Source organism: Pinus tabuliformis, chromosome 8 (genome assembly GCF_031772625.1).
Source record: "Pinus tabuliformis cultivar Carrire ecotype Pingquan chromosome 8, CPIR1, whole genome shotgun sequence".
NCBI classification, from domain to species: domain Eukaryota; kingdom Viridiplantae; phylum Streptophyta; class Pinopsida; order Pinales; family Pinaceae; genus Pinus; species Pinus tabuliformis.
The window spans coordinates 346,566,034-346,638,122 of NC_142294.1; positions in this window are offsets into that span (position 1 = coordinate 346,566,034).

Sequence of the window (72,089 nt, forward strand, 5' to 3'; positions counted from 1 at the left end):
TAGAATATCGTTTACCATTATATTCAATTTTTGGAAGTCCTCAATGTGCTCTACCATTGAACCCTTTTGTTTGAGATTTATCAATTGGCTAAAGAAGGTGTTTCTCTTTGTATCCTCATAATGTGCTATCATTTCCTCTGTGAAAATTGACCAGGTGACAAGTGGCTTATGAGAACAAATCCATCTATACCATACAAACTGATTTGGTTCTAAATATAAATATGAAATATGTACCTTTTGTAACAGTCTTACATCATGTATATCAAAATATTGCTCCATATGTAGTATCCAATTTACCGGATCCTTGCCATCAAACTTCCTCATATCGTTTTTTTCCTGATTTTAGGAGCTCGATCTTGAAACGATTGTAACTCTATAATTTCAGATCTCCAAGTTTTGAAATTGTGTCTTGTAGTATCTCACTGAGTCCTCTTTATAACCCACCAGTCTGATCAATATTGGTTTCTTCAAGAAAGAGTTATGCCAAATCTCCTATAATGACCTGATTATAAACTAGTTCAGTAGAGCAAACTTGTACGACCATCCACGTGTCATTGTTACGACCTTCGAACCTATAAACAATATAGTAAAAACAAAAATCCGTCCTCTTTCTTTAACTTCTTACGAAATTTCAATCTGATTCCTAGTGAGAAAGCTATGACAATTTTCCGAAGGTCACCTGTTTGGGATGTAATTCGGGAGCCTTAAAAAACCCTAAATGTCTTGGACCATATATCCGGATATAGCGAAACAAGATTTGAAATTCAGCATCGAGCTTCACCACAATTTCAACTCAAATGGGTTTTAATTTCAGAGTCTGATCCTTTGTAGAAAAACTATTATAGCGAAAATTCCACGATGACCTGTTTGAGATGGAATTCTGGAGCTTGCAAAAATCCTAACTTCCTCAGATCATATCTTCGAAAATATAGTGAGACAAGATTTGAAATTCAGACCCGAGGTTTAGAATGGTTTCGGCTCCAATGGGTTTTTTTATAGCTTCTGAAACTTCCTAGAGAAAATGTTATATTGAAAATGCCACCTGTTTGGAGTAGTGAACCCTAGAATCCAAAGCTCTGATACCAAATGTTAAGCAACCAGCTCACAAAATAGAATAAAGAGATAGATCAACGACTTAGAAATTATCCTCTTCGAGGGGGAAACCTTCTTTACATTACAAATGAACAATTCTTGGATGATACAAATGACAAGACCTCCTTTCTATATATAGGAGTCTAAGGGGTCCCAATACAATCAGAGCCTACATAACAATAATATTGTAGGGGCACAACAATAACAATAGTGGGCTTCTATGGGGAATAATAATGACAACATGGGGACTATATGGGCACAATAATACAATAAGGGGGTTGCACTAATAACAATACGGGGTTACATTAGCAGTATAGGGACCTAACATTTGGATTTGGACGATAATGAGAAATTTCTGCAACTATAACCTAATAAATACTTGAAATCTGTCTACTATGAGGAGATGGGAATTACAAGGCTTGAACTGGTGAAGTGGGCAGCTGATATTGAGTGTGCAGGATTGTTTCATATGTTGTATGTCCCCCATTTTATCCACATTATTATTAATACCATCTGTGTACGCCAGTTGTTGGTGCTGATTCATGATGGGTGCCTCTGGCTGGGAGGGCCCATCCCTGTTGATGATATGTTGATCCAAAGAATCACCACACTACCATATCAGGGTGCGAACCCCATAGATGGTTTTATGGGGAAGTCACAGGAGAAAAATATTGCAGACCAGATGAAGACTGACTTCGGGTTGGTGAATAAATCGCGGGGGTACGCCATTAGTTCTGTCTTGGATGATGTTGTGCAGTTTTCTACACAGATATTGGTAGGAAAAATATGAGGAAGTTTTGTGCTGATGAAGTACTGACACCAGTGGTATCATTAGCTACGTAGTGGAGCCAGGGGGTCCAATTCAATTGGGAAAAGTACCTCTGCCAAGAATTCTTGGATGATTGCCGTGAAGCCCAGGAGGAAGGAAAGGCCTTCCACTATGCATGGTTGGTATTACTGATCGCACTGATAGCTTGGAGGACACCATAGGATTCCTAGTTCCCAACGCCAGATCTGGAGTTGTGCAAGGCTTCTAAATTTGCCTCGATGTGGGCAATGAAGGACCCTGACTGTGTCACTGAAAACAAGATGTTGTAGGTACTATTTGAATCAGAATTGCGTATGGTGATTAACCAGAAGCCACAATTTTCACCCACTATGTTCAAAGAATATCGACACATTGCAGATTTTAAGGCTGATTTCCATCATGTTTACATCCGTGCGAGGCGCGATCTAACAAAGAAGTGGATGACGTTGCCGTTTTTGGTCACCGAAGACGATATCATGTAGTTAGTCCTTAAGTGTTCGATTGACTGGCTTCTTCTGACGGATGTTATCAAAGGTATCACATGGACTAGTGCCGTAGGCGCAACAAGCACCGGTAAAGCAATGCAGAAGGAAAAGAAGAAGGTGACCATCGATCTAGAGAAAAATACCATGCAGGAACCAAAGGGTGAGCATGGCGAAGAGCCGGATACTGAAGAATTGGATTAGGGTACTAAATACCCCTTTGTAGACCTAAAGAATGTTGGTTCTCCTTTTATTCTTAAACGACGACAAAATTTAGGTGTGGTAGGTGTGCGTAAGAAGCACATGTCCGATAAGACTGCTGTGCAGAGGCCATGGTCCTCACTGAGGGGGGCTTTGATGAGATTGGAGATACTATTCAGACCACGACAAAAGAAATTTGGGGTCATATTGAAGATCACTACCAGTCCATTTTTTCAAAGGTCCAAGCAAGCCTCACAGAGTTGCAGGTTCAGGCGAGCTAGGTTCAAGCGAGCGTGAAGCCAATGACATCAGGTAGTGTGTAGTTTGACCTCACCCTAGAGCTCCACGATGTACCCCTACCTGATGGATATTTACATTTGAACACTGTCACAAAACAGGGGAGTGCCCAATTGCCCAAAGACGTAAGTGTTAACCTCACGGTGCTACCCTTATCCACATTTCATGAGCTACACCATGGTGTAGTAGATGAGCTTAAGGTGCGAAAGAAACGGGCTCTCACGGTGATCAAGGATGCGCAGATAACCAATCAATAGATGTGCGATGAAAAGCACAGATCCCTCCAAGACCGTGATGAGGCAGTTGCAAGAAGGGTGTAACTGGAGTAGAACATTTCAAGAGTATGCAGTGAGCTCCCTGAGCTCCAGATTTAGTCAGAGGCTACTTCTGAACACAAAGTGTAGCAACTAGCAGATGTGTTTAAAGAATAAAAGGCACAGGTGGATAAATTCTGCTTCGATCTGTAGCTCCAAATTACTAAGCTTCAATTGAAGCTAACCCACCACACCATAAGAGATCTGAGAATAACTCGAGGCTGCCATTCGAATAGACAGGGCAAAGCTCGATGCTGCAGTCAAGGAGTGTAGCTAGTTGTTTGAAGAAACTCTAGAACTATGGGGTTCACTGTAGGAGGACCCACAAGTGAAGAATATCGAAGTTTCTATTCGGGATAAATGGTTGTAGTACGAAGAAATAAAGGCAACAACGCACACCTTAGCCCCTATGCAACGGTTCACCTGCTTTAAAGAAGGGACCTCCCTGCAAGGATAGATTGAGGAGTTACGGAAAAAGATGGAGATCATCACCACATGAATGCATCCATGGGAAGAAGAAGTAGGGAAACTCTCACAGACCATGGAAGGCACGCTTAAGAGTATGCAACAGACGCAACGAACCATCGGTTTAGCAACAGATGGGCCAACGACAGAAAATTTGGTGGAAGAAGTGCGACAGGCAGCTTTTCAATGCATGGAGCTGCTTCACCCAGTGAAGTCTTCATTTAATAGCCTAAAAGAAAAGATCCAGTGTACCAATGGAGTGACTCGAGGATGAGTCACATAATTTTGTTGGGGGCCTATTGGAACGGGGTCCCCTGGGTCAAATTTTGTTAAAATATTGCAAGTCTCCGCATTTTGAGGAGTGGAGCATGAGTAGCTGATTTGAAATGTGGGTTTAATAATTTTTTATGCTTACAAGAACCTGCCACTCAAAGCTTAACAAATAAATGATCTAGCTTATGTATGACATTTGCGTAATTAAATACTTAAGACAAGTGTAAGTGCAATTTCTTTTAATTGTTTAAGTGATTTAAACCCATTTGTTTCTGCTGATATTAAACACACATAACATCCATATAATGCAAAAAATAAACATCAATAGATAACAATATATTTAATCTAGGAGTTCATTTGAATATCGTGGGCTACGTCTCCTTGAGCTTTTGTCATCTTGACTTGGCTCTTTGGGATTATGGCAAAGTTTCTTTTACAAGTTCCACACTTAACTCCAAAGGTTACTGAACTGAACCAATGGGCTTAGAATACCATCTATACCCTTGTCATGGATGTCATCACTCTGCAAACAGATCTAATCTCCCTTAGACTTGATTCCTTCAATAAGTGCTCTGAGCTTCCTTGAGCTTCTTGATGGAAATAACTCCTTCATAATTCTTTAACTATCATTGAAACCTCTTCTACTGTCTCCAGCACATATCAGACACCAACAATAGACTGATCGTTTTGCCTTCCTCCACAGTTGGCACTAGGTTGCCTTAAGATTCCCTGTAGCATCTCGGCCTTTAGAAGTCTCCAAATGCTTCTGCAAATCCCTAAAATGGATTCAGAAGGTTCATTATAGTCAGGAATGACTATTGGTTTGCTGAGAACGAGTACTGGTAGCTCCTACAATTACCTCCAACCCTTGGTGGCCCTGAGCTCCAAAATCTCCCTGGATGAAAATCTCTATGAAGATGACTTCTTCAGCTTCTCTGGACTGTTCCATTGGCTTCAAAAGGCTCCAATTAGCCTAGCTAGCCTCTTATTTCACTCTCTCTGGTCGAAAACTTCTCCTGGAGTGCATTTAGTCAGTATCCCCCAGGGATACTCCACCAATTTTGGTGAACTGGCACTTAACTTGAGTTAAAATTGACATAACCGCCCTTTTTCGCCACTCCATCAAATGAAACCGTTGGATTGACTATGACACAATTTTCTGTGCGTTCATATGGGGCGGTATACACCAGCGGTTAGGAAGAAAGACCATTGAACTGAAGATTAGTTACCATGCAATCACGTGGAGAGGCGCTACAACCGACGGTTACATTGCAGCATGTGAACAATCTTCAGGGGACCGCTAGTGGGTAAGACCGTTGGCAGTCCTATCCTCCAAACCTCCAATATTTACAACATAAATATGAACTGTGCCCATCATATGTTAAGAAACAACGTTGGTGGAGGTGGTAGCGCGCGACCCTGTCTTGCCGGAGGTCACGGGTTCGATTCCATCGGACCTCAACAAAATTTTACATAACCATTCTAGGGCCACGTGGCGGCCTCCGGGCTTGCCATGTGTCCAAACCTGATAGGTCTCCAAAAAGTAATATTCTAGGGAATATTCCTTAGAATATTCTTTTTTTTAATATTTTCAAAAATCAAATTATTCTTGGTCAAATGTCCATAAATTGCAATTTACTGGACTTTTCAAATTGCGATAACTCCTTCATAAGCTGTCAGTTTTTTGAACCGTTCATGGCACCGGAATTAGAAAGATGAGATCTATCTGGTCACTTAGGTTCGACAGTCTTTCAAACACTTTGAAATTTGAGCTATCATTAAGGTCTTGGCTCAATATCTGATCACTCCTTCCCATTAGGAATATTTTGGACCTCAAAAGACTGATATATTGATCTGTACAGTAGATGAGAGTACAACACCCTATTCTTTCAGCCTCCATACACTTGCCTTGCATGGCTAGTGCCTTTGAACCCAAAACTCGAAGGTAGTCGACACTTCCCTTCCTGGATGCGCTTGTCCACCTGTTAAGAACTGTCTTCCTTGAACTCATTCAAAATTTCTTTTGAGAAGGTTTACATAAGGTAGCTAAACATCACTTCCTTGATCATCGATCCATGGTGGCTCAAAAAAACGTGAGATTACATCATAAACACATGCATACTTAACTGAAATTTGCATATGCACCAATAAAAGTATGTTTTATTGTGTCAAGAAGTCAAGCCACTTCTTACCAAGCCACTTCTATGGCGACTTTTGCTGCTGCAAATCTTCTTCTGACATCTTGTAAAAAAAAACAACATAATGCAAGAAATAACTTGACGACATAAACTCTTGCTCCATCAAAAGAAACAAATTTCACATCATGTGAATCATCATCATGTGTTTACATCTTGTATACAAATGATCGACTAAACCATAAGCCGACAAAAACATGCCTTATTCAAACAACTGACTCTCCAAGTCAAGCATATACAAAAATAACTTGACGATTCTTTTTCAAAGTAGAAAGAATTCCACCCTTTGTGAAACACTTCATCATTATCTTCCTTTTTCAATCTTGGAGGCGAGATCACCTTTTCCAAATCGATATGACATTGCATGCATGTTTAAACAAATAAATTGACCATCAAGTCAATTACACATACATGTTCAAATACAAGGAAATCATCAACATTCCTTTGTTCATACATACCATTCTCATGCATGTATTCCATTCTTCAACTTTCTCTCAAGCACAATCATAAGTACAAGATCCTCAATCATAGGTACATGTACTTACAAAGCTGAAATGAACATAATTTTTCTGCAATAAAGTGAGTCTCATACTCAACTTTTCCATTCACCTCTTTTTTGTAAAACCCTGCAACTTGCATTCCATTGGCAAAGAAATGTATGAAATCAAAAGACATGAAACTTTAATTTGATAGGAACTCTAACCATTCCTTACCAATCCACATCAAAGGTGCTTCCCTTAACTACACATTGATATCAACATGTGAATCATCCTGAAACACGTCAATTATGGAAACTTCCTTTCCATTCTTGCCATACTCTTTTTCCACTTTCTTTATATTTTGTGGAAGCATTGTTGGATTCTGTTATCACCAAAATAGGACACCGATAGGTTGCTGATCAGACTATCTTAGTGTAACTATTTCTAACCAATCTTTTAGCTAAGGCTTAGCCTCCTCAGCCTGAGAGGGCTCTCTCAAAGGGTTAATGATATTGATTAAAGATATGGATAGATGGATAACTCTATGGTTTGGATTTTATATGTTTATAGGTTGAAAGATGGAGACTTGCTACCATTGGGAAATGGAGTTAGTGACAGAGATAAGGATAACGAATAGCTCTTCTTATAAAACTGAGGCTTGTATATACTTCAATGAAAGAGTGACACATTCAGGAAAGTCTCAATAACTTGAAGTTCATAGGAGTCAGAGCATGTGGGCATGAATTCTGAGTAATGATACATCAAGGTATTCAAAAGGAAAGAATTTAAAGTGATTGATAAGATTTTAATACGTAAAGGAAGTCAGAGCATGAGTAACCATGAATTTTGAGTAATAAGTATTAAAACATTGAAGAAAAACATCCAAAGATAGGACCCAAGAACTCAATCCACCATAGTTTAACACTTAAAGGAAGTTAGAGCATGTTTCTCCATGAATTCTGAGTAATAAGCATTAAGACTATGGAAGTCAAACATATCAAAGATAAAATATAAAGCTCACTGAAGTACACTAAGAATCTCAGCTTTAGAAAAGTCCAACTGCTTTTGTATATATCAGTCCCTGCACAGCATTTACAAAAGTAGTCCTTTTCTATAACATTTTCCAACCCTTTCTAATTTCCTCTCTTGCTTCATATATAGCTTTTACAATAAGGATTCTATGATCCTTCATCAAGAGAATTCGAATATCTATGATTGACACCTATTCTAACCATAAAATAGACTATTAAATACAAGTGACAACTAACTGACTGTCTTAGAGTCCTAATACAATTAAGAGTACAAATCCTTATTATGATAACAACAACCTAATATAGGAATTAAATTCAATGCTTAACAACTGCTCCTCCTTAACTTCGACCTTGGTGATGTCCATAACCCTCACGCTGGCCTTCAATCACTTCTCCTTTGACTGTCCTGGAAACTAGGAAAATGTCAAAACTGCACCTACAACAGTTTCGTAGCGCAAGTTGGGTCATCAATTTATCCCACCTCATAATGAATTTAAGGAAACTGAGAGAGGATTTTGTAGTTAGTGATTTTTTTAATAGAAACCTCCTTCATAATTCCAAAATACTTTTCCATGTGGCCAGAAACTGATCTTTAAAAAGACTGCTAAAACCAGAAAACAGAGTTCCTCTCTCAATGACTTTCAACAGTTTTGTAGCGCAACTTGCGTCATCAATTTATCCCACCTCATAATGAATTTGAAGAAACTGAAAGAGTTTTTTGTAGATAGGTATGTTAGAAAAAATAACCGTTTTCAGTTTTCCAAAATATGCTTTCAGTTGCTCAAGAGACCCATTGGAAGTTGACTACTTAAAACAGAAAACAAAGTTTTTTTTCTGCTGAAAAAGGTTGCTTCAGTGATTTCGTAGTGAAAAACAAGTTTTTTACATTGTCTGCACTATGAAAACGTGGATTCGTAGCTAATTCCAATTTTTTTTCAAAATAACTTGAGATATGACTTCTAAACACAAGGTGAGACTTCTAAGACATGGAATAAGGTTGTCAAACTTTGCTTGGAAATGAAATATGACCTTAAAGACTTCTAACCCTATGACCTAACCCTTTAAGCATGAAATGACCTAGAGACCCTTTAACACCATGACTAGAAGAGGGGTTTGGAAATGAGAATGACACTACTGAGACTCTAATCCTATCACTTATCCCTTTAAGCATGCGCTGACTCAAAACTTATTATAAGACCATGACTAGAAATAAGGCAAACTTTCCAAAGTTTTGAAATTTGTTTTAGGGTGATAACAGTGGCTCCACTAGGGATAGTGTGCCCCAGTGGTACACTAAGAACCGGTAGCTCTAGTGCTGCAATCCATTCCTTTAAAAATAAAAACTTTGAAATTCTGCCCAATCTTCTTCAAAATGTACCTAGTAAAATTTCTCAATCAACCTTGATTTTATTTGCATTTTCCTACCTACCCTATCAGCTGCAATCTCCATTTGTAGCTCAAGGAACATAAAACTTCCAATGAAGCCAGTCATTGATCTGATTTGACACTTGAATCTCTTGGCTTTGCTTGAAGCAAAAATAAACATGATACTGAAATAACCGATTCTGCATGAGATGTAACTGATCTTCAAGATAAAAATATAACTGGAAATCTGAACATAAAATCTTTTCCATGTAATCAGCTATAGGGTTAGAAAAGACATGATTAGTTTGATGATTCTCATAACATTTTATATCTTCAGATAACTGATTCTTAGCCACACAAAATTCCTTTGATATGCTATCCAACTACTTTTCTGAATGATTCCCACAAATACTATAATTTTCCTCATTATTATGATCATTCATTGATGTAAGCTGCTGCAAAGTATGACATAAAAAATCAACCTTTTCCTCTGCTTGAGGGTTATAAAAGCTATCTTCCAGTACTTCTTCTTGGTGTTTGCAATCATTTTCATACTCTTTATGATCAAAATACTGGCAAGTTTGCTGCATCTTTACATTAATATCAGAGGATGTAACATGGTTTTCATAAGTAAACGCCTGCTGATTTGCATGTTGCATGTCATGGGATGTTATCCTTTCTTCTAGTTGTTGAAATGTATTGTTATGAAGAGCCTCTAAAATTTCTTCATCCATAAATTCATCATCATCATAACAATCCTCCAAATATTGAATAAAACTTGCAGAATGTTTACAACAATCTTTGACCAACAATAAGGAAGGATGACACTCTTTGTACATGTCATAGAATACATCATGGAAATCAGCAAGAGAATATAATGAACCATTTTCCAAGCTTTTATACCAAGACCATGCTTTTCCTTCTAAAGTGGTCATAAACATCTTCATGAGACAATCTTCAGAGAAATGAACCTTAAGACTGCGTACATGCATATAGAACCTAACCAAATGAAGAGCAACATTGTCGTTTTTTTCATCTTTGAATATTGGAAGATCATCTAACAAATCAACCTTTGGCATAGGATTTGGAAAACCAGGGATATGAGATCGATTCATAGGGGCATACCTGGCATTCATTCTTGCAATGGAACTCATCTTGAAACTTCATCAAGCTACTGATATTCTAGCAGTGGAGTCACCTTCCAATTTGTTAGTCGATGTGTGGAGTCGCCAAGGTAGATGCAGCCTCAAAAACTTTCTGAGCTCCTGCTACCTTCAGAAGTTCAGCTTCTTGATTTCAAGAATGAATAATCTTCAGACTCTTGGCAGATGCACCAAAATGTTATCACCAAAATAGGACCATGATAGGCTGTTGATCAGACTATCTCAGTGTAACTATTTCAAACCAATCTTTTAGCTAAGGCTTAGCCTCCTTAGCCTGAGAGGGCTCTCTCAAAGGGTTAATGATATTGATTAAAGATATGGATAGATGGCTAATTCTATGGTTTGTGATTTTGTATTTTTATAGGTTGAAAGATGGAGACTTGCTACCATTGGGCTATGGAGTCAGTGGCAGAGATAAGGATAAAAAATAACTCTTCTTATAAAACTGAGGCATGTATATACTTTAATGAAAGAGTGACACATTCAGGAAAGTCTCAATAACTTGAAGTTCATAGGAGTCAGAGCATGTGGTCATGAATTCTGAGTAATGATACATCAAGGCATTCAAAAGGAAAGAATTTAAGTGATTGATCAGAGTTTAATACCTAAAGGAAGTCAAAGCATGAGTAATCGTGAATTCTGAGTAATAAGTATTAAAACATTGAAGAAAAACATCCAAAGATAAGACCCAAGAACTCAATTCACCATAGTTTAACACTTAAGGGAAGTCAGAGCATGTTCCTCCATGAATTCTGAGTAATAAGGATTAAGAATATGGAAGTAAAACATATCAAAGATAAAAGATAAAGCTCACTGAAGTACACTAAGAATATCAGCTTTAGAAAAATCAAATTTCTTCTGTATATATCAATCCCTGCACAACATTTACAAAAGTAGTCCTTTTCTATAAAGTTTTCCAACCCTTTCTAATTTCATCTCTTGTTTCATATATAGATTTTACAATAAGGATTCCATGATCCTTCATCAAGAGAATTCGAATTTCTATGATTGACACCTATTCTAACCATAAAATAGACTATTAAATACAAGTGACAACTAACTGACTGTCTTAGAGTCCTAATACAATTAAGAGTACAACTCCTTATTATGATAACAACAACCTAATCTAGGAATTAAATTCAATGCTTAACATCTGCTCCTCCTTAACTTCGACCTTGGTGATGTCCATAACCCTCATGTTGGCTTTCAATCACTTCTCCTTTGACTGTCCCGAAAACTAGGAAAATGTCAAAATTGCACCTATAGCAGTTTCGTAGCGCAAGTTAGGTCATCAATTTCTCCCACCTCATAATGAATTTAAGGAAACTGAGAGATGTTTTTGTAGTTGGTGATTTTATGAATAGAAATGTCCTTCATAATTCCAAAATACTTTTGCATGTGGCCAGAAACTGATCTTTAAAAAGACTGCCAAAACCAGAAAATATAGTTCCTCTCTCAATGACTTTCAGTAGTTTTGTAACGCAAGTTGGGTCATCAATTTCTCCCACTCATAATGAATTTGAAGAAAATGAAAGAGGTTTTTGTAGATAGGTATGTTACGAAAAAGAACCTCTTTCATTTTTCCAAAATATGCTTTCAGTTTCTCAAGATACCCATTGGAAGTTGACTACTTAAAATAGAAAACAAGGGTTTTTTCTGCTGAAAAAGGCTGCGTCAGTCATTTTGTAGCGCAAAACAGGTTTTTTACACTGTCTGTGCTACGAAAACGTGGATTTATAGCTAATTCCATTTTTTTTTCAAAATTACTTGAGATATGACTTCTAAACACAAGGTGGGACTTCTAAGACATGGAATAAGGTTGTCAAAGTTGCTTGGAAATGAAATATGACCTTAAAGACTTCTAACCCTATGACCTAACCCTTTAAGCATGAAATGACCTAGAGACCCTTTAACACCATGAATAGAAGAGGGGTTTGGAAATGAGAATGACACTACTGAGACTCTAATCCTATCACTTATCCCTTTAAGCATGCGATGACTCAAAACTTATTATAAGACCATGACTAGAAATAAGTCAAACTTTTCAAAGTTTTGAAAAACATTTAGGGTGATAATAGATTCAAAATCCAACACTTTTCAACAATATGTCCTTGCTTATGGAAATAAGTGCAACACATGTTCATCCTCTTTACAACATAATTTTCCTTGTCCAATGGACCTTTGGCTTCTTGCTTCCTTTTCTTCAAAAATTTCTTGTATGTGGCCATTTTCTTCCAACATCTAGAAACACTATGGTTAACCAAACCACAAAAGGAACATGAAATTGTTTTCCAATGCTTATGTGGAAATTTACCATGCTTAACATAATCAAAATAAGTGTGATTGAAATCAGATATATACCTTTCTCTTTCACCTTTGTTTTCTTCATGAGAAGGTGAATCGAATGAAGAAGTGGCTCCCTTCGGAACACCATCAATCTCTTCAATGATTTTAGAGCTTTCACAACTCTCTTGTTTGAGTGCATGATTATGATCACCTTCTTCTTGCAAAGTATGTTTCAAACAATTGAATTCCCCATGAATACAATCTTTACAAACTTGAGGTAGGGTACCTGAAATGAAACTCCTTCTAGGAACGGTTTCAATTGCCTTCATGGCTGCTTTGGAACTTTCTCCATAAGATTGTCCATAGCCAAGACCCAAATACTTAGGCCTTTCCTCCACCATTATTGGCTCAAAAATGCCTTGTGCATGTTTGCCCAATACTTTTCCTTCATAGCCCATTTTTGACATCAACTTGGACCCTATGCCTATTGTATGTTTTTCAAAAGAACCAACATAAACATTCTTAGAGGAAATTGAAGACAAAGTAGAATTTTTTACCTCTTCTTCAAACTGATACTTGACTAAGGCTTCTTTGGCAACAAGGAGCTGTGTCTCCATCTCATGCATCCTTTCCAGGTTCATATTTGCAATATGAAGTTGGCTCTCCATTTCCTGCAATTTTTCAAAAAGCAACTGCTTCTCTTCCTTCATGGAATTCAACTGCTCTCGAAGTTTTGTGCTCTTCCTTTCATCTTCATACATTTGTTTCACCATATCCATCACGATGAACAAGTCACGCTTCATGTCTTCACCAAAGAATCTTATGAAGGAGGTGGATTTGGAAAACTCACTTGTAGATGTTTTCATTATAAAAATGAACAAAAGAACTTCAACAAAATTCACAAAGCTTTCAAAATCTATTGACAAATTTCTTAACTAAATAGCAGTAGAATCAAGTTCTTATTCAAGTAGCCTTTTGCAAACAATCCCTCTTGTGCTTCAAGGGTTTCCTTGATGTCCTTTGGGTAAGGAGAATGCCTTCAGCCCTTCTTCTTTCTTTTCCTCTCCTAGACTTAGCTATCAGTAGCTTTCCCTTCACCTTCACAAACTCAAACAATAGTCAGTTTACAAGCAGTCAAATTCTTTATACTGTTTAAACACCTTTCAAGTCAAACAAGCAACCTTTTGCTCTGTCAATCAAGCAGCTAGCTCTGATACCACCTGATCTGAAATGGGGGTTTAATAACTTGTTATGATTACAATAATCTCCCACTCAAAGCTTAACAAATAAATGATCTAGCTTATGTATGACATTTGCGGAATTAAATACTTGAGACAGGTGTATGTGTAATTTCTTTTAACTGTTTAAGTGCTTTAAATCCATTTTTTTTTTCTGCTGATATTAAACACACATAATAACCATATAATGAAGAAAATAAACATCAACACATAGCAACAGATTTAATCTAGGAGTTCACCTGAATATCGTGGGCTACGTCTCCTTGAGCTTTTGTCATCTTGACTTGGCTCTTTGGGATTATGGCAAAGTTTATTTTACAAGTTCCACACTTAACTCCAAAGGTTACTGAACTGAACCAATGCACTTAGAATACCATCTATATCCATGTCATTGTTGTCATCACTCTGCAAACAGATCTAAGCTCACTTATACTTGATTCCTTCAATCAGTGCTCTGAGCTTCCCTAAGCTTCTTGATGGCACTAAATCATTCAAAATTATTTAACTATCACTAAAACCTCTTCTACTATCTCCAGCACATATCAGACACCAACAATAGACTGATAATTTTCTCAAAATGAGCACTACATCACAAAACTAGGCCTTCCTCCATGGTTGGCACTAGGCTGCCTGAAACTTCCCTGTAGCATATCAACCTTTAGAAGTCTCCAAATGATTCTACAAATCCTTGAAATGGATTTAGAAGGTTCATTAGGGTTTTTTGAGAACGCGTACTGGTAGCTCCTACAACTGCCTCCAACCCCTGGTGGCCTTGAGCTCCAAAATATCCCTGGATGAAAATCTCTATTAAGATGACTTATTCAACTTCTTTGGACTATTCCATTGGCTTCAGAAGGCTCCAATTAGCCTAGATAGCCTCTTGTTTCACTCTCTCTGGTCAAAAAATGCTCCTGGAGTGCATTTATTCAATATCCCCTAGGGATACTCCACCAATTTTGGTGAACTGGCACTTAACTCGAGTTAAAATTGGCATAACCGCCCTTTTTAGCCACTCCACCAAACGAAACCGTAGGACTGACTGTTACATAATTGTTTATGCATGCATATGGGGTGGTATACATCGACGGTTAGGGAGAAAGACCGTTGAACTGGGGGTCAGTTACAATGCAACCAGGTGGAGAGGCACTACAACCGGCGGTTACGTCGTGGCATGTGAACAGTCTTCAGGGGACTGCTGGTGGTCCTAACCTCCAAACCTTCAATAGTTACAACATAAATATGCACCGTGCCCATCATATGTTAAGAAACAACATTGGCGGAGGTGGTAGCGCACGACCCTGTCTTGCCGAAGGTCACGGGTTCGATTCCATCAGACCCCAACAAAATTTTACATAACCATTCCAGGGCCACGTGGTGGCCTCTGGGCTTGCCACGTGTTGGCACCTGACTGGTCCCCAAAAAGGAATATTCTAGGGAATATTCCTGGAATATAATTTTTTAATATTTTCAAAAATCAAATTATTCTTGGTCAAATGTCCATAAATTGCAGTTTACTGGACTTTTCAAATTGTGATAACTCCTTCATACGGTGTTGGTTTTTTGAACTGTTTGTGGCATCGGAATCAGGAAGACGAGATCTATCTAGTCGCTCAGGTTCAAAAATCTTTCGAACAATTTGAAATTTGAGCTATCATTAAGGTCCTGGATCAATATCTAATCAGTAGCGCAGGTCAAATAGGAGTCATGGGGTATTAGGAAGGTCAAAACCCCTTATATTCTAGTATTTTTTTGATATTCGCCCATGGTTCGCAGACCATGGTATTGTAAGGGGAAAGGGTATATAAAGGGATGTCTTAGAAATTCTAAGGCAATAAAAAATATAGAACTTGATGTTGTGATATGATTTAGGGTATGTAATTGTAGATCTTTCTATGTTTTGGCAAAGGAGAAGGCTCTTGCAGTTGAGTGCGTGGAGACCTTGGTAAGTCTACAGCTGAGTGTGCGGGCCCCTGCAGTTGTGTGCACAGGATCTGGAAAAGTTGTAAAGGAAGAGCTGAAGTAATAGAAAGATAATTGAAGCAAACTTGTGTCTATTTTTATGCACTATGTATTTTCTGTACTTATGCACAACTTAATGATATTTATTTGTATTTTATCTTAATTACTCCACGAAGATCTGGTTCAAATGCTAGATATTATTTTATACATGATTAGATAGTTACATGAAGCTTATAACTTCCTTTAACTGAAAATCATATAAGTTTCATGAATAAGGGTTCGTGAAGGTTATATCTGATCTAAAACTATAGAAATCACCTTAAACCACAAAACATAGCCTTCTAGATGCAGAAGCCTGGTTCTAGCATCCCCCAATACTACCTTAGGTGAGACTGCAGCTTGCGCTATCCGGGTTATTTCCAAAAGGGCCGGTGGTGTAGGCTTTTGTTGGTCAGCACAACTAACTCTGAACCTGGGTCCAAGCCCCCTCAAGCCAACACCTGTCCTTATATTGTTGGAGTTGTTGTTGTATCCATTGTTTTTGGTATTGGGCCTCTGAGCACTTCTTCTTTTAGGACAATCTCAGGCTATGTGGCTAAATTTGTCGCATCTATAGCATTGAAATTCGGACAAGTCCCTTCTATTATTGTTGAATGTTGGAGATGGCTTCTTTGATTTCCATTTGGAAGGTCTTCCTTTCCCTTTTCCTTTCATGGAATTTGATGCAAAGGCTGTAAGTTCTCCTTATTGTATTTGAATTATTCCTTTGGAAATGAGCCTGTATTCTTCTTGAGTGCAAGTGCCAAAAAATTCATCAAATGAAGGGAGATCCTTTCTGCTACTAATATCGATTATGAATGTCTCCCAAGACATGGGGAGTCCACAAAGGGTCATTTGCACAAACTATCTATCAGGTATGATTTCTTCAATGGAAATAAGTTGATCTCTTATTTGAGATATTCCCATGAAGTAACCTGTTATAGATTCTGATATGAACTTCTCGATATCACAAATTTGACTCTTCAAGGAAATGACGTGGCCAAGGTTTTTGACTTCACACATCCCAATCAATTTGTCCTACATCTTCTTTGACTTCTTCAACTTGGACACATAAGTAATGAGATTATCTCTAAGAGAATCAATGATGATTTTCTTAGCCTTGATATCACCCTTCTTATACTTGGATTTGGCCTTGGCATTGGCATTCTCACGGGGTTCAACTACCTTTCCCTCCACATAGTCCAGCACATCATTCTCTTCAAGGTAAGATCAATCTATCCCTCCATGCTACAAAGTTGGAGGCATATTTCAACTTTTCTTCAATATTGAAGTAGGAGGAATTCATCTTGTCCAAGAGAGTTGATCACCAATCAACAAGATACATGCTCAAGGGGTGTATTATTTGTTCTCAATGGTTGATCTTCACCTCAGCTCTGATACAATGTTAATTTTGCTCAAGTTCTATGCTATAATAAATACTTAAAACAATGTAGCATTCAATTTCATTCACCCCTTAACAAGTAAGAAATTATAGATAGAATAGTAAACAATAGTGCACAATAGAAGATACCCAAGAACAATGAGACACAAATATTTATGGTCAAAGACTAGGGAAAAACCCATAATCAATTCTTCTTCTTCTTCTTGGATATTTGATCAATGTTTAGCTAATATACATAATCCATTTTGTACATCCATAAACAATCAAACTCAACCTTTGAATTTGCCAAGTCAACCAAGTCAAATCCATTCAAATTTGAGAGAAACAACAACAATATTCTTACACTCAAAGTCCTAGTCAAAGGGCCAAATTTCGGTCAGCAACTTCCACAGAGAGTTTTGTCAAAGTTAACAACTAAAGCTTACAATCAACACAGAGAGAAATGATCCAAATTTCAGTCAATGACAGGGTCAAATATTCGATCAACGCAGAGAATAATCCCAGTCCAAGATTCGACCTTCTTTCCTTAGTCAAAATTCGGTCAAACAGTTCCTACAACTCTCGGACAAAGGAGAGAGAGTTGACCTGTGGTCAACTTCAGTCAATTTTCCCAAAGTAGAGATAAATATGTGGTCCAACAGAGTCAACGTCTTCTAGACATTCTTGGCCTCTAAGACAATCTAAAATCCTCTGTCAAACAAAGTTAAATAACCTAGGTCAATGTAAGTGAAGACAGAGAAAAGAAGCTGATCAACGCAAACAAAAAAATCTCCTTTGACTCCTTTGCACATGTGGATTAGACGCTCGTAATTACAGATCGAATTGGTATGTGAATATTTTTTCAAATGAACTCTAACAATGCCTTTATTTATATGTGTTTGAGGAGGTTGCTTTTCACTTGTGGGGCTGACTTGAATTTCTTAGGGATGACTTGGTAAAAGTCAAAATTATGACCTTTCTACATAACTTGCCAATAAAAATTCTGATCGAAGCTTCCAATTTCAATAGTAAGCCTTGGCTAACCAATTATTTAAAATAATAATATGATTGTATATACTCATGTTGTGTCGTGCAGATGACAAGGAAATGTTGATGGTTATGGAAACCTGTTTATTAACTAATAAGCATAATCATTGATTGCAGGTTTGAGTATGTACTCCACTAAGCGTTGTGCTAATGCCAAAAGAGAGTTCAGTGGAGTAGAGGAAATATGATGATAACATAGATGATAAACCTATGAGGATTGTTGGATGATAATCGCAAAGCATAACTCTGATGATAACATAGTTGCGAAACCCAAAAGGCTTGTTGCTTTATAATCACAGAGGATATCTGATGATAACACAACTAAGAAACCCATGAGGCTTGCTAGCTGACAATCACAGAGTAAGATCAGATGATAGATCAATAGAGAAAACCAAGAGGCTTGTTGTTTGATAATCGCTAAGGAATGGTTGCACCTGACGGGCTGATAAATCCACTTGAGACTATACTGCTTGATAGCTTCGAGGAGGATGAGACACCTAAAGCTTCTGGGATGATAACACTTGATGGTAGTTCCATGAGGTTGGGCTAAGAACACAGGTGGTAGTTCCACTAAAAAGTATTGGAGAGTGCACTCTCATGTAACACCCTCTTTCCACATCTACCCAAGTATCCAACCAACTGGGGTAAATATGTGACGAGAAGTTACCATGTTATGATGTGACTTCCTAAGTCACCTTAAGGAAGTGGAACCGAAAGAAACACACCATACATACCTTCCAAAACAACAACAAGACTCCCAGAAACCATCCTAACCTGTCAGGTAACAAACCCCTGTGTCCCACTGATTTTTTAGACCATTAAACCCCTGGGCGCTTCCTTTATATGGACAAGTATGTATCCAGAAGGCTCTAGATGCTCCCACAACATGCGTCAAGGGACTTTCTGCCCACTGCTCTGCCCAGGTCTCCAGAATTTGAGCCACTTTTTAGGTTCAGAGCCTAGGTCACTCCATAACTCAATGACACTTTCAGAATCCATAATTTACATAATGAAAAGACTTACAAATCAAAAATTGACTCTAGGACTAGCCCTGACCATCCCCAACTGGGACTGACATTCTGTTAAACACTTGGAATCAATGCAATCTATAGGGAACGAATACAAGACAAATCATAAATGACTGATAACTCATATGGAACTTGACAAGAAGGATCACCACCCTCTTCCATTAACTTTTTTGACATCAATTAGGGATTGCATCGATTATCCTTTCAGTTACAAGTAAATACATCAAAAAACCATGACAATAACTAGTCGTATAACCATGCTTATAACCAACATTAAACAGTTAACAATGAGATAAAAACCATTAAATTCACATAAAAATAAGATAACAACCATTAAAGTCACATAACAATGAGATAACAACCATTAAAGTCAAATATTAACAATTTCAAAAGCAAGAGAACTTATCTTTTATTAAATATAGGCAAAGCTGACTAGGTTCGGGATTTCCACGTACCACTCGACTGTAGACATGGATGAATGATGCAGGAGCATCCAACACTCTTTATTAAAGAAGGAATCCAAAGTGGAGCAAGGAGGACGTGGACCATCGAAGAAAAACAGGGGACAAATTCTGTTAAAACAGAGCTTAAATGATGGAATGGATAAAGTCTCTCAAAGACTTAATTAAATGTAATCTGCCATATGCATGTATGCATATAGAGAGTTTAGGGGTTTGTTGAGTGATTGTGGGAAGAAATAGTGCATCTTAAATGATCCATGACTGTTGTAATCTCTTATAAAAAGTTATTCTGTGTGTGTGAGAGGGATATAGAGCAATAGACAGAAAAATGTGAAAATAGAGTGTGGGATACAATGTAGACGAAGGAGAACTTGCGCCTAAGGCTGAAATACCTTAGAATAACTATGCTGTGTATAATAGAAAAGTGTATGTTTCAGTGTTGAATTGTGCACCTGTGTGTTTATGTAATAATGCCTTTTCATGTTATCTGTGTATATATGTGAAGATGGATTGAATCCAGTGTTAGTAGATTGTTGATTGACATCGATCACTTAAAGGATCGATGGCGATCTAATGAAATATTGTTATATATGAGTGTTTTGTGTGAAGACAGAGTATGGTAGAGAAACTGGGGTTTTAGCGTAAATCCATAAAAAACAAGCGAAATCCAGTTAAGGAGGAATGGCGGAGGAATTGGATGTCGACCGTCTGATCAACAAATCAAGAAATCAACGGTAATTGCATGGCAGAGATGTGAGGAAGTTAATTCGCGAGAGAGGTGGTTTCATAACAGGAAGTGGTATTTCGGGCGGCCTCAAAACCATAAGTTGTACTAAAGGGTGAGCACCCGATTCCACTAACCATTTGACACGTAGCACAAAGGTGGAGAGAGAAAACCGCTTTATCGGGTGGTTAAATCCCATGCTTGTTGTCTACCTGAAATCATTGTGAACTGTCAGATCCTTTGAATGCAGATCGACAATGGAGGATTGTCACGCAAGTTGATTGATCAGGCTAAGTGACAACCGTCGGATCATGCGCCAGATCAACGACCAAGATTTAATCGCTATTCGCATTTCGGGAAGGTTAAGTGACAGTGTGGTGGAATGCCGATATGCGATGGGCTGATGTGCCGATAGCGATGAAGAGCGATTGGAGATCAGAGATTAGAGAATGCAAAGGTCATAGAGCGCTATAGAAAGGATTGGAGGAGCAGACTTGACGAGTTATGAACGCAGGTGTATAAATTTTGAAGTCCAGCTTATGTGTTCGGGCGCGTTGTTCCCATGTAATTCCTGTGTATTTTGATATGAAGTGTGGTCCCAGGTTTTTAGGCTTAAGTGAAAGATAAATGCTTCTGATAGGTTTGTGGGCCATAACCCATAGGCCTCAAGATCGAAATTTCTAAATGAAAGGGGAAATTGGCCTTACCCCAATCGCTCCTTTCATCATTTGGTATCAGAGCAGGGAAAGGGAAGAAGATTTCCTGTGAGAAGGAGGAAGAGTTTGCAAGCAGAAGGAGAAGAGGTATACTTGTTGAAGTATGGTGAGTTTATGGTCTTTACTTTTGTGTAGATAGTGGTAGTGGAAGGTGAGAAGACTTGCAACAACTTAGAGCAAGGAGTGCTCAATTGGTTCTAGAGGAGAGAACTAGAAGGATGCCAAAAGACTAAAACTCAGAGGAGGAAGATTGGTGAGGTATCGTGTAGCAGAGAAGACTGTTACTGCAGAGGTTGGTTGCAACTCACAGAAGATTATGAAGGTAGTTCCACTGAGAAGTGGGTAGAATTGCTAAGGACAAGGAGAAGCATATGACCAGGAGGTCATAAATTTTTGTGCCTCGAGAATCTGATGCAGGAGCATCTGACACTCTTCATTAAAGAAGGAATCCAAAGTGGAGCAAGGAGGACGTGGACCATCGAAGCAAAATAGGGGACAAATTATGTTAAAATAGAGCTTAAATGATAGAATGGATAAAGTCTCTCGAAGAATTTATTAAATGTAATCTTCCATATGCATGTATGCGTATAGAGAATTTAGGGGTTTGTTGAGTGATTGTGGGAAGAAATCTTGCATCTTAAATGATCCACGACTATTGTAATCTCTTATAACAAGAGAATCTGTGTATGTGAGAGGGATATAGAGCAATAGACAGAAAAAATGTGAAAATAGAGTGTGGGATACAATGTAGATGAAGGAGAACTTGTGCCTAAGGCTGAAATACCTTAGAATGTAACTATGCCGTGTATAATAGAAAAGTGTATGTTTCAGTGTTGAATTGTACGCCTGTGTGTTTATGTAATAATGCATTTTCGTGTTATCTGTGTATATATGCGAAGATGGCTTGAATCAGTGTTAGTAGATTGTTGATCGACCATCGATCACTTAAAGGATCGATGGCGATCAAATGAAATATTGTTATATATGAGATTTTTGTGTGAAGACAGAGTATGGCAGAGAAACTGGGGTTTTAGCGTAAATCCATAAAAAACAAGCGAAATCCAGTTAAGGAGGAATGGCAGAGGAATTGGATGTCGACCGTCTAATTGACAGATCAAGAAATCAACGATCATCACATGGCAGAGATGTGAGGAAGTTAATTCGCGAGAGAAGTGGTTTCAAAATAGGAAGTGGTATTTTGGGCGGCCTCAAAACCATAAGTGGTATTGAAGGGTGAGCACCCGATTCCACTAACCATTCGACATGTAGCACAAAGGTGGAGAGAGGAAACCGCTTTATCAGGCAGTTAAATCCCGTGATTTTTGTCTACCCAAAATCGTTGTGAACCATCAGATCCTTTGAATGCAGATCGACGGTGGAGGATTGTCACGCAAGTTGATTGATCAGGCTAAGTGACAACAGTTGGATCGAGCGCCAGATCAACGACCAAGATTTAATCACTGATCGCATTTCAGGAAGCTTAAGTGATGGCATGGTGGAATGCTGATATATGATGGGCTAATGTGCCGATAGAGAAGAAGAGAGATCGGAGATCGCAGATCAGAGAATGCAGAGTTCGGAGAGCGCTGTAGAAAGGACTGGAGGAGTAGACCCGACGAGTTATGAACGCAAGTGTATAAATTTTGAAGTCCGGCTTATGTGTTCGGGCGCGTTGTTCCCGTGTAATTCCTGTGTATTCTGATATGAAGTGTGGTCCCAGGTTTTGAGGCTTAAGCAAAAGATAAACGCTTTCGATAGGTTTATGGGCCATAACCCACAGACCTCAGGATCGAAATTTCTAAATGAAAGGGAAATTGGTATACCCCAAAATCTCCTTTCATCAATGAACCAAATCTTTCTTTCATCTACTCACCCCCGTGCCATACTCCAAGCATGAATGTGGCATCTCATGGATAAACCAATCCAAAAAAACCAAGGGAATCCAGAGGTTAAACCACCTCCACCCTCACCAAACTGTGATCTCACCAAAACTGGACTGAGATCACAAAAACCCAACTGAGCTAGTAATGCCTTCGAACTCCATCACTATCCTTGATGAATTTTCCATCTACTTATCTCTTAGGCTTTACTGCAATCCACACTGGATCACTAGGCCCTAAATCGAGGTACCAGTCTCTTAGGATTTACCGCAATCCACACTGAATCACTAGGCCCTAAACTGAGAATCCACCCCCAGGCTTTACCATGTATCCTGCCAAAACTGGTCAATGGATTGCTATGCCTTTGGGAATTTTCCTGAGACTACCTCTGCCCCAGATTCTGAAACCATCCAAAAATTCCAAAGCTCAAAACTGAGAAAACAATCCCATCACACCATGGATATCTAGAAAAAGGCATGGCAAGGCTAAAAACCATTGTCATAACTTGACAAAACCATGCCACCAACAACAAGAGAACCATATACCAACATGCAAAGCCATGCATGTCAAACAAGCTGGGAAATCACACATGTAATATGTTAGCTGCAAGTATTCCTATTGAAGTCGCTTAATCTTGCTCCTCCTTGCTTGATATTTGCTTTCCTTCCTTTTCCTTTTCCTTGTCCTTCCTTTGCTTGATTTTCCTGTCCTTGCTCCAAAGCTAGAAATCTCCATGAAAAATCTAAGCGTCCAAGAGTGTGTGTGAGAGAGAGAATTATGAGAGAGCTACAAAACTGAACTGACAAAAGGCCATGAACTGATCCTCAAAAGCATTTTTTTATAAATGAGGCCTCTATTTTCTTCATTTTCCATTATTTTCCTTCAATTTCCTTCTCACATGCAACCTGTGACCTTTCACATTCCTTTTCTCCTATTTTCCTTTATTTTCATAAATAAATGTGCTAAAATACATTTTTTCCTTTTTTAATGCTTTAGCCATTTCCTTTGCCAATTTCGTTAGCCATAAACACATACAGTGATGCCCACTAGGATATCTTTTCCCAACATTCAAGTTGGAATAAGTGTCCCTTAATCATGGTCTTATTTTTCATTTATTAACTTTTATTACATGAACTTTTAACTAGGGGCTATTACATATCATTCCTTCAGGAGTAGTTCAACTGATAAAACCTCATTATTAACTATATATTTCTCTCTCTAAGACTGAACTAAGACTCTCTGTGCTCTTCATGAACCAATGCATTGATTTGTAGCCACTATGGTGTAACAATGAGGAGTTATTGTGAACACCTAATAAATGGGCTTGTCAATGATTGATTTGTAGCCACTGTGGTGTAACAACAAGGAGATGTTGATAGCACCTAATAAATGGGCTTGTCAATGGCTGATTTGTAGCCATTGTGGTGTAGCAACGAGGAGTTATTAAGAGCACCTGATAAATGGGATTCTTAATGACTGATTTGTAGCCACTGGGGTGTAATAACGAGGAGATGTTGGGGACACCTGATAAGTGGGCTTGTCAATGACTGCTTTGTAGCCACTGTGGTGTAATAATGATGAGCTATTGAGAACACCTGATAGATGGGTTTGTAAATGATTGATTTGTTGTCAATGTGGTGTAACATCGAGGAGTTGTTGAGAACACCTGATAAATGGGCTTGTCAATGACTGATTTGTGACCACTATGGTGTAAAAGTGAAGAGTTATTGAGGACCCCTGATAAATGGGTTTGTCAATGATTGATTTGTGGCCACTAGTGTGTAACAATGAGGACCTGTTGAGGATAACTGATAAAACTGGCTTGTCAAAGACTAATTTGTAGTCACTGTGGTGTAACGATGAGGATTTATTGACAACATGCGTGTGAATAGCTGAGCAATCATTCAAAGGATAAGATAAGAGGTATAATTTATATTTTTGCAAATTATTTATGATAAATCTCATGAGAGATTATAGGCCATGCTATAGGAAAGCATGGGAATTTCATAGTCCGGGAGAATGAAGCTGACTAGAAGGAGGACTATAGTGGCTTGAAGATATCAAAGTGCATAGAAAAAGTACCAAGAAGACTGCAAAGGAGCCATAAAAAGTGGCTAATTCAAGGAGAATTTTCATGCTTATTAGTTGTTGGGAAAGAAATTATATATGTGAACTACAACCATAATTGATCTCCTCTAGAACTGCATGTGCTGGTAGGTTGCTCGGTTCCCTCCAGAACTACGAAATCCTTGCTTGCATGCTGGGAAAATTTTCTCCATAAAGAAAAAAAAGAAAAAGAATCCCTAGATTTTAGGGATCTATTTTTAGCAACAAGAGTTACATGCAAAGTCGATTTTAGAAAATCCCCGCCAATTGTCATTTTTTCCTATATTTGTGGCATGTATGTTTCCAAAATATATTTAAACTACGCCTCAGAGCTCATTCTTCACATTTGATCTTGGAGCTCTGGAATTCTCGAGGCATCTAGGAATCTTCAACATAGTTGGCACAACTTTTCCTGGTAAATTTTTCTTTTCATGCCTTTTCTTGTTTTATTTTTCGGCTTGTATGAGTGCTATTTCCTTTGTTATTGAATGACCACTGGCGTTTCAATGTGTTTTAACTTGTAGAAGTGTTGTTTCAAGTTTTGCATTACTTTTCCTAGTGTCACATGCACAACACTGTTTCTGCACTAACAGTCGCTGTTGCAGTGACTCTCTTCATGAGATTCATGGTTTTTCCATTTGATTGATTTTTGCACTTGCCTGGATTGCATGCATGTCTACTCACTTAGGTATGCACCAAATTTTCACACACATTCTGTCCTTTGCGTTTTCAGGTTGCCATTGGGTAGATCTGAGCTGTCTTGGCCCAGATCTTGTTTCTCCTAGCATGCTCTGCCCATTCCTGGCAGTCAAGGCTTTGCCTTGCCTCTAGGAATTACGCAGAGTCTTCCCACATTGGATCCCATCTATGCTCTATGTAATCCTTGGAGGCAACACCCCAATCTTGCCCACTGGAACTGCGGAATGCGTAGTTCTAGCTAGCAACCCAACCTGACCCATCTGCACATTACGCAGTTTTAGTCAGTAGTCAGCCTCACTAGACTGTGCATTGTGTAGTTCCAATCAGCAGTGAGCATCATTGGCAGCTGAGACTACGCAATATGCAGTTCCAGCTGACAGTCTCCCAGCCTCCTAGAGTCAATGCTGTGCAATATTTCCCAACAGTCACTAGTTTGTTTCCCAATTGATTCTCAAGTTTCTTGATGTTTTTTAGTTGACATTGTCTTTCCGTGAGTGTATTTTCCATGTCCATGTACCACAAGTTTTTTAGCATCTTCTCAGTAGTACATGTATCATGGCCTCTAAGAGAGCTGGATCAAAAGACACAGTTGAAAGCCGTAATGGAGATTGTTGAAAATGCAACAAGATGATGGAGCTTAGTGAAAAGAAGTCGCCTTCACTAAGTGGGGCCGCATGCTATTTTTGGCGCAAAGTCTATTTTTAGACTATGTCTATTTTTAGACATATGGATCATGGTCTATGAGTTGCAGGGTGCTATTTGTGGATGATTGGTCATGTTGGTAAAAATAGATGGACTTCTATTTTTAGACATATGGGTGGAGTCTATTTTTAGACTACCAGTCTAAAAATAGAACAATCGAATATTATTAGCTCTTAATAATATTTGGACTATAAACATTATCTTATCCTCTTGGAGCACTTCAGTTTGAGCTACGGATGTGGCACATGCAACTGCCAGAAGGAAATACGCTTTTCTTATGGGTTAGTTGAGCTATTGCATGATGGACTTCAGTTAGAACTCAAGTGATTGAGTTTGGTGGAGTTGATTGAGGAGTTGATGGAGTTGTGTTCAGTTTGACTTGGTTGAACCAATTGTATTTAGTCTAACTGCAAATACACTAGTGATGAGTGATGTGAATTAATTATTAATTAATTCACTAATTATTAACTCATAAAGCAACTAAAGAATACATCAGTTAACTCAATGCATGGACAGTTCAGTGGAGACAGGTGTTAGAGGTGGAGACTACTATCAGTTGTGACTATAGCTGTGCATGAGATTTGCACAATCAATGATGGAGATTGCCAATGAGGATTGCACAGTACAAGCCAAGGAAAATGAGCTTGGATCATTCCCATTCTCATCTTGGATTGTGCAGTAGAGGCAGGCAAACAGTGGAGGAGATTTGAACCTGTGACTTGATTTAGATCTGAGCTAGTTTGTGTGTAACAGGTGGAGATAGTACTGAGTACTTGTGAGGAGTATTGTACTATGTATTGTTACATGTTCTCTATCATTATAATATACAGATAGTTGGGGGTTTTCAGCTATATGCTTTCCCAAGTACATACTGTGTTGATATGTGTGATTGATGTTTCAATGTGCGCATGCGATTGTTTCTTAATTCCGCAAAATTGATGATCAACGTAGAGGAGGTTATGTATTATGCATGCATTCCGCAAATAGTGTATAATCAGGATAATCTCTGTGAATAAGTGTTATATTATTCAAAATTTCTACAGAGATGTCATTGAGAAGGCATCTATGAGATTTCCCGTGTACATAGACACACACCTGTTCATTGACAAATATGTCGAGATCACATGGCAAGACATCAACACTATATTCATAGGCAACTTTGAGGAGAATATGGAGAACCGACAAGTCTATGTAAACATCCATGTCAGGATTGTATAAGGTTGCATGTAGGTATCCCGTATTCTCGTGTGAAGACATGATCCAATGGATTGTCTCACACACTGATCCTTAGACGATGATACTGAGCAGTGCCAGTGGAGTAGAAATTGCTTCCTTCAGGACAAAAGATTATCAGTAGATGTACCATTTTTGACAACCGGTGAACGTGATGGATGCACCATTCTATACTCCCAACAGTAGCATGAACACAAGAGACATCTTGAACCGTTTGGTAAGGGAGCCAACAAAGTTCAGGACTAAACCCAACCAAAGATACAAGACGAAGACACTTAGGAAGGCTTACCAATTCTTGGTCATCTTTGCATGCCACTTGTATGGCCAAGGGAATATGGAGACCTTCCCACAGAGTTGGGTTGCTATGTTGGATTAGCTGGCAAGTGAAGGAAAACCTTTCAAATGGTCCGACATGTTTTCTCTCTAGCCGAAAATGCATGTATTCAATGCCTGGAGACCACCCAAGGATCAACGAGCAAGATTCTTCATGTCTGCCTACCTGCTCGATGTGATCTGTACCCGTCAACAGTTTTATGGTATGGGTTGGGCATGAACACCTTCAGATAATGCTGTGAATGTATATTGCAAGTTTCTCTCAGATTGCAGCTATCGAGGATTCATTGCTAGACTATTTGACCATTTCATTTCCCCTATGTACACGATGATCTTTGACCAAGATCCACCTTGCATGTCCCAGGAAGTAATGGAGGCATTGATAAACATTGCATATTGGTACGCAACACCCAATGACACCTTCATTAGGATGTACAGTGCGAAGAAGGCTCTACATGTGTTGTCGAGGTTTTCCACAGACAAGCTGGTCATGCAGGAGGTTGCATACCACATCTCGACAGGGTTATCAGCTGGATTGCACAGGAAGAAGAAGGCACCATGGCCTATGCTTCCTTTGTGAATTGGGTTGTACGTGATCCGGAGTTTGAAAGAAGCGGATGCCAGGGTTGAGCACTTCAAGAAGTTTAAGTTCAACACTAAAAGTTTCAATTCGTACTATCCACATGGCTTATGCAGGGACTACTGTGCGAGTGTGTACTATTCCTGGATCCACGGGGCATGTCATTGGCTAGAGGAGGACCCATATAGATATTGTTATAACTCCTCTAGTCTCAATGAACCAGTTAGCATGGCCGTAGAGTGGCTAGCAGCGCTCAAGGTAGGAGCACCATAGGGAGCAGCAACAACATCAACAACAAGAAGCAAACTTGTGCAAGACAAAGGCAATATGAAGATTGCCAAAAGCATGGAGATGGAGCCAAGCTACAAGTTTAAGGAACACCCACTTGTGGAAAGAGTAGACTTGGAGATAGATACAAAGAGGTGACAAAGTGATAGGAGAATAGTACAAAGAAAGAGGGAGAAGCAAAGACTAGAAGAAGCAGAGAGGAATTTGTAGGAAGTAGAGTATAAGCTCAAAGAAGAACAAGAGTTGCACAAAAGAGAGAAGGAAGTGCATCATTAACAGGAACAAGAACAGGAACATGAGGAAGTGCAAGGCGCACAGATAATGTAAATTGTGTCGATACAGGTTGAAGACTCTAAACAAACAACAGATGAGGAATAGGGTGAGCAGCTAAAGGAACCCGAACTTGCTTCGCAGGATGAACCGATAGTAGAACAGATGGACATGGAGATGGAGTAGCTAGAACAAGATCTAGACACCGACCTCAGGCTAAAAGCAACCGAGGTCACCCCACAGGCTTCTCTAGCTCAAACAACAGAGAAAGTACCAAGTGAATAAGGGGATACCATTCTCCTTGAGGATAATACGGGAATAGATGTGTACAACATAGCATTTGATGAGTCATAACACATAGTTGTAAAAGCACGTAGAGCGCACATCTTGGATGAACATGCATCACTTGCACACTTTGAAGAATGGGTGATTGTGTTAGATGTACAAAGACATCTAATTGCCTTTTCCAATGCTACAAAGGCTTATGCCGAAGCCACGAGCTTGAGTGTCAATTTCATGATAGAAGAAAATGATAACATGGCTAAGGAGTTGCAAGCAACCAAACAGAGAGAGGAAAAATCAACATGATTTTCCAGAGAAGAGATGAAGAAAGCCATACTTGATGAAGTATCATCTTTTGAGACATGCACATGGAGACTGTATGACAAGTTCATCACCGTGCACATAGCAATTTTCCATCTATATGGTCATCAACAATGCTGCATCCAGATAGCGCAGACACTGACAGATATACATACCACTATTGATCATGTACATACATGTACAATGAGGTATAAGGGGGCACCACTTCACTTGCTGATCTATTTTTGAGTGATTAGTTTTTTCTGTGCTAATATCAATTACAAATTTCTAAACATGTGCTTGCTTATTGCTTCTTGTACTGAGGTTTCATTAGCTCTTTGTGTATGTAATCAGGTAAATTTCCTTAAGTTTAAAAATACATTGATGAGAAAAATAGATTCAAAAACAAACATTGAACAATAGGAATTCAAAGTATAACAAACCATCAAAGAGACACTTTAACACAATGTTTTGATGAAGGAGTTCACCCCTCTTGGGTTACATCTCCTTAGTCCAACTTCCATGGCTTGGACCTCTATATTAACTCAATGTGGTAAAATGCTATTTTACAAAGCTCTGTGGCTCTTGATACTTGCACCAATGTGTTCAAAATGTCCAAATTAGCCAAGAACATCTCTTCCTGAGCTCAATTTGGTCGAAAATTTCCTTCTCCATGATTCGATCAGTCTTTCCTTAGAAAAGTTCCGTTAAATTTGGAATGACTCCAGTTAGCACACTAAATGTGGAGGCGGGCCCGAAATTAGTGGCACCGCACAAATGCTACCAGACTAAACTCATAGTTAACTAGTGTTTAACTGTGCTTATTAAATTTAAACCCAGATTAATTAACATAAATTTGCGATTAGCATGAAGATCGCGGAGTTAGTGCTGACCACAACCATCATAGTTTTATGCAGTCACATGTGGTGGATACCGTGTAGTTTTGGAGGTGACTGTTAGCTTGACCATTGGCTTCTGTTGACTGCAACCATCGGAGTTTGTCGATTGGTGCGATCACATACTGAAACTGTTTACGTTAATGGTTTTCTAGAATCGTCCGCCGGGGATAACACTAACCATTTGCGGTTAACACATTTGTGTTTAAATACAAGTGGCGAACATACATTGTAAGAAACACAGTGTAGTGGAGGTGGTTAGGACTTGTGGATGGTATGCCGGAGGTTGCAGGTTCGACCCTAACCTCCACCATAAAATTTTGTTCCACTGTGTTGAGACTGTTAAGGCCTTTGGGAGGTGCCACATGGCAGCCTCCGGGCTTGCCACGTGGTATTGTTCCATTGGCCCAAAATGAACCAATAGAAACATGCCAACACACCACCTAAAACCTAATGAAACAATGCCACTTGTCCATTTGTGATACACTGTTGACCATCCTTGACCATGCCTAGTCACTTGCCACGTCAGTAGTACGGACCACTGACTGTGAAGTGATTGGGCATTTTTTTGAAAATTTCGCATGTTTAGCAAAACGATCAGAACACAATAAATTTCTCATATGAACTTGGTCTTTAACGAAACAAGTTACGTTAGGATCATTGTTTCGAGACGGACGTGGTCGTTCAGGTTTTGAGACATTATGAGAACTTTGATTTTTGAGCTAAATACTGAGCACTTGATCTTTCCTTCCCACTAGAAGCCTTTTGGACCCCAAAAGATACTATCAATTATTCAACAGGTGAGGGTAAAACTCCCTCACCTTCTCGATCTGCAACCATTTGGCTTTAAAAGTATTTTGTCCCTTGAGTCCCACTCTAAGGTATTCAACATCCCCTCTCTTCAAATTTTGATTCTTCTGTCAAGTATGAGATCTCGTTGAAGCTTATCTAGATATTCTGTTGAGAAATCATCTATTGATGGTAGCTGAACATGCTCTCCTTGATCATCAATCAAAGGAGGCTCAAACAATCTCAAATTATCAACATTAACAATAGAGTATATTTGCATATAAGGAGGCAAATCAAACTTAAATGCATCGTTACCAATTTTTTCCAGAATTTTAAAAGGACCATAACGGATTGGTTTAAGTTTTTTACCTTCCACTTGAAGTCTCTCTTTGCTAATATATAACCAAACTTCGTCGCCAAATTCAAATTTGTGATCAGCCCGGTGTTTGTCATGCCTTGCCTTGTAGTTGCTCTAACTTTTCTCAAGCTATTTATGATGTATCAACTAACTTCCATGCCTTAGCGATGTCACTATGACCTTCGATGGCAACATCTTTCTCAAAGATGAAGTCCAATGGCGATCTTGGAAAGTACCCATAACATGCCTCAAATGGCAATGTGTTTGTGGAAGAATGCTTTGCCCTGTTGTATGCATGCTGTATATAATGCAACTGTTCATCCCACAGCTTGGGATGTTTGTTGCAATATCCTCTAAGAAGATGAACAACTGTTCCGTTCACCACCTTAGTTTGTCCATCTATTTTTGGATGAAAGGTTGTACTCTTCTTCAACTTTGTGTCCATCATGTCCCACAAATTTGACCAAAAATTCCCGACAAATCGAGAATCTCGATCACTTACAATAGAAGTAGGAAGACCAAAATAAACCCAAATGTTTTGGAAGAAAAGATGAGCTATTTATTCAACTGTAATTTGATTTTTACATTGTGTTAGTATGCACATCTTGCTGTACCTGTCTACAATTACATGCAAGTAATCATGACCTTTCATTGAAAATGGAAGACCTCCTACAAAATCCTTTGAGATACTCTCCCATGGACGTGAAGGTACTGGAAGTGTAGTGTATAAACCAAGTTTCCTATTACTAGGCTTACTTGTAGCACATAAAGAACATCATGTTATGAAACAAGAAACATTATCCAACATGCGTGGGCAATAACAATACCTTTGAAGATTCGCTACTCTCTTGCCTACACCAAAGTGTCCAACAATCAATGAAGTGTGTGCCTCCCTTATCATACTCTTTCTTTCTCCCTGTGGAATACACAACTTTCCCAAGTGATACAACAAATTGTTATGTACATGATAATCCAACTCTTCAATTTGATTTGCTTGACTCAAGCTTTCATATTCTTCTTGAAAGTCACTATCATTTGCATATTGTTCTATGTAACTTTCATGCAAAATATAATTATGCTTGAGTATAACATATGAATTTACAATAGGCCTTGAAAGCATATCAACTACCTTATTGTAGATTCCCTTTTTATACCTAATAACCAAATGAAATTGTTGTAGAAAACGCATCCATATGAAATGTCGTGACTGCTGCTACTTTGACTGTGACTGTAAATATTGCAATGGTTGATGGTCGGTATGGATGATGGTATCCTTCCCCATCAAATAGTGCTTCCATTTATTAACACTTTGTACCAATACATAAAGTCTTTGTCATAGGTGGGATAGTTAGTTACAGCTCCATTAAAAATTTCAGAATGAAATGAAATGGGTTTACCATGCTACAATAGAACTGCTCCCATGGCATAATCGCTTGCATCTATTTGAATCATGAATGGTTGTCTAAGATCCAGAAGTGACAAAACCGTTGCTGAACTTATCTTTTGCTTAAAAGCATCAAATTATTTCTGCTATACATCTCCCCAATGGAAGACTTTCTTGACACTTGTCAATGCATGTAATGGAAGAAAAATTAGCAATAAACTTTCTCCAATATTTTGCTGCTCATAAAAAGATTCTTACCTCTGTAATTGTATTGGGCTTGGGCCAATTCAGAATGACCTCAACCTTAGAGGGGTCTATCTTCAACTCACCTCCTCCAACAATGTGTCCCAAATACACCAAAGAAGTCTTTCCAAATTCACACTTCGACATCTTTAAAAACAACTGTTCTTTTCTCAAGACATCAAGTACTTTGTTTACATGCATGACATGTTCATCTCTAGACTTGCTGAATATGAGAATATCATCTAAGTAGACAATGAAAAATTCATCTAGAAATGGTCTCAATACATCATTCATTACCCTCATGAAAGTAGCTAGAGCATTTGTAAGACCGAAAGGCATAACAAGCCAGTTAAACAATCCTTGTTTAGTTTTAAATGCGGTTTTCCAAATGTCTTCTTCAGCTATTCTAACTTGATGATAACCATTTTGTAAGTATAACTTAGTGAAATACTTTGCATACCTCAACTGATCAAGCAAATCATCAATTCTTGGGAGTGGATAATGATTCTTTACCATGATTTTGTTCAGTGCACGGAAATCCACACACATGTGCCAAGTTCCATCCTTCTTTGGTACCAAGACAATGGGCAAACCACATGGCAAAGTAGATGGGCGTATGATACATTTGTTCAACAATTCTTGAATTTTCTTTTTTATTTCCATGCTCTCCATAATCGACATGCGATACATGCCTTTGTTTGGAAGTGGAACATCTTGTTGCAACTGAATCTCATGCTGAATTCCCCTCTTGGGAGGTAACCCCTTCAGTCCCTGAAACATCTCACCATGCTTGCTTACCACATCAAACAAATCAGATTTCAATTTATCATCAAAACCTTGAAAATATTCATAATCAATATCATTAATTTTCTTGATCATGAGAAGCACAAAATTTTTATTTGCATTTACTAGTCTCTTCATCTGCCCTGCATTAACCAAAGAAATGTTCAACTTTTTGCGATGGGCTCTCACAATGTACTCTACCCCATTCTTGAGCAATATGTATTTGTTTTCATGGAAATAAAATACTACTTTCCTATCATACAAATAAGGACTACCCAAAATGATTCTTGAGATGTCAAGTGGATCTACATCTAACTCAACTTCATCATTGAACTTTTCAGTAATGGCAAACTTGAATAAACACTTCCTTGTAACCTGTAGGTTTGCATTGTTAACTATCCAACCCAATGGATATGGCTTATGATGAGGTACAGTTTCAAGGTTTAGTTTTTTTACGAAGTCTTCTGAAATCAAGTTTGATTGTGACCCATTATCAAATAATGCATCAATATTTGTATGATTTGAAATCGCTCTTACATGAAACAACTCTATTCTTGATTCTTCATTTGGAGTGTTGTTTTGACTATGTGGTGAGCTAGTGCTTGCAACAATTTCTTTTCCTTTTGTAACCATGGCTGAAATATTGGTCTCATCACCAGAATCTGAACCAAGGTCATGTTATGTGGTAGCGCTCATATTTTGTTTTCCCTTATTGTTTTATTTCTTAGGCCTTAATTCAGGATGCAATTTCTAGCAGTGGGCTTCATCATGCCCCTCTTTGGAACAATGTTTGCATGTGATTTTCTCCCCTTCTTTCTTCACACTTGAAATTTTCTTTCCCTTCCATTTTCCACCCTTCTCTTTCTCCTTACGCTTGAATGGATTCCTCTTACTACCCTCTTCTTGAATTTTATTTCCTATAGATTCAAGGTGCGTGGCTTGCACACATACCTCATCTAAATTGTTTGGATTGAACATAAGAATAATATGTTTCAGATAGGAATGTAAAACCCCAATATATTTCAGCAGTGTATCTTGGAAATTTAAATTTACTCCTAACAACAAAGCCCTTTTCCTAAACTCCTGTGTATAATCTTGGATTATTTGGCCTTTAAGCTGCCTAAAATTCTGCCAACTCATAATGGATTTTGCATATAGGCTAAAGGATAAAATTGTCTTTTAATTTCAGAAACAAATTCAACCCAAGTAATAGATATATTACCATGGATTCACATTTCCTCGAGTCTTTTATTCCCACCAAACTAATGCAGCTCCTTCTAGCCTTAGTGAAGCCAACTGGACTTTTATGTCATCTTCTTGAAGGTTCTGAATTCTGCAGTATACCTCCCACTGTCGAATCCAATTGTCCAACTTTTCTGCATTCACCTCTCCATTGTACATGGGAAGTTCGAATTTTATGTCCAATTTAAGTAAGGGAGTCTTTCATTTTGGGGTTTTTGAATGACTATGGGAAGATGCTGTTGTGTGAGATGATGAGGATGATGAGGATGGTGGAGATGGAGGTGGATTTCCACCATTCCCTTTGGAATCCTTCTTCTCTTCTTTTTTTTCCTCTGAGATTCCTTCTCCATGTGGAGGTTAAGAAATCTCTCCAACCATTCTAGTGTTCCTCTCTTCATAGAGGAATTTAACCATTTCAGTTAAAGTGAAGAAAGCTTTCTTGAATTCTTCCTCTTCTGAAGAAGTACCTTCAGGTTCTCTTTCTCCAGACATAATGGGCGTGGATTCAGGCTCAGAAACTAGTACTCTTTGTACCTCTTCAATCTTAGTTGAAGGAAAAACTTGAGGAGTTTCAAGTGCAACTGGAATTGGAACTTTGGGTGGTAGAGATTGTGGCCTTGTGGCTCTTCTTCTTCTAGGCATTACCTCATGAGTTGCAACCAATAACTTCCCTTCTCCTTTCTGCAACTTTAACCTTGTAAGCATCACAATTTTGAAACCATTAAAACCCTAATTGCACAAACTCAAGCAATCAAGCAATTCAACCTTGCTCTGGTACCAACTTGATCTATTTTTGGATGATTAGTTTTTATTGTGCTAATATCAATTACAGATTTCTAAACATATGCTTTCTTATTGCTTCTTGTACTGAGGTTTCATTAGTTGTTTGTGTATGTAATTAGGTAAATTTCCTTAAGTTTAAAAAGGCATTCACGAGAAAAATATCTTCAAAAGAAAATACTGAACAATAGGCATTCAAAGTATAGAAAACCATCAAAGAGACACTTTAACAAAGTGTTTTGATGAAGGAGTTCACCCCTCCTGGACTACATCTCCTTGGTCTAGCTTCCATTGCTTGGGCCTTTATATTAGCTCAATGTGGCAAAATGTTGTTTTAAAAATCTCTATGGATTCTGTTACCTACACCAATGTGTTCAGAATGTCCAAATTAGCTAAGAACACCTCTTCCTGAGCTCAGTTTGGTCGAAAATTGCCTTCTCGATGATTCAGTCAGTATTTTCCTAGAAAAGTTCCACTAAATCTGGAACTACTCTAGTTAGCACGCGAAATGTGGAGGCGGGCCCGAAATTAGTGGCATCGCCAGAAATGCCGCCATACTAAACTTGGAATTAACTAGTGTTTAATTGCGCTTATTAACTTTAAACCCAGATTAATTACATAAATTTGCGATTAACGCGAAGACCATGGAGTTAGTGCTGACCACAACCATCAGAGTTTTATGTGGTCACATGTGGTGGATACTATGTAGTTTTGGAGGTGGCCGTTAGGTTGATTTCCGACTTCTGATGACCACAACTGCCAGAGTTTGTGGATTGGTGCGATCACATGCAGAAACTGTTTACGTTATCGATTTTCTGGACTTGTTTGCCAAGGATAACACTAACTATTTGCGGTTAACACATTTGCGTTCACATGGGGGAGGGCTGGCCCTCCCCTAACCGCCCATTCAAACTTCACCAAAATTTAAATACAAGCGACGAACATACATGGTAAGAAACATGGTATAGTGGAGGTGGTTAGGACTTGTGGATGGTATGCTGGAGGTCACGGGTTTGACCCCAACCTCCACCATAAAATTTTGTTCCACTGTGTTGAGACTGTCAAGGCCTTTGGGAGGTGCCATGTGGTAGCCTCTGGGCTTGCCACATGGCATTCTTCCATTGGCCCAAAATGAACCAATAGAAATGTGCCAACACACCACCTAAAACCCAATGAAATGATGCCACTTGTCCATCTGTGATACGCTGTTGACCATCTTTGACCATGCCTAGTCACTTTCCACGTTAGCAGTATGAACTGCTGACTGTGCAGTGATTGGGCATTTTTTTTTAAATTTTTCCTATTTATCAAAGCGATCAAAACACAATAAATTTCTCATACAAACTCAATTTTCGACGAAATGAGTTATGTTAGGATCGTTTTTCCGAGGCAGACGCGGTCATTTAAGTTTCGAGCCATTCTGAGAACTTTGATTTTTGAGCTAAATACTGAGCACTTGATCACTTGCACATGATGATGAAGCCATAGGTAGAGTTGGACAAAACACACATCTAGAGTCTGATCCAGAACTATGAGGAACTCCCTGTTGGCTTGTTGGGGCCTGACCCAGGTTCAGAGTTAATTAGCCAAACAAATCCTTGTACTACTGGCCCTTTTGGCAACAGTCCATAGAGTGCGGACTAAAGTCTCACCCGAAGTAGTATGGGAGGGTGCTAGAACTTTTTCTCCGTACCCTTGAGATGTCTGAGAGGTACGACTGGTTCTTTGTTTATCACTGCGCACAGTTCACTTCACACACTTCCCATTTCTTGCAGCCTGATACACTACCTTCACGCAACCCTAACCAGGGGCTGTGTCGCGCTCTGCGCTATTACCCGAGATATTACATATCTTCCAGTGTTAATTAATTACCTTCGCCTACTTGAATGTATTAAGTTATAATTAGCAATACAAAACATTCATACACAATCGCGCAGTAAATAAACAATATACTTGTAAATTATATCCAATCATGCATTAAACGAGGAAAATATACACAGAATTATAGAAAAACTTCTCTTTATTGATTCTCCCAATGGTTATAGACTCGAATTGCCCTGTGCACTCAACTGCAGGGGTCTGCACACTCAGCTGTGGACTACTAGGCCTCTGCGCACTCATCTGTAGAGCCTTCTCCTACTCTACGACCCACAGACACACTTTACACTTTGACTTAATCACTTAGACTTCTCATGCTTTTCTTCTCTTTCTCCCTTAGTTATGTTTTACACTTAGAGCCTCGCTCTATTTATACAATCCCATAGTCTGCGAACCATGGGTAGGTCTATCCAGCCGACATTACATTACAAAAACTAGGGCGGACAACCCTGTGACTCTATTATGATTTCACGCTCCGTGCCTGCAATTTGCGGAGCTTTTATAAAAGGATTCGGTCAAAACTTAGGCTTTAAGCCCCAAAACCTGCCTTGGGGGGATTCCATGCCCAACACTCCCAGCCGCTCATCACTAGTGTTGAGGCTTCATATGCATGATTGTTCCAGAGTTTGGATGTCATTTTGAGAAAGTATGGCACCCCATCAATTGATATGCTCATTGAGGCCATCGATGCAAATTTCTAGTCTTCGCAGAGAACATGCATATGTATATTTCTAGTCTGTCATTACTTAGCACTAAGCTGCGCATGTAATAGGACGAGTTGGGAAGAGGTTCAAAATCAGTATACCTGGAAGCAATGCAGGCAAGAGTTCATTTCCAGAAAGACATCATCATAGAGTACACGAACACCATTGCGTACTACTAAGCATGGCATCAGTTTGTCACCAAGGATGACAGAGAGGATGTTGATGAGCTAGTCTTTCCACAACCGTCCAAGTCTTAATGTTGTCTTGTCTGGCTGACTCATGCCATTTTGTCCCACATGGGTATATGTGGAAAAAGTATTTTTGTAAACATGATGTAAAGTGAAATTCCAAGTGTCATTAGTGGAATGAAAAATGTCATATGTAATGTAAAGAGTTATGTAATGAAGTTGAAGAGTCATGAGGGTAGTCTAAGAGTCACAAAGGGGAATGTGAAGGGTCGCCCCACCCTTTGTTATAAATAGAACCTCATAAATCATAGAATGAGCTTTTGGGAGCCAAGCTTGTGCTAGGCATTGCTTAGAGAGGGCTTGGAGAGTATTGTGACGAGCCTTGGCTTCTCCACAGTGCAAAGTGAGTACATCTCTTTGGAGGAGCACGCAGTGTTGACTGTAACCATTCCACTATTGCGGCTAGTGGCTGTCATGGTTGTATGTATGGATGGAACTTTCACTTTTATATAATATAACACAGCCGACATGTCTTCATGCATATGTTGTTATTGTAGTTCAACTATTCTGGTTACTTTATTAATGTATGTAGTTTTAAGTTACACATTTTTGTATGGACTATTCCGTATGTGATTGTATGAATCTTATTGAAGAATGTTGTTAATTTAACTCATCACTTTGGATTATCAACTATTCTTCTTTCCAGTTCGTGATGTATTTCATATCGTGTGTTCCTTTCAGGTTGCGTATTATTACAGGCCTCTAAGGGACACACTTCTTTCCCCCTTTGTGTGTTAGAACCTCCCCATGCATCTCTCTTGACTTGTTGCAAGGTCACACCCTTGCTTTCGACAAAGATGTCTTGCTTACCTCTACGCGCTATTGTAGGCAAGTGCTACTTTACTACCCACTGTTGGGACTCCTAATCCAAACAGTCTGAGGTCTAGTTAGGACTTCTTACTAGGGAGATCCCTTGACATGTTGGTGGGTCAAACACCGTCAAAATTTCTAGCACTAGAAGGAGGGTTAGATGACTAGCCGAGTCCTCAAAATCTATTTTGAATCCCTGCACATCTATCATGACTTATGTTACAGTTCACCCTCCGAGATGTATGTTTTATGGAAATGTGTTTGAAGTCTCGAGGGAGTTTTGGGATCACTTTTCACAATACACATATGAAGGTGAAGGTAGAGTATCTTGGCCTAGGCATAGAGCTTCTTTCAAAGCTCTCTATGATACCTTGGAAGACCCTTAGGATTATGTGGCCTGCTTCCTGTTAGCATTCACGTTTTGAGGACACCCCTTGCAATGGTGTGTCACGCTGCTTGATAAATCTATTCACTCTTTTAACAAATGTGTTGAATAAAGTACTTAACAAAAAAATTCTTGAATTACATAAAGCCCCTGATGAATCCTTATTGCAATTCTGGGATTGCTTTCATAATCTCACATTTCAATTCCCAGTGGATGAAATTCATTGGAAATTTCTTCGTGAAATATTTCACTATCTTCTTCACATATCTGAAAATCCACGAGTGTTAGAATCATTTAAACTCATCCCAACATACATTAGTGTTAGAGATGCTAAATATAAGGTGGAAAAGGTCGCTGTTACAAGTGATTATCCGTCCTCATCTCATCAAACAACTCTAGCCCCACAATGTAAGGTGGGAGAAGGTGCGCACCCATCTGTTCAACCATCACATCCTCCCACCCCACCTGCTCTTGGCTTTTGTGTAAATTTGCCTTACAAAACTGCTGGTTGTCACATGGACTTGTTTACTCAACCTCCGTCTCGTGTTCTATTGATCCTTCAGATTGTATTGTGCTATGTTGTCCCGTTCTGGACTCCACACTTGTTGTTCACGAGGATCAAGTTGTCGATGGAGTTGGTGTTGCAAAACCAACCTGTGCTATCATTTATGATGAGTATGTGTTGGAAGCTGAAGAAGAGCCCGTGGTGAAGGATGACCTCCATCTGTCTACACCTCATCCATTTTTCCCTAACATCTTTGGTTATTCTGCCATTGTTAATTTTCCATGTGAGAATTCATTCCTGGATGCATCTACTTCCGATTATTCATAGAATACACTAGATGTCAGTCTCTCATTAAATAGCGGAGGGGATACATCTGTGTTTGCAAATCCACTCAATATTTCATCTGTCATTTCCGGAAACGAAAAGGGTGAATATTATTGATTCTCATCAACCCCTCTGTATGATTCATCAGATCTGTTGGACACCTAATACTCAAAGGGTTATGGTGTGGAAGATAAACAATCAAAGGAGTCCAATGTATTATACATATGTATAATTGTGAATAATATATGAAAATCAATGTTTATCATTCATGTTATGCCTTCGCCATATATGTGTTTAACATGGTATCAGCGCTGTAAGAGAATTCTGGCCCTGATCTAATTTTAGTCACTTGTTTTGTGGCCTCTCTACATGTCAATTTTGTCTTCCCTATTTTTCACGCTACAGACTTGTGCCAGACTATTTTTATATTTCTCTGTCCATATTAAGTCACAACTATACTAACGCTGCTCTCCCCAATATTAACTATGGTTTCTTTGCATCCCATACACCTGACTCTGTCCTGTAATACTGCCATACCACAGTCCACTCCTCTAGACTCCCATTTATAACTGTCAAAATGACTGCATTTTTAATTGGTAGATGGCTTGTCCATTGCATAATATTTATATAACTCTTGGTATAATGTTGGCGTACCACCATATGCTTGCCTCCACACTGTTGAATGATAAATTTGGTTTAAATACATGATTTTTTTGATACAACACAGGCCAAGCCATATAGAAGCTACCATACCACGTTGCCCACACATTGAACGAACATTGGATACCACAATTGAATGCTTGGTCCATTGGTCCATACACTTTGATACTCCCGCACAATATTATATTGTAGGCTCGAACCTTTATTGCGTTAACCCCGCCATATGTTGATAGGTATATACACTCCACCTCACCATACATTGAATAGATAATGCTCCCTCCATTGCAAAGACATTTTACAACAATCAAACGAACTACTTGTGAATGTCCCATCGTCTCACAAGTTCTATTAACAAAATTTCACCTTGTCTTTGCATAAAATTCAATAAAACTATGGTGGTGGAATTGATCTTAGATTCCTTATTCTATGATATTCTCACTGCAGATTGAGACTGCATGTCATGGGAGAAGTAGTTTTAATTCTGTAGGCTCCATCATTTACAGGGCTTCGCTACACGAGGTTTGACTATAGTCTTGGCTCGCTATAGCTACATTGTGCAACACTGCTTGTTGGCAAGGCTCCTTGCCAACATTGATAATCAGATTCCACCATTGCTCTCGACCATTGCTAGGCGGATTTCAACCAAACATCCAACTCTTCACACCTCCATTATGGTCTGAATGACTCTTCAATATCTTGTTGATATATTGAAGAGAAAAGCTGGTGTAGAATTCACAATCTTGAAAAATGTGTTGATGCAGTGATAACCACTTCTGAAATTTTGTGTTGAGATCATTGAATAGTTTTGAAGGGCTGCTCTATTTTGAAGTCTGTGATCTAGTTGATGATTAAATGCCATACATTGAAGTTGATACATTCTGCTATTTAGTGTATGCTCTTCGATGTCTTATGCTGGCTTTAGCCGAGTCTTTGATAAGTAGTTGAATGACGTGTTGATATGGTGAATTAAATATTGTTTAGCGCACTGTTGGAGGCATATATTTTGCATTTGCGTTGATTTTATTATATATTGAGTGCCCTTTATAAATCATTGATTTAAAATGAGGATACATTTTTGAAGGCCATGGGCATGAATGGTTGGTAATGCTTCACATATATGATGGATATATGATGGGCATATAATATATTAAGGAGAAATATGAAGTGCATTGAATGGAATATAATACATGTATGTTATTTATGAGTGACCATATATCATATGAGTGGTGACATATATTATCACTTTATTGAGTAAGTTTAGTTGTTATAGTAGTGCTCGCATTGGCGGTTGTTTTTCCAGGAAAATGAGAGTTCCCCTTCTGTTAAAAGTGCCAGATTCAGGCACTGCCCATGACTGGCTATCTCTTGACGGAGGAAGAGGCAATCCAATACTTTTGGTTTGGTCTATTCTTTCCAACCAACATATTAATTGAGGTTTCTATAGTTTATATATTAGCATGGATTTCTATTGGATATTCCGCTCCACAAAGACATGTATGTTTAAGAAGACAATTGCAACTTGTTTTATAATCCAATTGCAGTGACATTGTATTGTGAGTGGGTGTTGATTCTTGGTTCATAGTTGTGATCTATGTTGGAAGTGTAAGTTTGAGTTGTTAAGAAAAATGGCTAAAATTGATGATGCATTAGATTTGTCGAATAACCTCATTCATTTCACTGTTCATGATATGGTAAAAATTAGCAAGAATGCTCTCTCTAATATTCGAACTTGTTTGCAAAATGCACAAGACAAAAATGCTTTCTTGCAGCTTGAGTCAAAATTACAACAAGAGGAGCTATAAAAACATAGTCATCATTCTGAACCTGATTTTGCTCAGAACATTGAAACAGACTCCCATAAGCAACAAGTTGATTCAGATTTAGTGCCCAATGAAGCAACAAAATTGCATGCAAAAGCAAAAATTCAGCCTGCACTTCCCAAGCCAATCATTAGAACTTGGAAAGAGCTTGTCCATAACAAGCATAAAATAGGTTTTGGGTATGAAAATGATGTATCCTTTCATATTCCATACAATTCCAAGCCCATTAAAATTTAGAGTGCAGGATTTATTCATGACACTTCACCTTCAATTATTCCAGATTCTGCTCCTCCACATTCGTAGTCAAAAGTTATTAAATGCCAACACTGTGACCGAGTTGGCCATAAGAAAAATCATTGTTTTGATCTTCATCCATGCAAGAATTGTGGTCAGTGCACTCATTCTTCACACATATGCTTAAAAAACAAGCCTCCTGCAAGAACAAAGATTCATCTTGGATGGATAGCTTCTTGGCAATGGGCTTCAACAACTAAGAAGATATTTCAGTCATATGTCAGAACTTGCTCTAGAGTATTGAAAAATATTGTAGTTGAGTTTTCTCCATCTTCTCACCTTGTATCTGATAGGGGGGAAGTGATGGTCATATACAAGCTTCAAAGCCACATCAAGTGAGCCTAAGCCACAACCTACCATACCAGATTTAGAGTTGTAACTAGGGACAAAGATGCCCCTGAGCATGCCATTGGTTGGTGTTCAGCCTTAAACCATGTATGTGGGGTTGGGACCTCCCTCTTCAGGTTGAGCTTCTCCCTTTTCAAAGAATTGGGGACACTTCATCTAGCAGAAGACTTCAGCTTCTTGCCAGTTCTCAAAGAGTTCTAAGAATTGCATTCAGCATTCGAGAGTTGTTGGTCATCCTTAAACCATCATAGGTTGAGACTTCCATTTTTAGGTTGAGGTTCCCACTTTTTATGCGGGATGAGACCTCCCTTTCAAGGTTGAAGGTTCCCTCTTCAAAACATTAGGAGCACTTCCTCTAGCAGAAGAACTCAGCTTCATGCTAGACTTGGAAGAACTGCACTGAGTGTTCCAACGTTGGTGGTCATCCTTAAACCACCACCTTATGCCAACATTTTAGAGAGCACATTCAGCCTAATGCTACCATGCATTTTTGCACATTTTGTATTACATCTCTCTACCTAGAATCATGCATACCCCTTCTGATTAGGGGGGGGGGGAGATGTTGGACACCTAATCCTCTAATGGTTATGGAGTGGAAGATAAATAACCAAAGGAGTCCAATGTATTATAAAAATGTATCATTGTGAATAATATATGCAACACAATGTTTATCATTCATATTCTGCCTTTGCCATGTATGTGTTTAACAAGATCATGAGGATGCCGATGAAGTTTTCAAATTTTCTGACAGTTCCAGCTGACAGTCTCCCAACCTCCCGTAGTCAATGCTGTGCAATATTTCCCAACAATCACCAATTTGTTTCCCAAATGATTCTCGAGCTGCTTGATGTTTTTTAGCAGACATTGTCTTACAGTGAGTGTGTTTTCTGTCTCCAGGTACCAAAGGTTTTTGAGCAGCTTCTCAGTAGTACATGTATCATGGACTCCAAGAGAGATGTATCAAAATATAGTTGAAAGTAGTACTCAAGATGTGGGCTTGACCGTGTACATAGACACACACATGTTCATCGAGAAAGTTGTCAAGATCACATGGCAAGACATCAACACTATATTCGTAGGTAGCTTTGAGGAGCATCTCGAGGACCGATAAGTTTATGTAAACACACATAATTCGGGATCGTATAAGGTTGCATGTAGCTATCCCGTATTCTCGTGTGCAAATGTGATCCACTGGATTGCCTCACACACTGATCCTAAGACGATGACACTGAGCATTGTCATCGGAGTAGAGATTGCTTCCTTTAGGACAAAATATTATCAACAGATGTACAATTTTCCACATCTAGTGAACAAGATGGATGCACCATTCTACACTCCCAATAGTAGCACGAACACAACAAACATCTTGAAGCATTGGGTAAGGGAGCCAACAAAGCTCAGGAGGACACCCAACTAGATATACATGACGAAGACACTCAGGAAGGCTTACCAATTCTTGGTCATCTTTGCATGCTGCTTGTATGACCAAGGGAGTATGGAGACCTTCCCGTAGAGTTGGGTTGCTATGTTGGATCAGTTGGAAAGTGAAGGAAAAACTTTCAACTGGTCTGACATGTTGGCTCTCTAGCTGAAACTGCATGCATCCAATGCCCGAAGTCCGCCCAAGGATCAAGAAGTAAGATTCTTCATGTCTGCCTACCAGCTCAATGCGATCTATGCCCATTAACAATTTCTTGGCATGGGTTAGGCATGGACACTTTTAGAGAATGATGTGAATGTATATTGAAAGTTTATCTTAGACTGTAGCTACCGAGGAGTCATGGCTAGACTATCTGACCATTTCATCACCCCTATGTACATGATGATCTTTGAACAAGATCCACCTTGCATGTCCTAGGCAGCAATGGAGGCGTTGCTAAACATTGCAGATTGGTATGCCTCACCCGATGGCACCTTCATCAAGATGTACAATGCGGAGAAGGCTTTGCATGTGTTTCTAAGGTTTTCCACGAACAAGCTTGCCATGCAAGAGGTTGCATACCACATCTCGACAGGGTTATCAACTGGATTTCATAGGAAGAAGAAGGCACCATGGCCTATGCTTCCTTTGCGAATTGGGTTGTACATGATCCAAAGTTTGAAAGAAGCAGATGCCGAGGTCGAGGACTTCAAGAAGTTTAAGTTCAACACCAAGAATTTCAATCCGTATGATCCACATGGCTTATGCAAGGACCACTGTGCGAGAGTTTAGTATTCTTGGATCCACGGGGTGTGTCATTGGCCATAGGAAGACCCATGGAGATATTTTTAAAACTCCTCTAGGCTAAATGAACCAGTCAACATGGGAGTAGAGTGGCTAGAAGCACTTAAGGAAGCAACACCACAGGGAGAAACAATAATAACAACAACATGCAACAAATTTGTGCAAGACAAAGGCAAGAGGAAGATTTTTGAAAGCACTGAGACGGAGCAAAGCTACAAGTTTAAGGAAGACCCACATGTGGAAAGAGTAGATATGGTGATATATGCAAAGAGGCAACAACGCGTCAGGATAATAGCACAAAGAAAGAGGGAGAAGAAAAGACTGGAAGAAATGGAGAGGAAGTTGCAGGAAGTAGAGCAGAAGCTCAAAGAAGAAAAAGAACTACGTAGAAGAGAGAAGGAAGTGTAACATGAATAGGAACAGGAACAGGAGGAAGTGCAAGGCATATAGATAGCGCAAACTATGCCGATACAGGTTGAAGACTCTAAACCAGCAACATATGAGGAATAAGGTGAGAAACTATAACAACAAGAATTTGCTCCGTAGGATGAACTGATAGTAGAACAAATGGACAGGGAGATGGAACATCCATAATAGGATCAGGATGCTGACCTCAAGCCAAAAGCGACTGAGGTCACCCCATAGGCTTCACCAAATCCAACAATAGAGAAAGTCTTGAGTGAATAAGGGGATACCATTCTCCTTGAGGATAATCCGGGAATAGATGAGTACAACATATCCATTGATGAGTCACAACACAGAGTTGTACAAGAACGTAGAGTGCACATCTCAGATGAACATGCATCACCTGCGCACTTTGACGAATGGGTGATTGTGTCATATATATGAAGACATCTAGCTACCTTGGACGATGCTACAAAGGCTTATCCCAAAGCCACGAGCTTGAGTGTGAAGTTCTTGACAGCAGAAAATGAACAGATGGCTAAAGAGTTGCAAGTAGCTAGGAAGATAGAGGAACAATCAACAGTACTACCAGAGAAGAGATGAAGAAAACCATACTTACTGAAGTATTGAATCTTGAGACATTCATGCAGAGAATGTATGATAGGTTCATCACCATGCACAAGGAAGTTGTCCATCTACATGGTCATCAGCAGCGTTGCACCAAGATAGCACGAACACTTACAGATATACATATCACTATTGATCATGTAAATACATGTACAATGAGGTGTAAGGGAGCCCCAATTCACTTGCACAAGATGATGAAGCCACATATAGTGTTGGACAAAGCACACATCCGGAGTCTAATTCAGAACTCCCCCCGCTCATCACTATTGTTGAATCTTCGTACGCACGGTTGTTTAGGAGTTTTGATGTCGTGGTGAGAAAGTATGGCACCCCATTGATTGGTATGCTCACTGAGGCTAAAGAGAAGAACCAAGTATGATTGGAGCTTGACGCATACTTTGATCAGTTGATGCTCATGGTCACTGGTGCAAATTTTACAGTCAGCATAGAGAACATGCAAATGTATATCACCAGTCCGACCTTTCTCAAGACTAAGCTGCACATGTTACAAGATGAGTTGGACAGAGGTTCCAAATCATTATACACAAAATAAATGGAGGCAAGGGTTTTCTTCTAGAAATACATCATCAAAGAGTACACGAACACCATTGCGCACTACCAAGCATGGCATCAGTTCACCACCGTGGATCACATAGAGAATGTTGATGAGCTAGTATTTCCACAACCGTCACAGTCTTAGTGTTGTCTTGTTTGGCTAACTCAAGCCATTTTTGTCCCAGATGGGTATATATGAAAAATGTATTTTTGTAAACATGATGTAAAGTGAAATTCCAAGTGTCATTAGTGGAATGCAAACAATCATATGTAATTTAAAGAGTTATGTAATGAAGTTGAAGAGTCATGAGGGTAGTCCAAGAGTCACAAAGGGGAATGTGAAGGGTCACCCCACCCTTTGTTATAAATAGAACCTCATAACTCATAGAACAGGATTTTGGGAGCCAAGATTTTGCTAGGCATTTCTTAGAGAGGGCTTGGAGAGTATTGTGACGAGCCTTGGCTTCTCCATAGTGCAGAGCAAGTACATCTCTTTGGAGGAGCAGGTGATGTTGACTGTAACGTTCCACTATTGGGGCTAGTGGCTATCATGGTTGTATGTATGGATGGAAATTTCAATTTTATATAATATAATAGAGCTAACATGTGTTCATGCATATGTGGTTATTTTGGTTTGACTATTCTGGTTACTTTAGAAATGTATGTAGTTTTAACTTACACATTTATGTATGGACTATTATGTATGTGATTGTATGAATCTTATTGAAGCGTGTTGTTGGTTTAACTCATCAATTTGGATTTTCGACTATTTTTCTTTCCAGTTCATGATGTATTTTAGCTCGTGTGTTCCTTTCAGGTTGCATACTATTATAGGCCTCTAAGGGACACACTTCTTTCCCCTTTTGTGTGTTAGAACCTCCCCATGCATCTCCCTTGACTTGCTGCAAGGTCACACCCTTTCTTCCGACAAATATATCCTGCTTACCTTTGCATGCTATCACAATCAAGGTGCTACTATACTACCCACTACTAGGACTCCTACTCCAAATAGTCTAAGTTCTTCTTCGGAATTCTTATCGAGGAGATCCCCTAACATGTTGGCGGGTCCAACACCATCAACATTAATACATGATTTTATTTTGTGTTCCATCATAGAGCACCAAAGACAATGTTCCTCTAAGGGGGTGGGGATTGTTACATCCCCTGTAGGTTGAATCTCCTTGTAAAACCTTCTCCTTGTAATTATATAATTATGAATTAAAATGACTTAGGAAGGGACATGGAGTCCATTGCTTGAGGCATGAGATTGCTTGATGGAATTGCTATTTTAATTATCATTCCTAGTTGGTTAAGTGAGATGAATATGCCAAAAATTAATTGAAAGAAGAAGGGACATGGGAAAATGTTTTTTAACTCTAACCACAAGAATGAAGAGGGAAAAAAAATTACGGAAACATGGGATGAGGTTTCCACGAGGTTGACTACTGCTAAATCATGGAGGAGGAGGGAAATTAGTTTGTTGGAAAAGGAGGAGGAGGACCTTGAGATTATTCACCCATTGATACATGTGCTCTCTCTTTTTTGGGAGGACATGCACACACGCGCAAGGGATATGCAAAGAGAAGCAATGGAGAGTGCATAACTGAAGGGAATAAAAATGTGATCCCTATCTCCAAGTTTTTAAACTCTTAAACATAACACCAATTGAGGAACCCAAATTGCTTGCTGGTTGATAATCATTGAGTAGTGGTTGTGCCTTACATGGGTAATAAATACACTAGAGACTATGATGGTTGATAACTTCTGAGAGGTGGAGGCATACAAAGTTAGTGGGATTATAACACCCGATAGTAGTTCCATGGTATTGGGCTGAGAACATAGTAGAAGTTCCAATAATCTACTGGAGAGTGCACTCTTACTCCAATAAACTGCTGATGTACTGTATGGCTTCCTGTTTTCTTACATGGGTTTATTACATGTTATTTACAGCCGAGATATTAAGAGAATCTATGAGTTAAGATGGATTTAATTTATGCTAATTATTTTTGTTTGAAGAGGCCTACAGACCGTGAGTTGATCATTTCTCAATAGCCTTAGTGAAAATGAATGGGCAAGTCCTTGTTCTATTTATTATGAGTTGAGTATGTTGTCATTGATGTAAAAATGAGTGTAGGATATCACCATTGGTGTCTTGAATATGATGGTATGCATGAATGAGATGATGAATTGATGAAACCCCAGCTCTAGGGTTTGGATCCCTTGGAAGATGATCATAACCTGCACTTGTTCAAGATTTTGAAGAAGCAGACCAATGAATTTTCTTTAAATATGATCATTATTGGATTCTCTTTGTCATGCCGATTCAGATGGTATGTGGAGGGCTTCGTGGGTCCTCATGGTTTGAGAGATATGAAAGTTTGAAGTTTATTCCCCCACCTTGTGGTCAAAATCCCCAAACAAGTTGATGATGTGGCAATGTCTCTTTGGCAAGAATATTGTTCAAGCCCTAAGATATTTTATTGAGAATCAAATTATATCATGGAAAAAACCTTGTGGAGGGGATCATATTCATGAGGGGTTATTTAGGCTCCACAATTTTCAAATTAAATTTAAAAAATATTAAGAAGGTTTTTGGCTCCATCAAATTGAAAATTGAAAATTGAAAATTTTGATTTCCCTCGAAAACATTAAGTCAGTTTCCCTCAAGTGTTCCCCTCTCAAACACTATAAAAGTAGCACTCGACTAATCACAAGCGTATGGTTGTTAATTTTTATTGAATGAAAAGTTGTTCTATCATTTTTTTTTGCCGCCAAGGAGTAGATATAATAAAGGAGGAAAAATATGAAGGTGTTCTTGATGATCTGTTTTGTTTGGGCTTTGTTTTTTTTCTCTCTCTAATGCAGCTAGTGGGTACAACTTCAAAGAGTACAATTTGTGTGGGTGATTTTTCAAGTGATATGAGTCTATTCAAAGGAATTTTTGCAAGCCCTAATTTTGGTCTTATAGAGTAAAGGAATTTTCCTTTTTTAGTGACTCAAATTATAATGGTGATTGACACCTCTTTTGTCCCTTGCTTTCTAATCATGGCTACTTGCTAGTGAATAAGCAACCCTGTGCATAAATCTAAGTGTGACCTCTTCTCCAGGGAAAATTTTTGGTCATCATATCAAAGACCTTGCAATGTAGTGGAGTATTGCATATCACATTGAAGATGTTGAAGATATGAAAGAGTCTTTGGTTTAAATTCATTTTTCAGGTATCTATGAAGTTAAAGCAGTGATTTCTTTGCCTCTCTTTGAATATGAACCTAGGGCTTGTCTACTGAAGGTTGTACTAAACCTGTACCTCGATTGAAGAACCTTTGAAAACTCATAGATCTAAGCAATTCGCAAGGACAAACCCTAAGGCATATCCTAAAGTATGAGCATCAGATCAAGGTGCCTTTTTAGGGCACAAATACAAGTAGACCTGAGGCAGCTGAAAAGATTAAAATCACAGTTGAAAATTGTAGATGCATCTCGACCTTAGAAAATGCAAAGTCATTTTTCAGTCCTTCATTATGGATTCAACCTTTCTCAAAAATTGTGAACTAGATCCAACACTTAAGTCTCATTGATTTTAGCCTCCAATACAATGATATAAAGGTAAAGATTTATTTTGTTTTGGCACTGGTCTATATACCAATCCAAGGCCTGTTCATTGATGATATGCTGACTGAAATAGTCTTGGAGGTGAGACTATAAGTTGAAGCATTGAAGTCCTTAATTATGGGTCTAGTTGCTTGGAATAATCAACAATTGGTCTATCCATGTAATTTTTTGAAGAATATTTGTGGCCCTAATTATGCCTTTGGATCCTTCAATAAGGAAGTTCTAAAGCACAAAAGTTTTTCTCTTTGAATTTAGTAGTGGCATGAAATTGAACTTAGAACTAGTGCTTGGTATATTGCAGAAAACCTAAAGCTGCAATCTGATTGGAATTAATGTATCTTCTTGGGACAATTTGAAGCTTTGTTAAGAAGGATTTTGTCTTATCTAGAATCTTCCTTACAAATCACTCTTGGTAACCTATCTTCTAAAGGCTACAACAAAGATATGAAGGTTAAATAATGCATGTGGACCCATAGCACTATGGCTCTCCTTTGAAGTAGATCTACACTTGGAAAATGAATTCATCACTATTAAAGGGCTATTATATTATGAACCATTAACAAACTTTATTGTACTGTTGTAAACTTATGAATAGTGATCAACCTTAAATGCAATATTAAAAGTAGTGAATACGGGCATCAATATGAGGGACAAAAAGTAGTAAAATCAAAAGCAAGCATATTGAGTTTTCAAGTAATTAAGTTGAAAATATGGACAAGGGTAGTTCTATTGGTTGAACAAGAATACATGAATAGTATGAGAAGAAGTTAATTTTTGTTTTGAAGGCAGTGAGGCACAGTTTGGCAACAACAATACACTGTCTAGTGGTGTAGTTGTCACAACATTTAATAAGCAATATTAATGCCTTGAAGATACCTGATACTCAATGTATAACTGACATCATACATTGAAAGTAAGAAGTTATGCTGATAATTTAACAAAGTGATGATGTGAAAGAATTGTATTGTAGAAAAACACTTCAATGTTTGGATAGTTTGTAGAACAAAAGACCATTGTAGAAACAAATATTGTTGTTGCTAGTGTCCCGTTGAAACACATTTATGACAAGGCCTATATGTTCGATGTATATTTTATGCCAAGGTTAAACAATGAGAGTGTTGAGATCGTTGAACTGGTGTTTCAACTACTGACAGTCAGATGTTTGGCAGAGACATCACATCAATTTTAGATTGCAGACAATGGTCTTACTAAGGTAAGTTCTACAATAGTTTGATTGTTCATAATAGTAGAAATGGTAGCAGGTGTGCAATGGACAAAGGTAGAAGTGAAGTGTAGTAGTAGTGGCAGCAAGCGTGTTAGTGGAAAAATGTAACAGTGAAGTGCAGTAATAGTCATAACACGAGTGACAGTTGAAAAGGTAGCAGTAATGTGCATTAGCAATGGCAGAAGGAGTGGCAGTTGAAAAAGGTAGAAGTGACATGCAATAGTAGTGGCAGTGGAAAAAGGTAGGAGTGACATGCAATAGCAGTGGAAGAAGGAGTGGCAGTGGACAAAGGTAGTAGTGAAGTGCAGTAACAGTGGCAACATGCGTGGTAGTGGATAGAGGTAGTGGTGAAGTGCAGTGGCAGTGGCAACATGCATGGAAGTGGACAAAGGTAGAAGTGAAGTGTAGTAGTAGTGGCACCAAGCATGGTATGGACATAGGTAGTAGTGAATTGCAATAGTAGTGGCAAAGGACAAAGGTAGTAGTGAAGTGTAATAATAGTGGCAACAAGAATGGCATCAAAAAAAGGTAGCAGTGAAGTGCATCAACAGTGGTAGTAGGAGTGGAAGTAGATAGTGGTAGTAATGAAGTATATATATTTTAAGGGAGATTGAGGACTCCTACAAACTTGGGTTTGCAAACATCTTCAGACTTGGGAGTAGTTGCTTCCTTCCAACACTTGCTAGTAAAACCCTTGGGGAGTTTTTTTTACTTCCTTCCATTTCATCTGGTAAACTCGTATGTAACCACACATAATGAAGCTTTGTTGAGAGAAAATATTTTGTGCACTGTTTATGTGATGTGATATCGCTATGTGTTTGTTATTGCTAATTTGGTTAGTAAATAGAACCTAAACAAGTGTAAAATTAAAGGAAATTTTGATTCACTCCCCTTTCAGTATTTCCAACAATTGGTATTAGAGCCAATCCTTCTTTGAAATCCTAATTGCTTGAAGGTAGATCCATAGTGGGAATTGATTGGTGGAAGATTTTGCAGTTGAAGATAAGATGATAAATGATTCCAAAGAAGTTCCATCTCTAAACTCCAAATTGAGAAAGCTAAAAATGGAGAGATGATGATAAGGAGTTTGTATAATACTCTCAGTTCATAATTCAAATATCTAAAGAAATATAGTGAGAAAAACGATGCTAAATATGAATGTTCTCTTGATGAAATAAATAGGTTAAGAAGATAAATTGAGATGCAAAAGGAGTAGATGAAAAAACCATAAAAGGATCGTGAACTTGATGAAGCAAGGACGGAAGTGGACCATCTGAAAAGCATGCAACAAGTGGAAAAAAATAAAGAAATCACTTTGACAAGATGACTCAAGGAAATTCCAAATAAATGGAATAAACATGATAAAGAACTTGGCAAGAAAATCACCTCCTTGAAGAGGGAACTTGAAGAAGCCAAAAGGATTGAGGAAGTCTTAATAAGTTAGATGAAGCAAAAGGAAGAAGATTACATGGAACGTGAACAAGAAATCATCACTCTGAGAGTATAAGTATACAAGCTCAACCAAATATTGAGGAGTTCACAGGTCTTGGATAACATTCTCAATTACCAAAGATCACCACTTATCAAGACAGGTCTTGGGTATGTTGGTGAGTCCTCATGATGCAAGGATGAAAAATCCAAAGATGAATAGAAGTCACATAACATAGATGGAGAGAAGCCTCATGCAAAAGATGAAGAGAAGCCCGAAGTCAAAGTTTTGCACAAGTCAACCAACACCATAAACTAGAAGATTAATGCCTCAAGAAGTTAATTTGATGCATTCAAGAAGTCAAATCATACAAGAGAATTCAAAAGTGGAGAGAAACAAAGTCCTGGATATCCTCAATGGAGAGACACCTTTAGGAGATCATAACCCTATACAGCTAGGTATGAAGGAACATTTTATGGTCATTTCTATGCATTTTCTAACTATGGGCTTAGAGCTACAGATTGCAGGGAATATAACATGAGTAATGATTGAGGGTTTTGTCAAAACCCTAGAGGAAAATTTATTGGAAGATAAGACATAGTCCCATATGCCTATTGTTGATCAGTCAAGTGTTAAACACATAATTTCCAAAGAATCCATGTTGGAATACAACTCAAAGCATTCCATCATTGGTAGAAAGTCAGAATTTCAGAATTTCAACATCATCATGCAACTTCTAGTCATCATATTGTAATCCAAATTCTACAGCCCCACGGGATTGATGTAAATATGATTCTATTATGATAAATATAAAGCCATGTAACACACCTACGTAGCTCAAGATTTTTTCTAGAGAGTTTTCACTCTAGGGAGTTTTTTTTCCTTAGCTAATTATTTGTTTTTATCAACACTAAATAATTGGCTAAGTTTTTATCCCAATATACCCAAAAGCTAGAGTGAGGCTTGATTTTGAAGTCTTAGGCGAGTCCTAGTGTATATAGTTGATGTAAAATTCCATACTAGATCATGTTTAAAGTTTCATAGAATTTGGTTATGTCTAGGGGTCAATTTTTAATTGTCAAAATTCCCCCACTGAACGAGATTTTTATGTAATATTTGATGTAAAATGTAAAAAGGTCTTGTCTATAAAATTTGTAGGGGGGTATGAATACTCAAAATTACACCTCAACACCTCAAATTTCTGTCTAGACACACTTTGACAGTAGAAAAATATGTTTATACCTCTCTAAAGTCATATTTTCTAATTTCTGGCAAAAATGGCAAATAATTGGTCAGAAATTATCTAGAAAAAGAAAATGAGAGAAAACAAAAATTCTCTCCAAGTGGAAAAATATTAAAAAATGGATATGGAGTTTCCCAAGAAAGGGATCAATCAAGCAAGGAAAAGTTTTCAAGAAATTTGTTGGTCCATAAAGGAATTAATTTCCCAGAAAATCAATTTTTAAGGAAGATGGTCCAAGTTGGTTGAATTAAATGAGGATTTTTCGAGGAGAAAAATTATAAAAAATATTCGAGTGGTCCAAACAACTTTGGGATCAAATCTTGGTCAATCTAGCTCCTCTTCAAGGCAAATGACTTCCTTCCAAGGCCAACACATGGGATTTTCAAGGAGATTAAATTTTCTCATGGTCAAAGTTGAGCAAAAAAATGGACCTAGCCATTTTTCCACTTCGTTGGGTCTTCATCTCTCATTTTTTCTATATAAGAAATCTCATTCCCCTCATTGTATCATATTTGGTCTCTCTTGATCACTGTAATCGAGGTCTTGACTAAGGAAGCTCCATATTTTTTTGAATAATATAAAGGAAGTATTTGAGCTTAATTCATGGTGGTGTTCCTCTTCTATCTTATATGGTAAAAAAAATTTGAATTTTGTTCTTAATGCTCTACTAGTTTTAATTTAAGTCTTTTTTATTTCACTTGCCATTGGTGGATCTACTATTTGTACATTTATCTTATAATAGTCTTTGAATTTAGAGAAAAACTTTAGAAGTAGCAATTGTAGTGGGTTTTTGGTTGAACCAATGATCCAGGTGGATGTTGGTGGCCACCCACCTATCCCACTTGGACCCCCACAACTATCTCTTTCAATTTTTCAGTTTCCTTAATTGTATCACAATTTACTATTTTTAGTAGTTTTTCAAGTCCTGAACTTCTGGCACTGTTTTGAGGCCCTAAACGACATTTTCTGGGAAAACTGGGAGAAAAATGGGTCCGTGGATCGATGTTTCTCTTCCCAAAGTTGTAGTCCTTGGATAGATATTTCTAACGAGGCATTGTTCACATCAAACGAAGATCGTATGCCAAAGTTATGACCCCGGGAAGTTGATGTACCAATTTACGTGAAACGGGGCCCATAGTTTGGCGCTTCATCTCCTAGGTTTAGGTTTTTGAATGTTTAGGGTTTTCAATTGTTTCTAAACAATAAATAGGCCTTCGAGCCTCATTGTAAGATAGTTCAGAGGCATGTAGCTGCCACATCTCTTCTCAAAGATAAGCTACCATCGCCCTAGCTGGTTTATTTCCATTTCTGTTTGTAAGCATATTTCAGTGTTTTACATTAATGAAATGAAGTATTATTTTTTTGCATCTCTATGTTTATGGTTATTTTTGTAATTTGTTGCTTTCCTGTTTAAATACGGATCAATGGTATCAGAGCAGTCTGTGCTTTCTCTATTTTTCTTTGCATGTCGCCAAGGAGGTCGGATATAACGAGTTAGGGCTTGAACTGGTCGAACCCTTGCAAGACCAGCTTCGCAAATCCCGAAAGCCTCCCATGGCGGATGAAAAGAAAGATGAGGGGAAAGGAGATCCTATTAAAATCTTGCTCGAAGAAGCCCTCGAGAAACAAAGGAATGCGATGATGGAAAAATTTTCCCAGATCCTTCAGCGGCTACCCATGGGCAATGCATCTACTTCCAATAGCTACTCTAGAAACGCCACACCCTTTAAGGTACAAGTTAACTTTGAAATTTCCATATTCGAGGGTCATATAGACATAGATGTCGTAGATAAATGGTTAAATATGCTAGATGGTTATTTTTCTGTTCATGATTTTTCCAGCCGGGAAAAGATCACTTTTGCACTTTCCAAAGTAGCCCCCCATGTCAAGGATTAGTGGGAAACCTACTGCGAGTAGAAGGATGAAAGTACGGGCTCACTATTTTCAGCCGCACCCACTTGGAATTCATTCCAGGATGCCATTAATGAGCAATATTACCCTGTCAAAAGCTATGAGGATAAATACATAAAGTGGACCACACTGCGATAGGGAAGGGACCAAGACGTGCCAGAGTTCACCAATATTTTTCATACCCTTCGCACAAAGTTGGGTATCAAGGATTTTGAGTTAAGTTTGGTACTCAAATACTGAGGCTGCCTACACAAGTACATCCATGACGAGATGGAGTTCCTGAACATCTCCTCGCTCGGCATGGCATACTGATACGCTGTCAAGATCAAGCAGAATTTTAAACAAAAGAAGCGAGAATTTGGATCTGCGAATCTAAATAACAAAGGAAAAAGCCAAGGCGGGGTGACCCAAGGCAACCCGTCGAAGCCGCAATAAAATAACAACACCATGAAGTCAAAGAAGGACAAAGGAATGTGGTGTGAGTTCCATAAGAGCCCCACTCATAACACAAGTGAGTGTCAAACCAAGCAGTCGCTGGTGGCTGAGTTGAAGGCTTCAGAATCAGTTGCATGTTCCGACCCTGAGTCAGAACCCAACAAGGGGTATGACAAAGGGAAGCAGATCATTGATGCGGAGCCCAATGCCACTGTTACCATCGCCAAGGTCCAAAAGAATGAGCCCTAAGATCTAGAGGAGGGGGAGTGTCTTTTCCACTCACAAATGTGGGTGAAGGGTTCGCCACTGCAATTCATTGTTGATAGTGGCAGCCAAAAGAACCTCATTTCAGCAGAGGTCATGAAGCAGCTGGGACTACCAACCATACCACACCCGCAACCGTACAACATCAGGTGGCTTCACCAAGGATGAGATCTCTGAGTCTGCCAGTAGTGCTGCCTTCCCTACAACATCAAGCCCTTCATAGATGAGGTATTGTGTGATGTTGCACCACTTGATGTTTGTGATGTATTATTAGGCCAACCATACTTGTGGAAGCGACATGTTGTGTATGAGTCAAGGCCTCGCGCTGTTATTATTTCTTTTTGTAATACATTATACAAGATACCGGAGGTAGCCCCACCTACTACCACCTCTTTGATCTCTACTAAGAAAGGCAGTAAGCTCATCTCCTAGAATAGGAAATTTATTTTCTGTCTGGTCCACCCTCAAAGTAAGGGGAATATCGTAGCTACGTCCATGGCCCCAAGGAAGGGTTCCTCCACACAATAGCAACAACAGAGGGATACAGTCATGAAAGAATACAGGAACATCTTCTCCTCACCCACAGGGGTTTCGTTGCACTGTCAGGTCAAGAATTCATTCAATTTGACTCTTAGAGCACCTCTACCCAACGGGTCGATATATCATCTCTCCATTATGGAAAATGCCAAGTACAAGCAGCGACATGATCAACATCAAGTACCACACAAGTTTTAGGTGGGCAACAAAGTCTGGTTGTACTTGCAGAAAGAACACCTTACAAGAGCCCATCAGAAGCTCAGACCACTTCGATATGGTCCTTACACCATTACCAAGGTTTTAGGAAACAATGCTTTGGAGCACAACATTCCCCCATTCCTTCGCTTGCACCGAGTTCTCAATGTGGACCGCCCTCGACCATGCTTCCCACCATTATTGGACACATCAGAGGTTACAGAACAGCTCACGAGGGACCAAATTCAACAGAAGTTTCCTCATCTCATGGAGGAACTCAATGCAATGGGGACCATTGCTTCCTAAGGGGGGAGGAATGATCCAAGCGGATGTTGGTGGCCACCCACCTATACCACTTGGACCCCCATAACTGTCTCTTTCAGTTTTTCAGTTTCCTTAATTGTAGCACAATTTACTATTGTTAGTAGTTTTTCAGGTCCTGAACTTCCGAAGCTGTTTTGAGGCCCTAAACGACATTTTTTTGGGAAAACTGGGAGCAACATGGGTCCATGGGTCCATGGACCCATGTTTCTCTTCCCAAAGTTGTAGTCCTTGGATAGATATTTCTAACGAGGTATTGTGCGCATCAAACAGAGATCGTATGCCAAATTTATGACCCCGGGAAGTTGATGTACCGATTTACCCAAAACGGGGCCCATTGTTTGGCGCTTCAGCTCCTAGGGTTAGTTTTTTGGATGTTTAGGGTTTTCAATTGTTTCTCAACAATAAATAGGACTTTGAGCCTCATTGTAAGACAGTTCAGAGGTATGTAGACGACACATCTCTTCTCAGAGATAAGCTATAACTTCCCTAGCTGGTTTATTTCCATTTCTGTTTGTAAGCATATTTCAGTATTTTACATTAATGAAATGAAGTATTATTTTTGCTGCATCTCTGTGTTTATGGTTATTTCTGTAATTTGTTGCATTGCTACTTAAATCTGGATCAACCAACCAACTCCCAAGACATATAAGTGGAAGAGCCTACTTTGGTTGCTATCAAAGACTTATCTAATGAAATTTTGTAGGGGTTGCTTAGCCATTTCTTGTGAAAAAAATATTTATCTATTCTCTCTCTATTGTACTTTTATTGAATAAATTTGGATAATGTAGAGCTTATTTCTTGCTAATAAAGGAGTAGAGTAGTACTCATACTCCTTTGATTTAGAATATGTAATTACATTTTGTATATAGATCTAACCCTTGTATATAAATTTCGTTAATCTTGTATATCTTTGTATGTCTCCTTATCTTGTGTAGATCCAACTGAAGGATGAGGGTTTTCTATTGATTTTTTATTTGTTTTTAAATTTTATCTGCAGAAGGATTGGTTATCAAAGGGTAAATTAATCTTTTTTTGTGAGGCAAATCCCCTTGCTCATGGCTTTAAAACCCTCTCTTTCTCCTTCATCTACATATACTCTAGCCACTAGGTTTTAAGGTATTTCATTTCAAATTGGCAAGGATCTATCACTTGAAAGCTTGGAAATTGATTCTATTTTTTTTTATGAAGGCTACAAGCCCTTTTTGAGCCTTTTCACCCTATACTAAGAGCTCAAGGAGGATTTCATTTTCTCTGGCACGAAGTCCTCTTCTGGCTTGGACATATTGCAAAAAATAACAAAATTTTGAGAGTTCAAGGCTTAAAATGATAAGAAATCACTCATAATTTTTTTAATTAAAATTAAAATTAAAATTTTGTGTTATTTTCCTTGCTTGGCTATGAGCTATTGAGGGCCATCCATCTCTTATTTTCAAAGCATTCGAGGATATTTTTTTTTGTGAAGGCTCAATTCAACTAATGGTTTAGAGTGAACTCCTTGTGGAAGATTATTCAATGTAATTCAATGTTGAGGCCTCTTTCAATTTATTTTAGATTGAGTAGAGGCATTGGTGTTCATTGTGTAGATTTGTAAGCCCTCCTTGAAGATTTGAAACCCTGTTTTTTGTCTTAGGAGGATTTTGTCGTATAATATTAATAAAAGTATCCTTTGCTTTGAGGGAGCTTGGGGTTTTACCCATGGTATCCTACCTCCTTATTTGAAATGAGGACTTATTTAGGTGGTGACTACCTTTTTAGCTTAGTTTTCCTTTCATTGTTATATTAGTCTTTAGATCTAATATCTTGAATTGCTTCTCTTGGTCACTGTTATATCTAGGTTTCATTGTTAATCATTTTATCTAATCACTATTGTGATCTCATTGGCTATTTTATCTAGTTGCATTTGAGTAACTCTTGTCTTGACCTCATTTCCATTGTAGCTGAAATAGTATCTTTAGCAATCTCATCTGCCATAATTTAAATAATTAATTGTGCTTCATTGCATAATTCATATTTTCTCTATTTCTCTTAAACACTTTTAAAAGAACATTATAAGTGAAGTGGCATGCTTAATTAATATATCAATAACTCATTTCATATTTGAGCATTTTATTGAAGCACTTGTGTTATTTCTCTAACATATTGACATCAGTAAATTTGAAGTAGTTCCAAAATAGTTGATCTAAATAACTCTTGATTTCATTGAATAATGTTAACTTGGTTATTGGATCTAATTAACATAATTAGTGAAGTTGATATCATTTATCATTGCCTATTTCACATTGTTTCATTGAGTATTTTTTCTACTTTCTTCCTTGAGCATTGTTATAAGCTACTTTCATTATAATTTTGTACTCAAAGTGATTATCATAAACTTGATCATAAGTGGAATGGTATATTGGTAAATCTTGAGACATTTCACTTTTTGAACCATCTTTCTCTAATTGTTTCTCATTGAAGCATTCTATAAAAATTTTAATATTAGATTTAGTTTTGCATCTTTAAAATTTACCTCTAAGTGTAAGCTTGGTTGATAAGCAATTTTAGGACAAACTTCCCTAACTTTCATTCAATTTGATAAATTTGAGTTTCGAGAAAAGGTTAAAACACATGACCTCATAGTTCTCTTGTGGCCAATCCCTTGTAGGAATGAAGGCACGTGGGTTGTATTAGAGTCTACGCGGGTATCGTTAATGATGGATTAAGCGCCTCCTTTTCCTAGCCTTCTTGTGTTTCACCTCAATCATTACCAAGTTTTGATAAATTGAGGGGAAGTATCACCATAGTTTAGGCATATAATTAAAATCAACCAAGATCACTTGCATCACACATTCACCTAACATTGTCTCATTTTGAATTTTATTTCATTTTTGAGCATTTCATCCTACTTGCAGTATTGCATTGTATTGCTCTTGTACTTGTCATTTGAATTAATTTCTTATTAGCCTTTGATATTGTTCTATCTTGTTGAAAGTACAAGTTTTATTTATCTTTAAATTTCTATATTATTGCTCATATTTCAGTATTGTGCTATCGTCTTGTACTAACACTTGTCTTGCAACATTTCCTACCTTGTAACTTGAAGCATCAACTTCTTATGTTGCAAATATTGTAACTTTATTTGAGAATTGTTTATAAGGCATCAGTCTCCTGCCTTTTATATTATTGTATGCCCTATTTATTTAATCAAATATATCCTATTAATATTTGCTCATTAATATTCGAACTTGCTAATCCATCTTTAATTCAAGTTATATTGAATGGTAGTTGTCTTTCTCTTTATTTCCTAGAAATTATTGTCTTCAACAATTTTTCCTTTTATAATAATATTTAGGGAATACCTCCCATAGCTTACCTAGGAGAGATATTAAATGAAGAGAGTTGGGAATAGGTGACAACCCCTTCTTTGAGCGTTGCACCTTAAAGACTACACCTTGTGGGGTTAAATTTTTTCCCCTCATTTAGGTGTACATCTTAGGTGACAATGCCTATGACAATAGACACTACAAACCTTTGATCCATTGTTTAGAATAGAAGTAGAGTGATACCTATTTCACAACTTTATCCATTTTGCACGAGATTGTAGAAGCAACTTGAAGTGGACCTCGCAGAACCAGGAAGGAAAGACATTCACCAGACAAGAAAGCAAGACCACCAAGGTTTGGAGAAGAAACCAAAAGAAAAAAGACCATATCAAATCAACCATGATAAGCTATGAAGAAGCTTAACTATATGGGGGATCTATATCACAGGATTAGAAGATGCATAGAGACAAGGGTAGCTTTTGTAATGAAAGAGATGATGTAGTAAGAAAACACATTGTTAGGGGGATCTTGGGTAATGGAAGAGATGATGCAGTGAGAAAGCATATTGTTAAGGGGAGCCATATCAAATTAAGATATCATCAACGAAAATGACGTGCAACCCAACCTTTCCCATTGATTTCAAAGTGAGAATCTTGGAAAGAAATAAATAAAAGAAGAATAATGTCAAGGGGAGCTTATACAAAATGCTAGGTGATGATTGATTTGTTAACATCAATGACAAAGGGGGAGATTGTTGAGTATGTTGTAATTGATGTCAAAGCGAGTTCAAGATATCATCATTGATGTCCTTGGTATGCTGGTATGCATGGATGAGATGATGTGTTGATGAAACCATAGCCCTAGGGTTTGTATCCCTTGGAAGATGTTCATACCATGCACTTGTTGAAGATTTTGAAGAAGCATACCAATGAATTTTCTTTGGAAACCATCATCATTATATTCTATTCATCATTCCAATTCCGATGGTATGTGGAGCGATTCGTGGGTCCTCACGGTTTGAGAGATATGCTTGTTTGAAGTTGAATCCCCCTCCTTGTGGTCAAAATCCCCAAACAAGTTGATGATGTGGCAATGTCTCTTTGGATAGAATATTTCTCAAGCCCTGAAATATTTTATTGAGAATCAAATTGAATCATGGAAAAACCCTTGTGGAGGGGATCTTATTCATGAGGGATTCCTTAGGCTCCACAATTTTGAAATTTATTTCAAATTAAATTTAAAAATTATTAAGAAGGATTTTGGATCCATAAAATTGAAAATTGAAAATTTTTATTTCCCTCCCAAATATCAAGTCGGTTATCCTCAAGTGTGCCCCTCTCAAACACTATAAAAGTATCACTCGACTAATCACAAGAGTATGGTTCTTGGTGTTTATCGAATAGAAAGTTGTTCTGTGATTTTTCTGTGGCTAAGGAGTAAATCTAATGAAGGAAGACAAATTTGAAGGTGTTCTTGATGATTTGTTTTGTTTGGGTTTTCATTTTTTTTTTGTTTTCTCTCTAAGGAAGCTTGCAGGTACAACTTCAAAGGGTGCAACTTGTGTAGGTGAATTTTCAAGTGATCTGTGACTATTCAAAAGATTTTTTGCAAGCCCTAATTTCAGTCCTATAGAGAAATGAAATTTTCCTTTTCGGGTGACTTGAATTATAATGGTGATTGACACCTATTTTGTCCCTTAATTTCTATACATAGCTACTCGCTAGTGAATAAGAAAACCTTTTCATAAATAGGAGGTGCGACCTCTTCTCCAGGGAAAAATTGCGACCATCATATCAAATACCTTGCAACCTAGTGGAGCATTGCATATCATATTGAAGAGGTTGAAGGTATGAAAGAGTCTTGGGTTTAAGTATTATATCTTGAGAATGGGATTTATTGGGGTCTTAAATTTATTTTGTACGTATCTCTAAAGTTAAAGCAATGATATCTTTGCCTCTCTTTGAAGCTCAACCTAGGGCTTGTCTATTGAAGGTTATACTCAACCCATACCTCGATTGAAGAACCTCTGAAAACTCATAGATCTAAACAACTCGCAAGGACAAACCTTAAGGCATATTCGAATGTTTGAGAATTAGATCAAGGTGAATTTTTAAGGAAAAATTATAAGTGGACCCAAGGCAACTAAAATGATTAAAATCACAACTGAAAATTGTAGATGCATCTCGAGCTTACAAAATGCACAATCATTTTTTGGTCCTTCATAATGGATTCGACCTTTCTCAGAAATTGTGAACTAGCTCCAACACTTGAGTCTCATTGATTTCAACCTCCAAGATAGTGATATAAAGATAAAGATATATTTTATTTTGGCACTGGTCTACATACCAATCCAAGGCCTGTGTATTGAAAATATCTTGAGCGCAGTTGTCTTAAAGATGAGACTACAAGTTGAAGAATTGAAGTCCTTAATTGTGGGTCTAGTTGCTTGGCCTCATCAATAACTGGTCTGTCCATGTAATTTTCTAAAGAATATTTGTGGCCCTAATTATGCCCACGGCTCCTTCAATAAGTAACTTCTAAAGCACAAAAGTTTGTCTCTTTGAATTTAGTAGTGGCATGAAATGAACTTGGAACTAGTGCTTCATATATTGCAGAAACCCTAAAGATAGAATTTGAATGGCATTAATGTATCTTCTTGGGACAATTTGAAGCTCCGTTAAGAGGGATTTTATCTTCTCTATAATTTGCCTTCTAAATCACACTTGGTAACCTATCTTCTAAAGGCTACAACAAATATCTGAAGATTATCTAATTCATGTGGACCCATAGCTCTGTGGCTCTCCTTTGAAGTAGACCTACACCTGGAAACTGACTTCATCACAATTTAAGTGCTATTCTATGATAAACCCTTAACAAACCTTATTGTATTGTTCCAAGCTTATGAATAGTGATAAGCCTTAAATCCAATATTAAAAGCAATGAATATGGGTGTCAATGCGAGGGACAAAATGTAGTAAAATGAGAAGCATACATATTGAGTTTTCTGCTAATTAACTTGAAAATATGGACAAGGGTAGTTTTATTGGTTGAATAGGAATACATCAATAGTATGATCAAAAGTTAATATTTTTTGTGAAGGCAGTGAGTCATAGTTTGTCATCAACAATACATTGTCCAGGGTTTTAGTTGTCACATCATTTAGTAAGCAATATTAATGCCTTGAAGATACCTGATACTCACTGTATAACAAATAACATACATTGATAGTAAGCGATAATGTTGATTATTTAATAGAGTGCTAATGTGAAAGAATTCTATTGTATAATTGAAGAGACAAATATTGTTGTTTCTAGTGTCTTGTTGAAGCACATTTATGACAAGGCCTATATGTTTGATGTATATATGATGCCAAGGTTAAACATTGAGAGTGTTGATATTGTGGAACTAGTGTTTCAGCTGTTGATAGTCACGGGTTAGGTAGAGGCATTACATTAATTTTATATTGCAAATAGTGGTCTTACTGAGTTAAGTTGTACAATAGTTTGATTGGTCATAATAGTAGGAGTGACAACAAGCGTGGTAGTGGAAAGAAGTAGCAGTGACGCGCAATTGTAGTGGTAGTAGGTGTGGAAGTGGACAAAAGTAATAGTGAAGTGCATTATGAGTGACAACAAGTGTCACAATGGACATAGGTAACAATGAAGTGCAGTAGTAGTGGCAGTAGACATGGTAGTTGAAACAAGTAGCAGTGAAGTGCAATAGCAGTGGAAAAAGTCATGGCAGTTGATAGAGGTAACAATTAGGTTTAGTAGTAGTGGCATAAGGTGTGGTGATGGATAAAGGTAGAAGTGAAGTGAAATAGTAGTGGTAGTAGGCATGGAAGTGGATAGAGGTAGAAGTGAAGTGCAACAATAATGGAAATAGGCATGGTAGAAGACAAAGGTAGTAGTGAAGTGAAACAACAGTGGTAGAAAGAATGGCAGTGGACAAAGGTAGCAGTGAAGTATATTGATTGTAAGGGAGACTGAAAAATCCTACATACTTGGGTTTGCAAACATCTTCAAACTTGGGAGCATTTGCTTCATTCCAGCACTTGTTGGTAAAACCCTTGGGGAGTTTTTTTGTACTTCCTTCTAGTTCAACTGGTAAATTTGTATGTATGTAACCATACATAACAAAACTTTGTTGAAAGAAAATCTTTTGTGCACTATTTATGTGATGTGATACTACTTTGTGTTTTTTATTGCAAATATGGTTAGTAAAAAGAACCTAACAAATTGTAAAATTAATGGAAATATTTTCCATCAAAAGTGCTATCCACACAATTCATGTGATCCATTATCAAAGCATGCAACTGTAGGTACAACATTATCAAGAACATTATTCTTCCAACCTCTTCACATGTTTAAGTAGATTATCAATATCAGAGTTACCAAATTATAATGTCCTCTATAGTGTCATGTCATGTTCTACTACTTGCTCCCTATGAAGTCAACATTCCTTTGCATGCTCTATCTATATATTGCAACAAGTTTCTTATTCAACTTTCAATTATCATTGTGTTCCTGGAATATGCTCATTGAATAGAAGCTTCAATATTATTAGGGTTCTTGCAGCTCCCTCTTTCCATCATTCTCATCATTATCAAAGAGTCATCATCAAGCACAAGTATTGCTGTATTTTTTTCTTCCATCTTTCTCATATTTCTTCCATAATTTTGACAACTTTAATTATGTGTTGCAAATCACACTAGCATGTACAACCAAGAAAAATATACAAATACAAGAGCATGATGTCAATTTTGTGAATCTATGGTTTCCATGATTTCTCAAAGGTGTACTTCTATCTTTCTAGTTACTGACCCTAGATACTTCTTGACCTAACCCTTATTAGGGTTTTTAATTTAAGTAGAAACATTTAGGCCTAGGATTTTGTGTTCAAGTCCTAAGTTTTATCTCAATTTAATTTTGCTAGGATTTTATACCCTATAGTATCCTTTTCAAAAAGATCATTTATCCCTACAAACCCTAGATACCATTTCCCAAGAATTAGGGATTCCTAAGAGGGAACAACCAATTAGGGTTAGGTTTTTTCGTTCCTAGGGTTAGTTCAATGTAGGGTTAAAAAACCATAAATACCAAGGGTCTTCAATACTTCATAGATTTACAAGTCCTACAAACCCTAACAACTCCATTGCAAAACCCTACAAGTATATTGCTAATTGCAAAAACCCTAACCATACTCTAGACATACCTCATATGCAAAGACTACGTACCTTTGTCTTCCGTGATTAGGGGGAACTGCTTCAAAGAGACATTCAAACTTCATTTATTTCTTAAAACATTTTGTCCTTCACTTCTTGTTATACAATACAACTTCTTCAAAAATGTGTCTGCCACTTTATTTTATCTCTTCTTTGCGAATCTAGTACTTTGTCTTATCTTCAGTTGTCAAATCTCTTTAAGAAAAATATGCCTCAACTTCTAGAACTATACGACCTTTTTTGAGGAGCTAGTTTATGCATTGACTTCATCCAAAACTGCTTCTTATGTTTGGAACGTAGAGAAGAGCTTCATTATCTTCATATATACTATTTTTATAGCTTACACAATCTCGATTTTATACACAATTATTCTTTCTCCTTCATAGATTATATGTGGGTAGTTCTTATTGCATTCACAATCCTCATAGTTAGGTCAGATTTCCATAGTTGTCACTTGTATGAATATTACTATCAAGTTACTACTGTCATATATATTAGTTTTCTACTGTCATCAAAGGTACTCATCATATCCATTTCACATTCTTGCATCCAGATCAAGTGTATGTCAAAAGCTCCAACATTCCTTCAAATTCAAATCAAATATGAGCGATCCATCATAAGCTTTAGTGAATCAAGGTGAGCTAGAGCCACTGTGGTAGAGTGCGAGCCATAGTAAAAGTGTGAACCACTGAGAATATAATTACGAATATGCTTCAGGTCACTGTAAAGTAATTTGTTGTCGATGCAATTTGATATAACATAGTAATGTCCCTATTGAGTGGTGCCCCATTGTTATTCCATTGTGTGATTGTACATCATAGCGTGGATCCCAGAACATATAGAATTAGATAACCATTGGAGCCATATGTATAATATGAGCTATAAAGATATATTATTACAGAGATATGCATGCAGACGTCGGGATTGAAAGAACAATGAAAGAATTATGAGTCAATCCACAAAGAACCATCGAGACTTTCCATAAGTCATCGAGATATTGTAGAATGTGAGTTATGAGAAAATACAATCCTTCAAATGAGCCACTATATATGCTAAACGATGTCACTGTGTGGATATGCCAAAAGATGAATAATTGCAACGTCTCATTGTTGTCATGCCACTAAATTAATAATTAATGGATCATTGTATAATGAAAATGTGATCCATTCCACAACCATAGCATGTCACACATAAATGCTCATGATACAATTCCAAATGAACTATAGATGCTATGTTACACAAAATTTAGTCACATCAAGGTAAGCTATGAGCTTCCATAGAGCGAGCCATCAAAGATAATGAATGCCTCTATAAACACTATACGAACCACAAATATGAGATCACAGGGGCATGTTCGAGCTTTATGTCAATGTGATAGATATGAACCAGTGCATTTTAATAGAGGATCCGAGCCATACATAAGTGGAGCTAGTATAGTCCTTTACAACACAGATTAATCTTCGTATCATGAAAATGATGTTATTTATTGCATATATACAGAGAATGCACTAGAATTTCATTCAAATGCCAAAATGCTAGTTTCAAATGTGAACCATTGTAATGTTATCACTATGTAATAATGTGAATCACTGAGCCCTACTGTAATTTTTTTTTCGTCCTTGGATTCTAGACATGAATATTTCTATAATGAGACTTTTTCAAGAAAGCCAATAGAGTGATCTGTAACCCAACCTTTTCATCACCTTAGCTCTGATACCATGTTGAGAAATCGATAGGGAAACAAATAGGAAAGATTTATCATTTCATGATAATTTCTTGTGAAATTTGTTGGCTTCTTATTAATTATTGTTATGTTCTTTTATCATACAATTACCATAACATAAATATGAAGATCACAAGAATACAAAGAACACAAGATATAGGCTCCAAGCCAGGGCAAAACCCCTCCAAGGGAAAACCTAGAAAAAGTCTCCTTATAGAATCATATCAAAGTGAGATATCGAAGACCATAACCACAAAAAGATTCCAACCCTCTAGATTCCAAGTCAAACCCTCCTAACTCTCAACAAATCCATAAATAAGAGACAAACAATAGATATTCATCAAGAGATGCTATGAGACAAAACTTCCACAAATTTGACTTCAAGAAAATTATTCTTCAGTTTTAGACTTTGACCTTCCCTTTCTTCTGTGAAATTTTAGAGAAAATGTTGCAAGTTATATATTTCCAAATGAGGTCCACTTGCCCTCTATTTATACTGTCTAGAGGGGTTTGAGTAGACATGTTCTTTGGGCAGGGCCGACATGATAGAGAGGGCTAACTTGGCATCTAGAGGAGTTTTTGACCTAAATTACATATTTAAAATTCTTTTTCCTTTTTCTTTATAATAGGTCCAAACATGACTTTGAATATTTGACTCAAAAAATCCTAGAAGCATGAAGAACATGCTTATCTAATAAAATACTATTAATAAAAATTCTTTTTCTTCTTTTTCTTTTACATAAAATATATAATGATATAAGTACGCTGATCATAATGAAGACCAAACCTAGTTACATTTTCTAACAATATGGTCACTTTGATAAAACTTACAGGGAAAAATCACTTTATGTTTTCATCATTCTACCCTTTACCCATATTGGGTGGGTTTTTTTATGTATCTTGAGCATTTTTAGAAGGATTCTTTTTATTTTCTTATTCATTTTGCAACCAAGTTGTTGAGAGTTATTTGGTTGTTTGGATTGCACTATGTGAATCTCAATGGTTTTCTCTGGAGACTTTGCTTGTTGATAACTAGATGCAGATGTAGGGGCTTGTGATGTAACAATCAATTTCCCAAATTGAGTAGCTAATTGACTCACAACATAAATGGAAATGGAACCAATTGCACCATCATAATGTGGTCCCCATTTTGGACATTATGGATTAGTTGATGGTCAAGGAGCATTGGGAATAATATCATATAGGGTACCCAAATGTGAATAGATTAATTCAAGATGTTAGGAATGCAAGATAACTTTCTCCTCAATAGATACCCTAGCCATAACTACATCCTTGGCAATTTGAGGTAACAAAGATTAAGTAAACCAATTTTTCAACAATCAATCAAGAATTTTCGTCTTAATAAACTACTTATGTCACCTCCACTCATGAAAATGATTAGATATGTGGGTGGAAGTGTCATGCTTAAAGCTGGACATGATGCTTGTTTTGATCTCTTTCCACCAATGTAGCTGAAATTAATTCAAAAATTTTCGTGCCAATAATTCATAATCATGGTACCATTCCTTATTGATTTTGATGTACCATTTAGTGACATCTCCGATTAGGGTTCATTGGAAGAGACACTAGCTAATACTGTCATCCACCAAAGAATTTTATGAACACCACATATGGTAGGTGGTTATGTGTGTGGTTAGGTTCTCTTCTAGTTTAACATTGAAATTTGGTATATCTAAGGGTAACTTTACAGGCATAGGTGGCTATCAAGGGTCATGGTAGATGGGGTCATTTTTAAGTTTTTCCAAATTTGGAAAGTTAAGTGATGCTAGAAATAGAATTTGATCTTGGTTAAGCATATCTAGAGGTCAATATGGAACGCTAGATGGACCTTTTGGTCCCCCCATAGTGTAGTTTCCAAATGAAGGAATGTTTTTGTGCTTTCACAAAACACAAAAACATTAATATTATCCCAACATGTAAGGGATAAGCTGAATGATATTAGATGCTTTGAGAAGAAACCTATCAAGATGTCTCAATATTTAGCTGATCTTGCATTAAAAAAATGTAGAGATAATGACATTATTCCAAGATTTGTAGAAATAAAACACCAGCTCAACAAAGGAATTATTTAAAAGATGAAGGAAAATAAAGTTTTATAAATATTTTTATGAAGGAATGTTACCGAAAGGATTAATAGGCCCATAATATTGAACCCATAGAGTAGTCATAGAAACAAAAGAATTATTTTCCCTAGGGGGATTTCCCCTAGGAAAAAAAGAACTCCCAAAAGCATTGCTACTAATAGGATTATATCTAGTAACAAAAGGAAAACCTCTTCATATGAAAACACTACAATAAGTAGGAACATTCATTGAATATGTGGTACTAGTAGGGGAATCTACCCCATATAAGTTATCCATTCCAAAGAAACCCAGACCTTTAGTAAAAGGCATTTCCCCTAATTCAGAACTACTCCAAGGATTGAACAATGCCCCAAAAACATTACTTCCCCCAGACTAACTAGAACATGTATCAACCCCCTTGGAAGATTCCTCATAGATGTTAGTCCAAATATAGAAATAGTAACTGTAAGAATAATAGAATTAGGTGGGAACCACCTAGATCTAGTGGGTGGGCTCTCTCTTTCTGCACATTGAACATGAATATACCCAGGTTTGTAGAAGTAAATAGTGGTAGGACCTAAAGTGAAAAGGGAGACATAGTT